This window comes from Mytilus edulis, chromosome 1 (genome assembly GCF_963676685.1).
Source record: "Mytilus edulis chromosome 1, xbMytEdul2.2, whole genome shotgun sequence".
NCBI classification, from domain to species: Eukaryota; Metazoa; Mollusca; class Bivalvia; order Mytilida; family Mytilidae; genus Mytilus; species Mytilus edulis.
The window spans coordinates 113784703-113856791 of NC_092344.1; the positions used below are offsets into that span (position 1 = coordinate 113784703).

At 30.0% G+C, this 72089-nt stretch overlaps 2 protein-coding genes across 23 annotated transcripts; one reads left to right on the forward strand and one right to left on the reverse strand.

The window, feature by feature from the left end:
* Positions 1-269: 269 nt before the first annotated feature.
* On the reverse strand, positions 270-38931 carry LOC139500591 (5'-AMP-activated protein kinase catalytic subunit alpha-2-like). 19 transcript variants are annotated; one of them, XM_071289354.1, is made up of 20 exons: positions 38526-38931; positions 37364-37505; positions 34456-34549; positions 32898-33042; positions 32459-32546; positions 31954-32023; positions 31447-31495; positions 30455-30560; positions 30079-30184; positions 29508-29622; positions 28097-28158; positions 25871-25915; positions 21010-21049; positions 20531-20548; positions 17284-17373; positions 15927-15997; positions 15471-15536; positions 13756-13924; positions 12271-12402; positions 270-1810 (listed from the first exon to the last, which is right to left on the reverse strand). In XM_071289354.1, the coding sequence occupies exons 1-20, from the start codon at positions 38620-38622 to the stop codon at positions 1713-1715; spliced, it is 1803 nt and encodes a 600-aa protein (XP_071145455.1). In that variant the 5' UTR covers positions 38623-38931; the 3' UTR covers positions 270-1712. The 19 variants fall into 19 exon arrangements, with proteins under 19 accessions (XP_071145455.1, XP_071145462.1, XP_071145510.1 ...); XM_071289361.1 differs by lacking the exons at positions 25871-25915; positions 34456-34549 and adding exons at positions 25044-25079; positions 34859-34952; XM_071289409.1 differs by lacking the exons at positions 12271-12402; positions 34456-34549 and adding exons at positions 4220-4252; positions 34859-34952.
* LOC139500710 (armadillo repeat-containing protein 7-like) lies at positions 38838-59075 on the forward strand. Of its 4 annotated transcripts, XM_071289563.1 has the most exons (9): positions 38838-38915; positions 53859-53967; positions 54719-54817; positions 55668-55736; positions 57078-57144; positions 57627-57697; positions 58280-58371; positions 58799-58877; positions 58944-59075. In XM_071289563.1, the coding sequence occupies exons 2-8, from the start codon at positions 53859-53861 to the stop codon at positions 58874-58876; spliced, it is 585 nt and encodes a 194-aa protein (XP_071145664.1). In that variant the 5' UTR covers positions 38838-38915; the 3' UTR covers position 58877; positions 58944-59075. The 4 variants fall into 4 exon arrangements, with proteins under 4 accessions (XP_071145664.1, XP_071145640.1, XP_071145657.1 ...); XM_071289539.1 differs by having other exon boundaries at positions 58799-59015; XM_071289556.1 differs by lacking the exon at positions 38838-38915 and adding an exon at positions 38944-38967 and having other exon boundaries at positions 58799-59015.
* The last annotated feature ends 13014 nt before the right edge of the window (positions 59076-72089 follow it).

Sequence of the window (72089 nt, forward strand, 5' to 3'; positions counted from 1 at the left end):
TGGCAATCATACCACATCTTCTTTTTTATATAAAGACTTGTGAACTGTGAACTCAAGTTATTAATAGTCAACAAACCAGCTGTCACTAGATGCCACTAAAAGGCAAATTCAACATAATGAAAAGACTAACAACAATAACATAATGCTAGACATAGAACACTAAACATGGAATAACCTGTATAGATTGCATATGTTGTGTGTTGGACAAAGGTATATATATATACTGATTCTCTATAATTATTGTCTACATAAAAAGAAGGAAAACAAAATATAAATACCAATTCTGTTTAATATATTTTATCAATATACATTTTTACATTAAAATTTTGATTACATAAATGCCCTATTCATAATAACAAAACAAAACATATAGTTTTTCAGAAACAAGCACTTGAAGAAACTAGCACTGAAAACTTTCAGGAAATTCGGCAACCTACATGTAATCTACACTGTCAATATTATATTTTAACTAAACTACTATGTGACATTCAGCATGTTTTACCAAGTCTTTCAAATTCATCAAGTCTGATCTAACTAAGTAAAACTCTGACAATGTTGTCATTAAATCAATAATAAAGTTTCAAAAAAAGATATGCATCTTCATCTGAATTATAATTTAAAATCATTTGGGAAAAGGTTTGAAATTAAATTATCAATATTTTCTCTCAAATAAGCCACTAACAAAAACAACACAAGCTAAAATACTTAAACAAAATATCTGCATAAAAACTAAGCGTTAAAAATTGCACATATGCAGAACATTTTAGAAATTTATTATTTATTTACACTTCAACACGATCAACAAGATATAAAAAGAGATTAATATTCCAATGACTGGGTCATACAAATATACAAAGAGAGAAGTGGTTTTGTACAAGTCACAGAATGAGAAAAACCAAACATGCCTACATTCATACACAATTTTAAATATTTTTCACAGAATAAAAAAGCATTCAATAATAGTTGAAGAAAATTAAACCAATTTGAGAACTTTTAGAAATGAGACATTTAGCGGATTAAAATAGAGATTTGTATGAAATCTGTGTATTTGCTTCAGAAATATGCTGAATAGAATAGGAAACTGATAAAAGAGGACTTCCTCAACATAAGTATCACAGATGACATTTCCTTTTCTAATGTGATACACAATATATATGTATTGTGTACTTATGTAACATAATTTTATACACACTTTATATTTGTATTGAGTACTTTTAATAAACATAATCATATACACACTACATTTATGTATTGGATATTGCGTACTTTTGTATTATAATTTAATACACACATTTTTAGAAAGGCATTGTGAACTTAACGTAATGCAACAGTAATGCAGAATCAATTTCATAGTGTTCTTGAAGTAACTAAAGATAACTGAAATCAATACAAACATCATTTCATACTTTGTGTACTTCATTTCATATAAAGTAATATACAACAAGTTTAATACATAGTGTGTTTTGTAACATGTGATGGTGTGGTTTTTTTTATGGTTTTGTTAAGGTTATCTGAAGAAATATTACATGTACCAAAGCTAGAGTTTACCTACCAGAAGTTTTATGATCATCTCCTAGCATATACATGTTTTCATTCACCTATAGAAAATATTAATACAAAGTTTCCATTCATAAAGCAGTCTTAAATGATTCCTTGCACATTCTTTTCCTCTAGTCAGTATAACATTTTGTGACAATTTTTCTGTATGCTCCTTATCGAGCTAATGTTGTTATGAGATCAGCACACATTTCAAAGAATTCTAACGTCTGGTGAGTTTTCATTGGCTCATCATCAACTTCCATATTTTCTTCTGTAAAACAAACAAGAAATATATTATTATACTATCATGATCTGAACATTTATTAATGCAAATAAGGTTTGGTTAATGGTTGTTTTAATGATAAACGACATCAACTATTTCTTTTCAGAAACCTTAACCAAGAAAAGCATGCCTCAGTTAAAAGGTTAGCATAAAAATAATTCTACATAAATGCTACATTAAATTTTATCCACCAATCCTCAATTCTCACTAATAATATCCCTGTATTTAATTGTTAAGGATTATTGTAAGATATTTACAGATATTTACTGCAATGAAACCTATACTTTCAAAAATATTGTAAAACAACACAATGACAGAAGTTTTTGATGAAAATTAGTATCAAAGTAATAACTAATGTCAACAAAATTCACTGAACCTTTTAATATTATTTGAAATATTGATACATGCAAGTAAGTTTGCTACACAATTTAGTAGTATGGTTTTCCCTTTTGAAACTCCTGTTTGTCTAGCCTTAGGTCAAAATTTGAGACAATTAAAATCATATTAAAACTAATACTATTCTATCCAACAAATTTTTCAGCACATATATTAAATTTTCCTTTTAACAAATTTCTTATTTCATATCAAATTGGATTTCGATTCCTACTGAATGACATGATTTGTTGGAGTGTTCTAAAACAATGACTTCTAAGTAGTTTCTTTCCCTATATGATATTTGATTTATAGTTAAGAAGTTTATCATTTATCTTCTCAAGTACCTCAAGTCAAAGATAACAACTTTTGTGATTGTGGAAGATTCCTCTACTGAAGGGCTCAAAACTTTTCCATGGAAATTTATAATTTCATATAAAGTTCTAAATTATTTAGTAAGAATTTAAAATTTTTGGATAATATAAATAATGAAACTTATAAGCTATGAAATTTATGAAAATTGGTAACTTATGAATAATTATAATTTCATTAGTGTATTAAGTTTCCACAAATATAGGAAATATCATACATAATTTATATTTAAACACAGTTCTATATATTTTTGTATTAATAAGATCTTAATTATACATACAAACACTAAGTAATATAATATATTAGAATGAATTAATTACTGTACATTCACTGTAAACCCATGCTGTCTTAGATAAACAGGCTATAAATTTAAGTACAAGCATCCATTACCGAGGTAGGAAGGAATACAGATATTTCTTAAAGCATATATATTTTAGGAAAAGGTAGTCAGCCAATCGAAAATTAGTTTCTTTCTCCCTCCTCCAACTACGGACTGCAATATATCTAAAGGTTTAAACTTTTGTAAAAAAAAATACCACCAACATGTCCATCTTTTCTGTCTATAACAGTAGTACACAAATTGTTTAAGCAGAAAAGGACTTTTTTCTGGCAATTCCAGTGTGTAGTATTTTGCAAGTGACCACAGACCTTGACTACTTCTTATATACTACATTCAGCAAATAATTCTGCTTGTGTTGTCCATGCATTCACATTGGACAAGTACCATTCAAGTTTGTATTCTCTATTTTACTAGTGAAATCCAGTTTTGGAAAAAAAAATATCAAGATTTCTTTTTTTTCCCTACCCAAATTTAACCTTTCACTCTAAGATTTATGCTTTCATTAATAAAAATCCTCAAATTATGAACACGTTGAATGAAATTGAAAAAGTATAATATATAAAAAATGAAATGATGATATGAGATGTTTATGTACCAGTGTTCATGAATGTATCTCAGTAGAAAGTTTGAAGGATTCCTTCCTTTATATTTCAATTGTTCAAGTATTTACTAAAATTAAGAAGCATTCTATGAATGCATGATTCATCTAAATAAAATCATGCATCCATCTATGATATATAATATTTCAAAGGAAGGGGAAAAGGTGATTCTATAATATATATACTGTGTAACCTTCTACCTCAAAGCAGATAGCCATAGTTATCAGCTTATGTCAAAAATTTAAAAAAAAAAATCAATGATTCTAATTCCATGCTCTATTTGCAGTACACGTATATGTATTAAAAATAACATTATTATTATTTGAAATTTTATTTCCTCTGGGATAACGAAATTTTTTCAATCTGTATTTGTCAAACTGTTAATATCGAAACGATTAGCAATGTATTATATTATAAGTTATACAATCACATTTTTATTTGGAATTCTCAGATAATTCCAAAACCATAATTAATGTACCAAAGGAAATTTTTGTTGTATTATAATAGTAATCAATTCATACAAGAAAATTACTGTTTTAAATAAACAAATGAAGCAAACAAAAATAAAACAAATTGTATGATACAACTGTATCATAAAAACAAAAACTGAGTTAAATTGTGAAACTGTAATAGCTAGATTTTCAGAGAATCCCAATTTTAAAGTAGATAGTGCAACGTGTCTAAAGCGTGACATAAGCTGATAGAAACACTTACCAGGCAAAAATAATACAGTATCGTGTGAAGCATCTGAAAATCAATTATATATTATACAAAGTGTATGCAATAAAGCAGTTGTGAACTGGGCCTAACCCTGTGAAAACTGGGCCTAACTCTGTGAACAAGAGGGGTTCTTTCCAGTATCATGTCATTACAATGGTAAGTAACCTCACACCAGTGCTGAATGACAACTGGGTGCTGGGATGGGAAAATACATACAGGTATATGTGACAATGATGATTTCAAAAAAGGTTTTCATATGAATCTTTCATGTGCAAATGGAATACAAGTTTAAAGAGGAAAAGCATAATTTGTAAGGCTCCAAAGACATGCATTGAGCTGGTCAAACAATGAATTGCATTTAGCAATGTAAAATATAAAATATCATCCTTTGATTTTTAATTTACACATTTGTTTATGAAAATTATCATCCTTTGTTATTTAATTTACACATTTGTAATTGAAACTATTTTTTATAATAGATAGATTCCTTTGCCCTGCCCAATTTATGTTGATTTTAATAGAAGAAAAAAGTAAAATTATCTAATACATAATTTTATAACTTGAATATTTAAGGAAGGACTGTAATATCTTTTCTGTCAATTTAGAAATAACATCAAAAGTGTAATGCACGCTGAATAATCACTATCTTAAAGTGTTATTTTGAATAGACAGCCAATATATTACAGTCATTCCTTATAATTTTATTCTAAATTCCATTTTAAGCTGGAGTAAATCGTAACAAAACGTTGATGAAACATATTACAAAATTATGACTATGAGCTTATAGACAAAACACTGTCAGCCAATCAGAAGACGTGTTGCACCCAAAATTAAATTATCAGATTATAAAATATCAATTATGAATTGCAGGGTCCAACTTCTTTAAGTTATAGATATTCAGTCAGTAGCATAAGGGTTTTCATTGAATTGGAAGCAATTAAAAACAGATGTGACGGAGTTAAACACATATGACTTTTGACCTTAAATTTTCTGATGAAGAACCCAACAACAGATAACTCACAATACAGGTATCTATAGATTCTGTGATTCAGATAATCAAATGACAAAATATCAAATTCATACATTCTAAATTTTAATTAAGAAAATGAATGAAAAATGGTTGCACTAAATTCAATTTTTGAAAGGAATACTTATGAAGCTGACAACCCATGGAAGTTATGTCATTACTAAGGTTCATGATATAAATTAATCAACTACGTATGTTTGAAAACAACTTTTGTCTAAAACAAACAGCATATGAAAAACTTTTTGTGCAAAATGACAAAAGCTTCATGTACACAAGCTTTTTATAAAGCTAAACAATATGCAAGGCAAACAAACATATCAACATGGCTAAAATAGTTATACAAGACCAAGGACCTGGAAATTACTTATATTTTCTGATAATTTATATGTAATTAAACAAGAAATATACACGTGTGCTTAAAAATAATTAATGGGTAATGAACCCTTATGGAACTAAACCATTAATTTAGACCCAGTCAAGAAAATATAAGAAAGCAGTACATATATTTAATCAAAGAGCTGAAAGCTCTGAAGAAAAATGACGCCACTGTCTCTAATATTGGGATAGTTTTTATGCAAGTCTTGATTTTCACATACCGTAATTAGTTTAACAATGCAACATGTCTCGTAAGCATATAATTGATATTCGTATATGTGTGTGTGTGAAGTGAAGGTGCCAACTGGCTGGGTTTTTTTTTAAGACAAATGAATAGGTCAAGACTACCTGAATTGTACAAATAAATACCATAGAAAGGCTTCTATATTTCTCACTGGTACATAGGCTGAATCCGGGTCCGTTCGCGCCCATTCACGTTTGCGCCAACTCATGTTCGCCCCCTTTCACTTTCACACCCTACATGTTCGTAACTAATCTTAATTGGTTTTGTGTTTAATAACTCTGTAAGCAAGTGTTTTCTTATAAGTATAATTGTTGTCATTGTCTCAAAATAAAGTGAGACAGCATTTTTTTTTGTGTTGAATAAATCTTAATCATGTTTTGGATAGCGTATTGTTAAAGATAATAATAATCCTTTCTAAATAAAGTGGTATTTTGTCAACGTTTTATTTAGCGTTGAATAACTCTTAATCATGTTTTGGTCAGTGTATTGCTATACTTTGTTTCATTGACCTCTTTCATAATGAAGTGAGATTCTGACTAATTTTTTTTCTGTGTGTTTAATTTTATCATGTTTTGGTTATAATAGTGGATTGCTATATTTTGGTTCCTATATTTTATTGTTTCAGATCAAAGGGCTTAAAAACAATTATCTTTTGTGTTTTCCTTTAAAATCTTCAATGTTTTACTCATACCAAGCTATAAATACATTCAGTATTTACACCAAAGCAATTTAAAACAACAATCATGATTTTCCAATTATTCAACTTGAATTTGAATTAAAATTGGGCGCGAATGAGTAGAGTGCGAACGGACCTTGGGTGTGAACGTGCGAGGTGCGAAAGTGTATTGGGCGCAAACAGACCTGATACCACATAGTCTGAACCCCCTTCTCCCACAAAATATGAAGTAAATTAAAAACAAATTGTTCAGAGAACAATTGAAGTCTTTCCACTAGAAAAGATCTATTTTTATATTGAAATATGAAAAATCAGTTTAAAATGTTAGTTTCTTATGGCTTTATGACGTCCTATTAACCTATGACCTTGACCTCAATTTCAAGGTCACAAACCATGGACCTTGAATCAAAATATCCTAGGTCTTTAATATGTTTGGTTAATGAGTACTACCACTTGACGCGTAATTTTAAATGTAAGATGGACAAAAACTCCCTTTTATTGTATGCGCAGCCTTTCAACCAAAATATACAAGTAAGGACATGTAAAATTATTTGTCAAAATTTCATACGGTATTTGAAAAGAAGTGAAAATAAGCCAAAATCAAAATTTATAATATGACCTTGACCTTTGACATCGACCTCATTTTCATTTTAAGTACCAATGACCTCATGAAGACCCTAGGTCTCTATCAGTTATGGTTTACCAGTTGAAAATGCATATCGCTTGAATCAAATGAAAAAGGGGGAATAACTCTCATATGGAGTCCCCATAGAGCTATGGTTCAAACGAATATTCTTATCCTTAATATGTAACGAGCAATTTGGTAAAATAAAATCTTTTACGGTTACGAAGGAGAGGTGGCCACAAGAAAAACAGTGTTTGGGGAGATAACTCTTACAACGTAATGTATTTTGTTATAATTACATTTGATATATGTTTCATTATAATACTTTATTCTGATTGGCTAACTGCACATCACATGTTATTCCTCAAGCAATTGCATCACTCAATAAAACTTTTCATTCATGATAACACGTGGTCCCACAATAAAGTGCACAGATGAATTGAATAAAAAAGTTATAAAATTCGTGTTTTCATGATCCTAGCTAAAAAAAGTAATTATAAGTATTGAATGTTTCTTTTTGTAACCTCATAGGGTTGCAAAAGCATTGACCGTTTGCACATTTTTAGAATGAAGCGCTTACGCTTACGCGCTTCATACAAAAAGTACTTCGGTCAACGCTTTTACACCTCAATGAATTTACAAAAAAAAAGCATTCAATACTTAAATGCAGTTGTAAATTTTTAAAGCAAAAAGAGTTAATACTAACTTTCACTTTTTTGGATGTTCATGTACATTTTGTATGTATTTATTTTTCTCAACTACATGAATTTTTTGGTGTATTTTTAATGATATATATGAGTAGTCAAAATAATTATTACGTCTGGCAAGGCTTTTTAAATTTTATTCTGGGACACCTTCCTATGACCACAAGGCTATGTTAATTTTTTTCTGGGACGCCTTCTTAGGAAGCCTTCCTACGAACGTCTTAGGAAGGCGTCCCAGAAAAAAATAAAATAGCCTTGTCAGACGTCATTATTATTTGGACTAATACATGAGATATTGGATATTTTTATGCATTATTTAACCAGTTGAGTCTTTTACAGGATTGTTTGTTTAATGCTGTTTAAACATTACTGAAAAAAAACACCTTAAATTTGCTAATTATTTGGCATGAAAGTTTGATTTATTGAACGGGACTCATAGTTTTCCATTTAATTTAATAATTGTCTAATGGTTAAAACAATAGCTTCGTTGTTTACTTTTATACACAACAACATATTCACTTTGGTTTCGTTGTTTACCTAATATTCACTATGTACTTGGTAACAGTTATTAATTAATTGAATAGAAAATATTATAATAAATATTATTGGAAGCCGAATTGACGTCAAATAGGTGCCGATTTGACTAGATGCCAATTTAACCAGGTGCCGACTTGACTTGTACGTTTCAATTCCTCTGCGATCGTTTGCGGTATTTTCTTGAGAAAACCTATTTTCCATCATCAAAGAGAAGAAGAAACTGCTTGAAATGATTCCCGAACGCTTCGTGATTGTTAAAATAAGTTTAATTCACTCAAAAAACAATTTTAAAACTTGCGATGTTTAATTCTGTATTCTGTTTAAACAGGAAGTTTCAAAAGCACGTGTAAAAGAAGAAATTAACCGGTGAGAGTGGAAATCCGTACATAACATATATCACTATAGTACGATTTTTAAAGCAAAACAGTTTCATCCTTTTGTAAAACAGTCTTTAATATACCTATCACATTAATGTTTGAAGGGTCTTAAGCTTATTCAAACCATATAAGTCGGTATGAAACACCAAAACGGAATGATAATAACCGATTACGTTTTGTAGTTTACAAAATTCTGGACTGGTTCCTGTCAAACTACAACACTTTGTTCGACTGTAGTGGAATACAAACAGAAACCAGTTAGTTTGTAAACTGGTTCCTGGCTGATTACTACACAATGCTCATGCATAATGATAAGGAACACAAGCACATTCCAGTTTGTATTGAAATTAGTAAATACGAAACCAAGCGCGGTAGGCAGAGAAATCAGGTCGGCAGTTATGGAACAATGACTGCGTCATTTTCCAAAAAAAAAAAGATAGTTTAGTTTCTTTTGTTACATCTTCTGACATCATGTGCGTATTGTTATGCGTTTACTTTTCTACAATGACTAGAGGTATAGGGGAGGGTTGAGATCTCATAAACATGTTTAACCCGCCGCATTTTTGCGCCTGTCCCAAGTCAGGAGCCTCTGGCCTTTGTTAATCTTGTATTATTTTAAAATTTAGTTTCTTGTGTATAATTAGGAGTTTAGTATGGCGTTCATTATCACTGAACTAGATATATATTTATTTAGGGGCCAGATGAAGGACGCCTGCGGTTGCGGAAATTTCTTGCTACATTGAAGACCTATTGGTGACCTTCTGCTGTTGTCTGTTATATTGTCGGTTTGTTGTCTCTTTGACACATTCCCCATTTTCATTCTCAATTTTGTTTTATTATTGAGCAAAGTTCATGAAATTTTTAAACAAAAAAAATTTCTAAAAGAATTTTCCAAAGGCACATTGAATGATAAAAAGCTAAGCATAATGAGATCGTGTGGCGTTTTTTCAGACACACAGTGTTCCAGTGACTGGGAAATAATGTCAACCTTTCACTTATTCCAATATAATTATTGCAAAACAACAAGTAAAGCTCTGACTAGTTTTAGCAGCGAACTTTAACCTGTGATCTTACGCCAATTGTTAAAGACCCCACTGTGACTTTGAGATGAAAAACAGCAATAAAGTGTTGTTAATTTTCTTTATCTTTTGTCTAGAGTCTAGACTCTACAGTCTAGAATGTTATATGAACAGTTTGTGTCATGGAATAACAAAATAAATTTCTTTTCTGTAACTTTATGGAAGAATGCATTTCCTTTAATGACTGTCCAAGACAGGTTTAACATCAGAGTGGTCATGTCACAAACTGAAATGGTCATTTAAAAACAATTGATGCAAATTCAAAATTTATAATATTGTGATAGTCTTAATCCCCTAAAAAAATGACTGTAATTGTACAAATTAAATGTAAACACAATATAGATCATATATAAAATCATATTAAATAAAAATTAATAAAATAGGTAATAAAGAAAAAAAAATCCAAGTAAATAGCAGAATTTTTTTATTTATAAAAAAGGTGTCTGACATAACATTACCAAGGATCTAAAAGTATGACATCTAAATAAATGTGAAAGGTGATTTGTCAGCCATGAAGGTTAGAAGAATAATAGAGAAACTAAAGAAGACAAGTGACCAAAATGTCTGAAATATGGCTTAACTATTATATAAAAGTTATCTGTTACATGTAATTCCAGATCCACAGCCAAGATATCATATCATACATACACATATCATAACTGTCACAAAATCAACTAGGCAAAGCACATTTTCATGTGTTCATTCAAAATTACCAGAGCTGACAATAATAAAGCTATGCCTCAATTAATATTTTCTCTAAAATCCAGACTTAACAAGTAGAAACAAACACGACATGCTTTTTGTGAGTAATTATTCATGTCAAGAAAGACACGGTAGAAACAAAGATAATAATAAAACACCAGAATATATCAATTCTTTTATCACACGAAGCATATGCTCAAAATAATCCTTTGCAACTGATATCTTTCAAAAAATTATTGAGTTCGCAGGAGGCACACCATATAATTATTTTCTTATAACTGATCATATATGCAGAAATCATGACTTATGTTTAAACAGTAATGTACTCGGAGAGTAATACCTCATTACGAGTTATATGGTCTACTACGGTCCCCTCACAGATCCATTCAGGGTTTGTAAAATCCATAGGGGTGAGGTATAAGGCAAAATTCCTTATTGATTTTACTAACCCTCTATATGGATTTGTAGGGGACCCTATAGAGAAATTTTAAAACACAAGACTTTTTTCCAAGTTATGTATAGAAATAAACAATGAAATACAATAACATTAATGGATGACATCACCTTTAATGGTATATGTTAAGTCATGATACCCCTATAAAATCTACCACACCCTACTGATTTAAAGGGGGTCACCACCTGACAGCATTAAACAAATCACAATGTCACTAATTTAATTGAGTTGTGAAAAAAAAAATTGATTTAATATCAAATCATTTCAATAGATCATAAAATACTTCTGCTTTACTTTATAGAAACACTATTAAATAATTCCTACATTTCATATTAAGTAGTCTTTTTCTTATTTATAGAAATTATGCCTTGGATAAAAACATGTATGATATAATGAATGCAAAATCTATTGATGTGAAATTGGAATCCTTAATTTAATAAAGTTCACAGAATCCTGGTTTGATTTAAGTCTGCCACTTAACAACTCTTGTTCGAATGGGGTCAATTTAATAAGTAACATGAAAATCGGAATGAAATATACTGTTTTTAGTAATCCATTTTGTTTTATTTTTTGAGCTGATTAATCATGCATATAAGAAAAATGAAAAATATATCTATTTCTGCTTCAGCAGAACCTGTCTTCACAAGCCAGCTTATAACAACCTAGGATTCGTCTTCAATAAATAGTGCAGAAATAGAACTGTGAGTGAAATAACAATTAGGAATCCCCTGCCCCAATTAATTTTAGTATTTTGAAGTAATTGAATTCAATTATCTCCCCTTAAACGTGACAGACCTGGGTTATCTTCCTTTACACACATCCTCACCTAGTGTTTTACAACTGTGTAAGGTTTGATCAGTATCTGTCCATTTTTTTTAGGAGATTAGCTTACAGGAAACATGGATAGACAGATTGATGGGCAAGTGACTGCAAATACCCTCCCCCCCTGCATAAAACTTTGTATGCATAGAGTATAACATCTGGCATCTGAAAACAACTTCCACTATTCAAAATATTCTGCAAACAAAAAGAAATGTGCTAAGGTAATATTTCAAATATCCACCATTTCATTTAAAAGTAGCTTTCATAATTATTAAAAGCATGCATGAATTCTACATCAGCTGCCATTGAAACATAGACGGTTATTAAAGTTATAAGTATAGGATTCGTGCCTGCAAAACAAAATGGCACTAAATAGCTGAAGAAAATCGGCAACAGCAGGACAGTAGCATAATAATTCTTCACCTGGAAGTATACTGAACGGAGTATATGGTAAACGACAACAAGGAAAATGTCGAATATTACGAAATAGTATTTTACGATGACGAGGTATGTTTTCAGTCGCCTTCCCTGCCGAGACAAAAGGCTTCACTATCACTGCAATTATAAACAAGTGGGACATTAATTTGGAAGAAATGAATGATAATGGTGCTTTATTTTACCTTAAGGAACATGGCAGTTCTTGGAGACTTTTCTCTTCCTTTTAACTTTTTATCTGATGCTGAATTATTTATTGAATCATTTCTCTTTACTATAATATATTTACATTTACATAGAAAAAAAAATTACACAGAATAGCAAAACATTACTTGAACTTTAAAAGTTTACCAGACAAGAATTTTAATCTCTAATCTATTTTATCATTTTTTACTCATATAGGTTTTCAACTTTAAATTCAATTATTAATACAAAAATCATATAAAAAATTGTATTGGCATATTCCATAATTTCAGTAATTACAGAAACAAAAGTTAATGGCAAATGCAAAGGAATAATTTGATAATAAAAGTAATGAAAGTTGAGATATAAATATAAAACAAACTCTTTGAATCAAAATTGGTCAATCTTATTCATATTTCATTTGAACATTTCAATTAAAACCTTCCAACATATCTGCTACAAGGATTATTAATTTTTCTTGCAACAAGTCAGTTTTAACAGAACTTTACAAACAAATATACATTATTGAAATCAATTAAAGGTGGCTTGGGTTTTCAACACCAGAGTTATGATTCCTACATCTGACATTTTTTAACAGTTTAAAATAGAGTGGATCACTTGCAAGAAATATTTCATCAACACTTATTGTAAGTGATTTGTCTTATTTTGTTTTAGCAAAGCACAAAGCACATTCAATAAATTGAATAGATATGCAGGAATTTAAGTTCAAATTTGAGACCATCATGTCACATAGAGCTGTAATGAACAACTTGTAAAATTTGATTGGACTTAAACATTCTGGTAGTCCATCTCCTAGGAGAAAGATCATAAAGTCATTTTGAAAACCCATATTTTACAGAAACAGGCTAGAAAAAAGTCTAACCTAACTTATAAAAGGACTATTGGAAATCTCGTCTATTTCACAAAGAGAAAATGGAACCTTAACAGGTCTATTAAAGATAGGATATTCTGTAAATGAAATGCATACCTTTATTTAAATCACATATTATATATTCAGTGTCAATGAGAGGTTTATATCTTACATTCTGTAATGGAAACTAATGTTCCTTTGTGCATATTGCTGTACAAATAAGCTGTAAGTCAGTATAATGATATTATAGTGCTCCATTGAATCTGTGTGCACAATTTCAGTCATTGACTGGTGCAGCAAAATTTTCAACTGAATGAATCATTTAGCACTGTCAAAAATTATATGAAAATTCTTCAATGTGAACAAGACACAAGGTTAGGATGAGATGCAAAATGAAAATGAAAGTACACTAAAATTACCTAGATCTGAAAATGAGGCTGGTGTAGCGGGTAAACTGTGTGCCATGGAACTCTGGGAAGATTCTGACGAATGTAGAGATGATTCCCTCAATTCCACTGAGTTCAGACTTTTGAAGTCGAGAAGGAAACTCTTCTGATCAACCTGGTAAAGCTGTAAACTCATTTTAGACTGAAACATAAAATTAATTTACTTTACATTATATTAACACTGGTTGTAGAAAAATATCAAATCTACTACTTACTTTCTTTTTAAAAATATGAAAGCACTGCTTATCAGGATCTACATAAATTTCTAACTAGCTGGTTATTAATCTTTCTTAGCTTTTCTTTCACTTTAACAGGTAAACTAAGCCAATCTATATCATATTCACAGTTTATGTCTTTTGACTGTCAGAAAAATTACCTGTTAATTATAATATTACTGTTTATCAAATTATCAATATAAACTATATGTTCAGAATTTACTGTTAATATGTTGATACAATATAAGTTACATTTTTCATTCTCAGTGGAGCAATACTTTACTGACTTTATGTTTTCATGTTATTGCGAACCCTATGATAGTTTTCCATAGATTCACCTGCAAGTTACCTGTCAATTTAAACTTTTGTAAGTTCTATTGTCCCATCTTACAAATACAACAGGTATTGTTCTCTGTATAGTTCATTCACCAGGACCTTTAAATTTCTTCTAGGAGAAATATATCACTCATTGATTAATTTACCTGACCAAAAAATTATCTTCTTTTTTATTGAAATACTTCCATAAACTCACATAAACTGTATGCAATATTGTATTTATTCAATATATCATTAATATATTTTCAATCTGTTCAATATATTAAATATGGTTTAATAATAAAAAGTTTATTTCATACACATTTTTTAGTATTTTCCAATGAAATTGCATGTTTTTGTTGTTTTTCATTTAAAGACTTATGTTTATGAAGACCTTAATTTAAAAATAATAATATTCAAATTTTAATTTTTCAAACACACAAAAAAGTGAATATTTGATCAGAAATCAACTTTTAATTTTTGAATCAGTATTAATATTGAACACATTAAAAAAGAGTTATTGGTATTGAATAAATACAACACCACATGCAGATTTGTGAGTCCTTACTTAATATTGGTATAAGTATTTTTTCAGCATTGACAGTTCAATTTTTTGTTCAGGTAAATTAATCAATGAGTGATATATTTCTCTTGGAAGAAATTTAAAGGTCCCAGTGAATAAACTACACAGAGAACAATACCTGTTGTATTTGTTAGATGGGACAATAGAACTGCCAAAAGTTTAAATGGGCAGGTAACTTGCAGGTGAATCTATGGAAAACTATCATAGGGTTCGCAATAATAGATAAGTTTTTTGCTTGCTCTCATCTCTTCTTGAATGAGATTCAATTATGAAATCAAATTCGTATCAATTCACTAAGTTTGTTAAGATAGCGTCATTGATAGGCTTCCATGTCTAATGCCCTTTCACAGAGAAATGACAATCTTTTGAATATCACTGGGAAAGAATGTCAAAGTTTGCCAAAATATCTTCATTTAACAAATTCTGTTACTGCATCTCATACAATTCTATTTATTCACTCTTAGAAGTTAAATTCAACTGTCCTGTCCTAGGGTAGAATGATGTCCCATTTGACATGACACAGAAAAACCAATATTAGTATGTAATTTTTTAACAATTTATCTGTTTATACTCACAAATCTACCAGATACAGGGTTCTTCCTACGAACTCTAACATGGTAATGGTTTATAACCTTCCATTCCTGAAAACATATTTAAAGGTTGCTGATTATATTTACTGCTTAACTTAAAGCTCATAGCACTAATGCTTTTTCTAAGCTATCAAAATAATTGTAAATTTTATCAATCATATCTATCAAAATATTTTCTATCTAAACTGTAAATAGTTATCAAAGGTACCAGGATTATAATTTAATACGCCAAATACCTTTTTCGTCTACATAAGACTCATCAGTGCACTCAGATCAAAATATTTATAAAGCCAAACAAGTACCAATAAGAAGAACTTTCTTAATTTGAGTTTCATTAATTCCTAGAACCATCATTGGATCTTTAATTTGATTTCCTACTCCTTAGATACAAATATAGAACATTCTCTATAAAAAAAAAGTGGAAATATGATGGAAACTTACATAATTTAATGTCTTCATAGCTCTGTAAACCTCATGCATAATGTCCTGTGGTTTGCTTTGTGATCTAATACCTAAAATATAACAATATTTTTTAGGTCAGAGAGATAGTTTGTTATACAGGAATAAAAAGTAGTACCTTATGTGGCTCAAATATTACTGCAAAACAAACCAGGTCCTCCACAAGGCTCAGCTTTATACGACCGCAGAGGTCGAACCCTAAACAGTTGGGGCAAATATGGACACAACATTCAAGATTGAAACAGCTCTGAATTTGGATTGTGATCAAATTTTTGACATAATATGGGTTTCTGACACAAAACAAATGTCAAGATCTTACAAATCTATTGCACAATATTGTGCAATTAAAGATTTCTTCTTCAAACTTTTCAAAATTCGGAATTTGAGAAATTAGGAAAAATAATTTGAAAACAACTATCACCCCCCTTTATTTTGCAATTAGTCCAAAACCTGACATTTTTCTTGTACACAATTTACAAGTAGTGTACGGGAGGTTAATCAGAACATACCTTGCATTGTATGTTAAATGTTTCTGAATTACCTCCCTTACACTGGTTTTAAATTGTCTTAAATGTCCATTGACCAGAAAAACCTAGTTTTTCCCTTTTTTCCCCCCTAATTCCAAAACATTTTGAGCCATAACCCCCTAAGTCAATACTAACCATCCCTTCATGGTATGGAAACTTGTGGTACAACTTCAGTGATTCATACACTTAAACACAAGTTATTGTTAGAAAACTACAAAAATGCTTATTTTGGGCCCCCTTTTTGGCCCCTAATTCCTAAACTATTGGGACCATAACCCCCAAAATCAATCCCAACCTTTCTTTAGTGGCATTGAACCTTCTAGTAAAAATTTATAGAGATCCATTCACTAAAACAAAAGTTATTGTCCAGAAACTAAATGCGTCTTCAGATGACGGCAACGCAGAAGATGCAGCCGACGACAACATGATAGCATTATACGACGCAAATTTTTTTTGGGGTCCTATAAAAATTGCCATACATATTCGTACATTTGTTGTACCTACACTAAGGTACAAAGTGTTCAGAAAATAAAACAAGTTACACATTTCATGATTATCCATGGAAACTGACATCTCTCTTTCTCTTGTAAAGAATAGAAAACAGAATTGCGGGATGTAGAGCTATTATATGTTGTCAAACTGGCATAATGAAAGTTCAAGATAATCCAGGATATAGCAGGAAATAATTGAATAAAAATATTTGTTATCGTTAAAAAAAAAAAAAAAAAGATAATGCAACTCTATTTTAAACTTCTTCTTTGTGATGTTATTATGCAAATTATAATACTTGATGAGTTTACTAATAATCTTACCTAAATGCCACTTTGCTTTTTTAGGTGGTGTCAGAGATTTGTTGGCTGTCACTAGTAAAGGCTCTAAAGTGTGGGATGTATGTTTCAACTCTGAAAAATAAAATATCTATGTTTCAATTTTTATCATATATCAATTCGGCTTTACAAAGAATGAAAAATAAAACTAGCATATTCATCCTTTAAATGTCTAACAATTAATGTTCTATTTAAAATGTGATATATTTTATTTAACCATTTATACAATAAGGTAGCATGATGTCCATGATATATTAGAATATTCAGTCAGACATGTAATCTTATTGAAATACAGATTGTGTGGACATGCTTTGCTTAAAAGGATCTAACGAGGCTCTCTTCTTTCTGTTTTATAGCGAACCCTATGATAGTTTTCCATAGATTCACCTGCAAGTTACCTGTCGATTTAAACTTTTGGCAGTTCTATTGTCCCATCTAACAAATACAACCGGTATTGTTCTCTGTAAAGTTTATTCACCAGGACCTTTAAATTTCTTCTAGGAGAAATATATCACTCATTGATTAATATACATTTGTACCTGAACAAAAAACTGAACTGTCAATGATGAAAAAATACTTATACCAATACTAAGAAAGGACTCACAAAACTGCATGTGGTGTTGTATTTATTCAATACCAAAAACTCGTTTTTAATGTGTTCAATATTAATAATGATTTAAAAATTAAAAGTTGATTTCTGATCAAATATTCAATAAATATTTTTGTGTGTTTGATAAATAAAAATTTGAATATTATTATTTTTAAATTAAGGTCTTCATAAACATAGTCTATAAATTAACAACAAAAAAAACATGCAAATTCATTGGAAAATACTAAAAAATGTGTCTAAAATAAACTTTTTATAATTAAATCAGATTTTATATTGAACAGATTGAAAATATATTAATGATAATTATATTGAATAAATACAATATTGCATACAGTTTATGTGAGTTTATAGAAGTATTTCAATAAAAAAAACAAATAATTTTTTGGTCAGGTAAATTAATCAATGAGTGATATATTTCTCCTAGAAGAAATTTAAAGGTCCTGGTGAATGAACTATACAGAGAACAATACCTATTGTATTTGTTAGATGGGACAATAGAACCTACAAAAGTTTAAATCGACAGGTAACTTGCAGGTGAATCTATGGAAAACTATCATAGGGTTCGCAATAAGAACTTTCCAGATCATCTGGTTTTGTCAATATCATACACAGCTTAAATAATTTGGAGGCAGAAATTTTATTGGCTGATGTAATAATTACCAAAACAGAAAGTTGAAATGAGTGTCGTCAGAACCTTGTAAGTAAAGCTAGGACACAGATCAGAATTTTTTTATTCAAATTGCCAGACAGGTAAAACAATTTTCATTTTTATGATACTTATACATGTGTATATATATATTACTTTATATTTCATTTGTTGGCAGTAATTTAATTAATGCCAAAGTAAACAGTACAAAAATCACTACATAAAATTATATTAAAAATAATGGATTGTTGTCACATTAATGTCCAATGGCAATTTTTCTATATGTATAAAAGACAATAAAAATAAACACAGAATTAATATAAATAGGGAAGATGTCCACTGGAACATGCTAAATGCATGAACATAACTCAACAGAATGGTAACAGTGACTCTAACCAAATTTGTTTGAGGCAAACAGAAGTTAGCATATAAGGGGCATATAACTCTAGAATGGTATAAGTGACACCACCAAAATTAAAACTTGATGTGTTTTGTGGCAATAAAGCATTGTGCATAAGTTTCATAACATTTCGTTGAGGTTTCATACCATTTGGTGTGTGGTTCACATAAGTTGAAGAATTAAAACCAATATTGAGTTTTATGTAAAGATAGACAGACAAACAATGGTAAAACTTAATGCCCACTCTGATACAGCTTGGGTATAAAAATATTAAACAACTTTTTCATGTTTTGTGTAAATGAGATTATTGTTACAACAACAATTAGTAACAATTACTTTTAGTACTATATAAACTGTTTACCTCAATACTATTATTACAGAGTATCACATAAGACATAAATCAGGCTGGCGGTTTTCTTTTTTAAATAATTCGTTTTGTCATGCCAGGCACCAGGTAAGGGGCAACGGTCTACATGTTTAACCCCACCATATTCTGTATGTGCTAGTCCCAGATCAAGACAGTAATTCAGTGGTTGTTGTTTGTAGCAGTTTTTCCACATTTGTACATAAATCAGGCCATTAGTTTTCTAGTTTGAATTATTTTACATTTGTCATTTTAGGGCCTTTTATAGCTGACTGTGTGATGTGGGTTTTATTCATTGTTAAAGGCCATATGGTTAATATAATGCTATAGTTGTGAATTTCTGTGTCATGTGGTCTTTTGTGAAGGCTTGGCACATTGGCAATCATACCACATCTTCTTATTTTTGATATTTATACTTGCTATATGGAAATGGGAACAATGAGATCACAGTAAGACTACATTTTATTAAGGTCATTAAAAATCTTAAACATGTTCCTTTTTTTAAATGATCCATTTATAGCAGACATTTAAAAAATGAAATCTTTGTTATTGCCATCACAGAAAGCCACCAAGCATGACACTGTACAATAATATAATTCTATTTAATAAACATGCATGTGCATTTTATTTCAAATTTCCTTACTTTTTTACACAATATTGTTTTACTAAATTATGTGAAATCAATAAAACATAATTTGAATTTTAAGGCTAAAGAAAAAAAAACCACACAAATTTATTTTCAAAACACTGCTCATTTACAAGCCTCCAAGGAGCTGTTTTTGAAGGCCTTTCACAATAACTTGAGGGATGAAAAATTGAAGTCTGATAAAAAATGATGACCTAACCTGAGAAAAATTGTAGAAAGGCATGTTTTTACAACCCAAAACTTGATAATTTTAGAAATTGTGATAAAAAATTATTTATTCAAGTTCATTTTTCAGAGAAAACTATTAAGGAAAGATTATTCAAAGAAAATATTAATATAACAAATTTATTTATATAAGTATATTTATTTGTGTTTATACTTCTTCAAGCAAATAAAAATAACTGTTACAAGTAGTACCCAATAGCTATTGACAGTAATGGTATTTATAATGTAGCATTCACATTTTAAAATAAGTTATATAGGGATATCAAATTTAGACAATAAAAAATAAGAATGCAATTTCAGTATGTGTTAACATAGTCCGCCTAACCACATCCATTTATTACCTGGTAACATTTTCAAAGCTGAAAATTATCAAAATTCTGTTACAGGCTGAACAAAAGAAATAAATTAACATTCTCAAATAACTGAGTGGAATGGTATAAGCTACCAAAGGGAATATGGAATTATTTGCAAGGATACTTCTGTTTTCCAGTTGTATCCCTTTAACAGCCATGCAGTCAAACATAAATGATAAAACTACTAATTCATGAATTCCTTCTTAGCTAATCCTGCAGTATTTAAAATCCTCATGTCATAAAATCTCTGTAAGGTCTTTTTATTTTGTACAGTAACTATTTAAGTTGAGAAACCCTCTTAAAATCAATAATTATAAAAATATTTCTTAGAAAGGCTGGGGGTTTCTAAGTCAAAGAACATAATAGATAAAACATTATCAATTTACAACATAATTGAAAACAGTCATCATTTTAAATTAAATCAATTTTCATTTTAAATTTCTAATTCAGTCAAAATACTAACATACCTGGCATTCTTTCTGGATGTGGCCTTAAAGGACTAGTGGCCTAAAAAAAAGAGAAAAATATTGTTGATTAATATCAAAATGAAAACAGTCCAATACATAACATAATTGAGTTCACTGTGACACAAGCTGAAACATTACATACAAATTAACCTTTATACATGCCACATAGATTGTAACTTCTTGTCAAGGATGAATTTTTGTATTGTGTTAAACAAATATTACCAGGGGAAATGCTTTCATAAATAATCTATATATTTTACAATAGCAATAAGTATATGCCTTAAATTAACACCACATTCTGCATAATATTTTTTTTCATAATTAAATTTTACTTGCTAAATATAAACAATATGACAGATTTCGTCAAATTTTTCAGGGAACATTTAGGTAGCGAGGATTTTCTGAAAAAGTCCTTGAAATTGAGTCTTTTGTGTAGGAGAAGCAGCAGCTACAAGGTGCTGAATGATAGAAAAGCATCAGGAAAGACTAAAACAAGGGCCACTTTACCCTTTCTCTAGACCTACATGTTATATCATAGAATTCTATCAAACTTTATGCAGCTGTATATTCAGTATTGATGAACATCCACCTGATGTAGAAGTAACAATGTCTTTGTATTGTAAAGAAACCACAACATCAATCAGAAACAAAAAATAGGAGATTCACTACAACTACCATGACTACCCACCGTTTAATATACTTCTTCTACAGTTTGTTCCTATGTTTAAACTTTTTAATAAAGAATTTGATTGGAAAAGCTTTAGTGATGCTCACAGACAGACAGACAAGTTCTTGTGACAAAAATAATATGTCTCACCATAAATAATGTGGTAGGAAGTATATAGCAATCCATGCCATTGCAGTGTAAACTTTTATGATTTCACATTGCCATCCAAAAACTGCTAAAGTTGAATTATTCATAAAAATGTCAAATGATAGTATAACTCGATTTGTGCATTTTATATAACAACTAGCTGTGGTATTATAAGTGCATACTATTTCTAGATTTCAAACATTTCAAGTTAAAACACAGGAATGTAGAAATAAAAGAAATATATATATAGGTCTATATCATGAGAAACTGATGTATTAATTAATAAATAAAGTACCATAAAATACCGAATGGAATTGTTGGCCTTCTAAATAAATATAAATTGTGAAAGTCAATATACCCCTAATACTGTGAAAAGGATTTTTTTAATTTTTTTAACCAGTATGACAACACTTTAATTTGTATTACCTTGCTCATTAGTTATTTTAACTGTCAATTTTCTCTTGAGTACAATTTTAAAAGCACTTATGCAGCAATGACAGATAAAAACAAAGGTTTTGCATAGCACTACATGTTTCACTATTCCAAATAACTGAATGATGGTTATTGCTGACAGGTGACCTTTGAACTTATACCTTCTAATAAATGTATATAGTGTAACATAAAGTGGTTGACATTATTTGATGAAGACTAAATGTAAGACTTGAGATCTTCATTTTTACATAGTTGAATCTCCTAGTTCATGCTGTATATTTAAAGTTGTGAAATCTATTCACATAACAAATATATGTATGGACAAAGATTGACACAGGAAAGATATCAGAATGAGGCTGTGTCTAGGAGTATTAATCTTTATGATCAAAGTTTGACAAACAACTTTTATCTAAATAGGTTGGCCAAGTTATGGATAGTTTGATTGGCTTATAGCTACAAGGACAATTATTATAAAAACTGTTTTGGTTACTCGAATGAAGATTATTATCCATTTCCTAAAAGCCTTAATAAAAAGAAATGGTCTTCATATTTATAATTTATAATTCTATATCAAGAATGAATAAAAAAAACTTAAGATTTAGTGTTCTTAGTTTTAAATATATATATGTACCACAACACAAACCACAGTTTTTATTGGTGAAGGAATCCAGAGTGCTGGGAGATAAACACTGGCCTTCAATAGGAAAACTGACAATCCTAGTCTATTAAGATTGTAATCTTGTGCACTCACAAGGGCGGCGAGTTAAACTAATGCCTCAGTGTCGATTGGCTAGTAATTGCAGTAAAAAAACTTCTTAGACCACTTGGCCAAAGAGGCCCCATTATATATTTTCAAAAGTTTATTTCAGACATTATCTCTTTAAAAACATATTAAAGCATCTGCAAAAGTTTTCTAAAATTCGATCAAGGTTTGACCAAGTTATTGATGTCTAAAAAAATCACACAGATTAAACCTAAATGCTGACACTGCTGATGCTGGAAATCTAGGATCCATGTCTTGCTTTCACAACTTAATGTTGCTGGATCAAAAAACATTAATCTTTTAGTAATTATATGCTAAAATCCAAAAATCAATTATTTGTTGTAGACTTGGATGCTTTTTTTTCTCTACCTTTCAAATAGCCTCCTGGTAAAACTCAATTATGATAGCATTATATTATTACTTTTAAAATATCACAACAATTTAAATTTAGTATGGAATAAGACATTTTTGTTGTCATACTGGATGGCTGACTAAACAAGGAGACACAAAATCACTAAGAGTCTTTTATATGTTTGGAGTACATACCACTTCATTCTATAAATACTAAGAAGTATTAAAACCATGCCCTGTTCAGGTGATTTTGTAAGAAGGAAATGTGTACATGATGTATCAGTTTGTGTGCAAGGTTATCAAATTTACTTCAAAGATCAATGTTTACTCAAAATACTCTTTTTTTCTCTCAACCATTACAAAACATTACAAGCAATGAAATCATATAAATGTTTAGAAAGTGATGTTAAAATTCACAAACAAAAACAAACTCTACATGATCATAAGGTTACTAATACCTAAAATATCAGTATTAAAACAAAAGACAATACTATAACTGTACAATATGGAAAACAGGTAGCCTATTATATTGTATTACTTTAACATCTTATATTTGTGCACTCTGAGCAATAATACTCATCGATCTTCTCCATCTTATTACAATTCATGCAATTAGTCCCTGGGTTTTAGCAAAAAAATTAAAATATCTATATTTTGCAAGCAACTGCATGAAAATAACATCAGTAAACAATATATTATCAGATCTTTCATTAATTTCCTTTCCACAAGGTTAAAACAAACTGTTGGAGCAGAAGCCATGATATGCCTGTTTCCAGATATATCCAGTGATATCAGATATTGTATGTAAATTTAATGCAAGAGCACAGTCTTGAGAAACATAACCATACAAACTAAACATTGACAAAAGAACCCAAGGTTATACTCTGTTTAACAGAAAAGTTCACTAAAAAATCATTTCATTTAACAAATATAGTTTACATATTGCTAATAGAATCAGAAGACTAGTCAAAACCATGAAAAAATAATATTGACCAAAATGATCAAGATTAGATGAAATCTGCCTGACAGACATTTCACCTTACAAATCATTCCATTCACCAAATAAAGTGACCTAGTTGCTTATTACATCTGAGAAATAGACCAAACCAGAAAAACTTAACATTGTCTAATGAACAATGAAAAAAGGTTAAGCACAGATAAAATCTGACAATCAGACGTACACCTTACAATCTTTCCACACACCTAATATAGTTGATGCATTGCCAATGGGAAAGGATTTGACAATGAAAACTTAACCTTGAATCACTTATCCATGAAATGAGGTTGAAGTCAGGACGTCAGGTATGTAGCATAACTTCTATCTTTTGAATAAAATAGTTATCTTAATAGTTTACCCAACGACAACAGTTTGTCATTCCGATGTCTCCCATTCTGCCACTTTCTTCACTGGCAAGACAAATAGTATAACTGAATAAACAAGTGTCTTAAATTTTCATATAAATTAATGAGAGCATGAGTTATTGTGAGACACAAGAAACCATCAAATCAAAGGGAGCTAACTAGCTTCATTAGTTGTGTCATTGTTAAAAAATATCTATGATTTTGTGAAAGGTGAAATCTGAATATCATCAAATGAATAGGAGCAAACTTTCATTAGTTGTGACATTGTTACAAAATCTATGGAATTCTATGGAAGCAAACTTGAGTCATTACCCGAGATGAAAAATTGCCAATTGTAGTCCCATAACCCTGGAAGAAAAATGGATTAATCAACAAAACTAAAAATTTTGTATTTATGAAACCTACTATTTGCTATATAAAAGGATTTGTAAAATCATACAGATGGACACAAATAGTCTACCATAATATGTACATTAGTACAGTCATATGAAATATTAAGCATTTCAAAACCAGGAAATTCCCTTATAGCCATGCACACTCATCTCATCATACACTGAGCAGCCGTCCGTGGTAAAATGGTAGTCTGCTGTATAGGGTTTCACCATAGTGTTCTAAAGACTTCCAGACATCAAATGTAGTTTATATGTACAAGCATAGAAATAAGTCCATGCATCTAATTCTGATACAGAAATTCTCTGCTATAGAAAACTCTCGTTCATTAATAAAATTATACAAAGATTTGGTGCATAATATATGAAGGAGCAGAATTTTGAAAAAGGTGAGAATATTTCCATACAAAGTTCTATTATTAGTATATATGCAATACTTCATTTAGATGTACAAATGTATATGTAAAGATCTATAAATCAAGCAAGACTTATATAAGTTTTGCAGTAAATATGTGTATTCTACCAAAAACTTTATAATTTGTTAGCCTTGCAAAATATATAAACAATGAAAGCATTGCAAAAAATAAATCTTGCAGCACATTGTGTAAAATTACTTCCAAAATCAAAATTAAATTTGCAACAATAAAATTACAAAGAGATGTCCACAAATCTTTACAATAGTATGGTTACTGACTACAACAATCTAGCTATGATAAGCAATGAAGGAACACAGTGATATTGAATACATACTTGTTCATGTGTTGGCGGTGAACCAACCAAGTGTGTATAACGAGACTGGTAAAAATAGAAACAAACAACAATTAATAACATTCGTTATAAAATGTTATTATGTGTAAAGATAGCTTGAAAGTAACTTATTTACACAAAACAATTCAGATGTTTGGTGTATATTTGTTGTTGGGTTGCTGTCTCAATAACATTAAACCCAGAGTTCCTTAGTTCATTAATATTCTAAATTAAGTTTTAGGACCCTTATACATGCCAACCAAGTGTGTATAACGAGACTGGTAAAAATAGAAACAAACAACAATTAATAACATTCGTTATAAAATGCTATTATGTGTAAAGATAGCTTGAAAGTAACTTATTTACACAAAACAATTCAGATGTTTGGTGTATATTTGTTGTTGGGTTGCTGTCTCAATAACATTAAATCCAGAGTTCCTTAGTTCATCAATATTCTATATTAAGTTTTAGGACCCTTATACATGCATTTTGATAAAATCTCAAATAACACAAGTCTTTATGTAGACTAAAAAATAAATAGAAAAATAATATTCTTTAAAAATTATTAACTACAAAAACCATATGTTTTCTTTAAAAATAAAAAAATAAATATTTGTGTTAGGATGTCACAAGCCCCATTGCTATCAACATGTTTCCTCAATTTTCAAATGTCATTATTATAAGGTAGGTCTATTTCAAAATTAAATGACAGTCAAATGAAAAATTGGTGCTACCTGTCTTTGCAGTTCTAATATACAAACATCAATAACTTTGCTTAATGAAACAGTCACAAACAAAAACATGAACCTTATAACATTTAAAAATAACTTCAACAAATTGATACTTTACATTATTTTTCTGAAAAATATCATTTTTGAAAATTAACAGAAGGAAGGGTTCAATACTGTTCTACTTCTACCTGATAATGGCCACAATCAACTAACGTAATATGTTGCCACGACATTGGTGTCATTTGGGTGCATCTTCTTATAACATGTATAAGGGATATCCTATTAAAGAATTATTTAAAATGTATAGGCCATGTATATTTTTGATCATCATATATATATATGAAGTGTTCTGATTTATTCTGATAAATCATCTGCCAAAAAATGTAAAGACAATACTCTGCAATTTTCATTACATCAAAAATTAATATGTGAGTCCATGTTAAATCAATCTGTATTTTACATCAGTTTTATGTGTAAGGACATATTTTGACAGATATTCTAAATGTGAAGTATCACTTTTTAAACAATATAATAAATAAAAATTTAAAAAACAAGATTCCTTTGAAATAACAGAGAAATTAAAGATTTGAAGGCACTTTTAAACAAAAAACAATTTTGTTTAATCACGACAGAGAAATTAAAATAAATGAATTTCCCTGTTTTATTAATGTGTTGCACAACTGACAAAGTAGTGACACTTAATACCATATAAAGTTCTTTGAGAAACTGCACTTATTAAGAAACCATGAAAAGTGTATTTTATAATGTTCAACCATGTAAACAAAAGTGCCATCAAAATTTGACTGCAACTTCTCAATACTTAACTTTGAGTAGCGCCAACACTACAGAATTTATATTGCATTCTTGTTTTGGAAACATTGTTAAGTCAATGAAGTAGATGTTTATGTCAAAATTCAAATAAGTATTTATCTATTTAGGCATTGTTTTAAATACAAGTGTAAGTGATTTAACATTTTGGAACTCAATTGTGAAATTGAAAATAATAAGATTACAATTTATTTCACTTAATTGAAAAGGAGAAAGATTTTTTTCTATAACACATCTATATCTTTCTTTATTGAGAAGTTAAAATGTTGTTGAAACCTTGTTAAGAATATGATAAAAGAGATAGAAATGTAAGAAAAACTCAATTCCTGTCATAAAAAAAAATCTGTAAAAAGAGTGTGAGACGTGTAGCTTCCCTGTCCCAATAATAAAAGCGGAAATGATGGTCCATGTTTTGGTTTGAGAAAAGCCAATACACAACCTCATGTCCTGTTCAGTGTAAGTTTGGTCAAATTCTGTCATGTCTTTTTGAACCAGCTTAAATACAAATCTTGTGCAACATGACACCATTTTTTTGTGTATTCAAATAATAACATGATATTTTCCACTTTACTTTTCCTGTAATAGTAACTATTCCTAGAAAGCAATATGCACTACATACTTTAATGAAATGTTTGACATGTATACTTTTGTTTAGATATCATCAACATACCAGCAATGAATCTGTTGGTGGACTGGCTGCCAGATAAAAATCATTGACGTCTATGTCCATTGCTAAAAATGATATAAATCATAAAATAACTTTTATTATTAGGAAACAAATTTCATGGCTTTGATGATATAGAAAACTCTAATATTATTCAATACAAAATTAATAAATTACAATGTATATCTAAACATGTAAAACATGCAATTCGAAGCATCCTCTATATAATGAAACATGAAGTTAAAGGATAATGCTAGGGTTTTTTTTCTTCCTTCTCCAAAAGCTCCTGTATGAATTTTGCCTTGAGTAAATAAATAAAAAACAAGTCAGCAAAAATAAGAAGCACAAAGGTTTGCATTGGAGTACTTTCTATAAAGTATATAGATGTTGGCCATGTTTTTATGAAGCAAAGTAAGACTAATTCCATCAAACAGTCTTTGGTTATAAAATAAATTTCATTGAGTCAAGGGAAAGGAGGTCAAGTGCTTATGTATAATTTACCATATGATTTTACAGCTTACATGTATCTTGACGTCTTTTATTATCTAGTATGAGATGTTTTACAACTTACAGGTATCTTGACGTCTTTTATTATCTAGTATGAGATGTTTTACAACTTACAGGTATCTTGACGTCTTTTATTATCTAGTATGAGATGTTTTACAACTTACAGGTATCTTGACGTCTTTTATTATCTAGTATGAGATGTTTTACAACTTACAGGTATCTTGACGTCTTTTATTATCTAGTATGAGATGTTTTACAACTTACAGGTATCTTGACGTCTTTTATTATCTAGTATGAGATGTTTTACAACTTACAGGTATCTTGACGTCTTTTATTATCTAGTATGAGATGTTTTACAACTTACAGGTATCTTGACGTCTTTGATTATCTAGTATGAGATGTTTTACAACTTACAGGTATCTTGACGTCTTTTATTATCTAGTATGAGATGTTTTACAACTTACAGGTATCTTGACGTCTTTTATTATCTAGTATGAGATGTTTTACAACTTACAGGTATCTTGACGTCTTTTATTATCTAGTATGAGATGTTTTACAACTTACAGGTATCTTGACGTCTTTTATTATCTAGTATGAGATGTTTTACAACTTACAGGTATCTTGACGTCTTTTATTATCTAGTATGAGATGTTGTACAACTTACAGGTATCTTGACGTCTTTTATTATCTAGAGATGTTTTACAACTTACAGGTATCTTGACGTCTTTTATTATCTAGTATGAGATGTTTTACAACTTACAGGTATCTTGACGTCTTTCATTATCTAGTATGAGACGTTTTACAACTTACAGGTATCTTGACGTCTTTCATTATCTAGTATGAGACGTTTTACAACTTACAGGTATCTTGACGTCTTTTATTATCTAGTATGAGATGTTTTACAACTTACATGTATCTTGACGTCTTTTATTATCTAGTATGAGATGGTATGCAATACTAAGCTGATCATATGGATCTCCATTTAACAAGGCTCGTTCAACCTCTTCTTCACTTACATCATATTTCTAAAAACAAAATCATTTTAAAAGATATGACAGCATTCAAACATATATATTGTACCATAAAAAATAATGAAATTTAAAATTCCTTAAGTCAATTTGGACATTCATTCATTCATTCATAAAACTTGATGATAACCAGCTTTCACAGAACTGTCACTATTTAATATATGCATTATCTAAAATATTTACTAAGACTATTCTTTTCATACATAACCAAAGAACAAAAATATCTAAAACTGCAAGTTTTTTTTCTAATTTCCCTCATGCTAACATTTCCCGAAAGTGTGTTAGAGTTTTAAAAATAATTGCATTCATCAATAAGCTTCACTTATGATGTACTGTCAGTTGTGTAATGCTCTTTTTTTCCCAAGTAAATGTGTTAATTAGATATATATTTCATAATAAAAGTCAACTCTTTGTCAAAATGGAGAAATCCTGAGAATAATATTTATAACTCACATGACACACTTCATATATAACTTCCATATCTACAATGGAGGCATCTTGTTCATGTGGTGAGGGGAACAAATAATCTTGTAGATCTTTCTTAAACCAATCATGCTCTCTGAAAGTAATTCAAATTTTATTTCAATGAAGTGCAAAAAAATCCTGACTTAATGCTCTGTGAAAGTTATACAGCTTTTTTTGTGCAAGTGCAATTTTTTGTATCAAAGGCAATTATGACTTATTCTAATATCATATATTGCCAGACAAGAATTATATGTTTGTAATGGAATGGATACTAGAAAACAATGTTCAGGGAAACCTTTGATTTCTTGCTAAAAAAAGGTATTGACTCACTGGATGAGATGCAACTATCTGTGTATAACTCTACCTGATTTGTGCAGTTGTTGCCCTTTTTAGTGGGTCTACTTGTAGCATAATGCACAGAAGTCCAACAACCTCTTTGTTAAGATAGTCAGGGACAGCAAATATACCAGCTGCAAAATAAATTAAAACATTTTCAATGTTAATCCCTCTTTTTGTAGGATTAAATCATTTGCATCATTCTTTTTGTTAAAAATAATCAAATAAAAAGGATATTTATTTAACAAGCTGAAGAACAAATTATTGGTGTGAAAAAAAAATTAAATAGCACAATATCCTCACGACCTATAGCATATCACTTTTTAAGGTATGCAAGAACAATAAAATCACAAATCTTTTGTTTGTACACATCTACATAATGCTAATGCTATGCCAAAAGAGGGGCATTGTAATCTTACTGTTGAATCTTCTTTTTTTCAAATCTAATATGAAGTGATAGATGTATTTTATTTAAATGTAAGTCAAGGAGGATACTCAACATGTGTTAAATACTATAATTCTTTTTATATTCTCATTCAAGATTTGGTTAATTTATTCAAGTGGGTACCAATTTTTGTGATTTGGGGAAAACACATTTTTGCAGATATTTCATTAAGAGTTTTTACAAAAGTCTGCATATTAGCCTATAGACAAATTGTACTTTGTTTAAAATCTGGGGTTCATGATCATCTGCACCCACGATATTGGTATCCCACAAATAATGATGAATTCATAGTGAACAGTATACCTCTATCTTTTCTTTGAGATAAACATAACTATTCATTAAAACAAATCTCAAATATCTTTCAACATTAATTTTACACAAATATATACAGTAGCAAAAACGGGAAATCTTGACTAGTTTGAAAGTTTCAATCTTTGATAATAAAAAACTTCAATTTCATATCCTATGACATATCCTATTCTTGCATGTAAAACATTTTGTTGAATTATATAGAGTTACCTCCAATATATTCTATTCATCTCCTTGAGCAATTACTAAATAAATGATCCACTTACATTTGATTTTTCTAAACAATGTTGGAACATGTTCATCATCAAATGGCAGCTAAAAATACAATGATAGATTAGTAATTGCACTGAAGAAAATTCAAACACATAAGATTAATCAGTTCACAAACAATAGTCAGACACATGATATTGATATCATTAATCAGTTTATAGACATCAGTTTGGAATATTGAAGCAGAGTCACTGAGAAATCAATTGATTCAAATTGTTAATTATCCTATTGAAAAACAAAGGGGTTCTTTTCACCAAAAAAAAATTATTGTAAGTACTACTGAAATGTTCATGACTCACAAGAATTTTTTGTGTACTTGTAAGTCTTTTGTAAAGTGAATTCCTGAGCTATGTATACCGGTAGTTAAACATATATTTGTTGAAGTGTTTGAAGTTTTAGACTGCATCATCAGCCTGAGTCAATATTGTGGATATAGTTTAATCCAGTATATAATATTGAAGCTGCAGCAAGAAAACACTTGATTGAATTTTAAATTAGCTTACAGTTCCACATAATAAAGCATACAAGATGACACCACAACTCCAAATATCTACTTCAGGACCAGCATATAATCTGAAACAAATAACATATACTGAAAACTTGTAAACATATTAGAGGGACAGCTAATATGTGTAGTAAGATCATTTCTACTAGCTGTATTAAGAATTGTAGGATATTTTTTGTTTTGTGATTAGTGTGTAAAAGATTAGATTAAAGCACGTTTTATACAAACTGTTGCCTAATAAAAATGTGTGCAAAATGAACTCTTTTTACAACCCTAAAAAAAAAATCAATTCTTTATATTATCAACATAATGCTAAAAACAGAAATAACAAGTTTAAAAGTGTTTTTTTTTATCTTTATTTCAAATATTCCTATGTGTTGATTTAATAATGTCATGGAGACCATTTGCTTTATATAACCTTTATTGGAAAATGAATGTCAGCAACAACATACATGACATATTACTTCCTGTAATTATATATGTGACATAAAAGTATATCTTACTTTCCTGATATGACTTCTGGAGCAGCATAATTAGGTGAACCACAACTTGTCCTCAAAAATTCACCATCCTGCATCATATTTGACAAACCTGAAAAAAAGTTACTGCATATAACAGGAACTGAATATATGGTTTGTCTATTCCTGTCACTAAATCTCATTAATGTAGCATGTACTTATGAAGAATTTATCTATAACTCAGTTTGAAATGTCTATTTCCTTGGTTCTTAAATTTTGGATTATACTGTTTATATGAAGCTGTAATGAATAATAATTTCTAATGTATATTTCTACACTAGTGTGTGAAAGAAGCAATCTGATGAGTCATTTCTAACTGATTTCTACTGGGGTGTTTTATGTTGTGCTGTTGAAATGCTGTCCAAAGTTAGGAAAGGGTTGGTCATGTTTAATCCCACCAAATTCCTTAGGTCCATTTCCTTACCAAAATCAGCAATTTTAACATTAAGTTTATCATCTAGTAATAAGTTTTCTGGTTTCAGATCTCTATGTACAATCATGTGTCTGTGACAGTATTCTACTCCTGATATTATCTGCTGGAAAAATCTTCTGGCTTCTGGTTCTTTTAACTAAATTAAGTAAATTTACAGGCATATAGAATCAGCAAACCAAAATCATATCATGTACAATTGTCGGCTGCTGTATGGCAATGACAGATATACGGTCAACCATTATAATGAATATTTTATTATACATTGGAACTAAATTTCCAGGATTTCCTAGCTTATAAAGGTGTACCACAAACTACAGTGTTCATCAAAATACAGATTTCATATTGTATTCAGATTGTACACTTTGTATGCAATTTGTTTAAATAATAAAATTCAGCGAAAACCAATTTTTCCTACATCTACATAAAATGAAACTACAGTATCAATAAATTCAATTTTGTATCAGAACTTTTACAAACTTTAACTATGATAATCACATTCACCTAATGTTTTTTTCACATTAACTTCTTTTGTTTATGTCACATTGTACCACACTATGTATTTCTAGAAATATTTCCTAATAACCATGATAATTTTGGCTGACTATAATTTCTGTGTTCAAATGTAAACAATATTGTGCTAAGAAATTACCCACTCATAATTGAACGTATCTTGATTTTAAGATGTTAATTATATTACAACTTTATAGGCAAACAGGAAAAAATATCATCAAATTGCTGTTCATTTATAGTTCATTTGATTTACATGTTGAAAGATATACATATCATCACTTGTTCTAGTTTTTCAAATTGAAATTTTGAAGTCTTCCAAGACAGCTATATGTACATGTACCTTAAATTCAATATAAGAAAAAGATCTGAAATTCTAAAATATCAACCTAAAAAATACATCTGAATTTCAAATATATGCTTATATCATCATCATTTGTATACATTTGTATTTAAAAAGCTTCATGCAAAAGAGTTACAATATATTTCCACATGCATCAATTTAATAAATATGATTAAAATTTAACCATTATCATGATTGTGTTCAATTATTCTTTATTCTCATCCAAAATATGAGTACAGATTACTTTAATAATTTTGACAGAATAAACAAACATTGTGTGATTTGAGTCTACAGATGCAGTGTTATAATACCCATTCCAGTTATAATTCTGTGGTTAGATTATTTTACATGTGTATTATTAGAGTGGCACACAAGTTTTAAATTACAGCAATCACCAAATCAAAGAATCAATCACAAGAGAACTTCAACAATCTATTACTCAAATGTTAAGATCAACAAAACACTGCTAACCTACATTTATAACATACCAATATTGAGGAAATTTTCTACTTTATAACAGCAGCATGTTCATTTGTATTTTGAAATTTCTACATACTGCTGTATAAATGTATGTACATGTACTGTATGTGTATTCTTCCATTGTATGATAAAAAATTGTAAATACTTAAATTTGTTCACAACTAGCCTAATTGGTGCAATTTTAAGAAAGGGGAGATAATCCTTAATATAAATACTTACTTTTCCATGTTTGACAATGTAATCAAACAATTCCCCTCCTCCCACATATTCCATCACCATGAATATGTCTGTAGGAGTACTTATCACCTGGTACCTGCCGGAAACAGGTCAAATTAGCAAACAATCCAGTGCTATTATATAATATCTACAGAATTTGTCTCAAAATGCTTTATAACTTCCAGAAATGACGGCAGATTATGTCTGCAATACATTTTATACATTGAATGTGACCAAAAATTTATTCTCACAAAATGGCCATGGTCTGATTTATAATTTGATTAAAAGCCATTTCAATTTTTAAGTGTCTTTCAAAATAATCAACATGGTTCAAGATGACCATGTTTGCTTCTGTAAGTTGAAAAAACATTTTGAGACAGTCTCCTATCTAGTGCTTTAGACTTACTTTGCCTTTCTTGACAATATAATCAAACAGTTCCCCGCCAGCCACGTACTCCATAACCATAAATATATCTGTAGGGGTACTCATCACTTGATACCTGAGGTTTTATTACGCAACAAAAATTAACCATCAAATTAAATACAACCAAAATTGGAGTCAAATCAGTATTTTTCTAATTTGACAAGAAAGTGTTTGAATAAAAAAATTTATCTACAAGTTTTAAATGAAAACTTTCCTGAATAAAATTAAGATTTAACATAAGAAGAAAGGCATGTAAAAGGATTTTAAGTCGACTTGAAAAACATAGTACACAAATACATGTATGTAAAAAAGTGTCTATTTCATATATATCATGTATATCTACATGTATAATTAACATGAATAAAATTGATACATATAAAACTTACATTTATTAACTAAATTTCTTATTATTCTCTCTGTAAATTAAAGTCTAAGACTCTATGGTCTCATAAAATACAACACAAAACAATTCAAGCGATTCCATCAAAGTAAGATTGTCTCAATGTCAAAGGCATCTAGGTAAAATTAATATTTAATTGGACTATCATATACATGTAGACAGGATAAGACAACTGATATACAAATGTCTAATTTTTAAATGGTCCCACTTTTGAAATTTTTCTCTGTATTTGCTTTAAACTAGCTAACTAAGTTGAATGATATCACCAAATATTTTGACCGAATAAATCCATGTACATGTATCAACTATCAAGTCATGTTTTTTTTATGATTGTTGCTCTTAATAGAAATTAAACAGAGATTTCAGAAATATATCTATAAATAGGTATTTGGAAGGCATCCCAAAATGGCAATAAGATTATCCCACATACCGGACTATTTCTTCCCACAAAATTTTGACATTTTACCATGATCATCATCAAAATTCAAAATACTTTACATGTACTTGGCTAAACAATTCATTACATCAACAAAGACTGGACTAAAATATTTGTTTTATATTCTAGGCAAACATGAATCAGACCAAAAATAGATATACCTTTTAATTCTAAAATATTTTTTTCTTAAATAATGTAACCAGATGACCTTGACACTTGAGCTTTGATTGATATCAAATAAGGTTGAAAAACAGAGCCAAAGTTTGGTGAAGACAGGAAAAGGAGAATCTACACTACTCACAATCATTCCAATGAAGTTACTTATAGATTGTTATTTGGATTTTTTTCAGGTATTTTGTACAGAGATGAGTTAACTGTAAGCATGGTAAGATATTCTCAATAATTAAAACAAGATGGCTGACAGGAACAGTGATCATATCTAAAAATAATATATATTTTTTTGTAACATATTTCAAAATGCAAAAAATGTACTGAAATTCAGTGAAACAATATAGATCAACAAAGCAAATAAAATGGACATTAAGTCTTTTCAAATTAAAGAACAGAGAAGTGGAGTTAGTTTGAAGAGATAAAATTGAATCAAGAGACTAACCATACACAGTAAAGGAAACATTACAATGTTGACATCAGCAATCATATAAAATTATGCTATTTCAAACAACTTTTTTCTATATCTAAGGTAAGAATGGATCACTATTAAGAATCCTGACCAACTTTAATGCTCTAAATTCTGCTTCCAGTTAAAAAAAAATCTTATTCATCTACTACATGTACATATATGTAACATATTTGGTGAAATAAACTCCACCTACTATCTTAGAAATGTGTAAATAAAATATAATATTGTCATCATAATTGATAATTACAATGTATATATATATATATATGTAAGTAGTCAAGACAATTTTGTAATTTATGGATCCAAAATGTGCAAACTTTCAAATCTTGCAACAAAATCAAATTAATATAATATCCTTTTTCAGAGAAGACAGATTTGAATCATCCAAGTCAGAGTGGATTCTATTAAGTGAATGGATTTCTATAAACATGATAAAAGAGGAAACAAGAAATATAGATAACTAAAGTACATGTATGTATCACATACATACAAAACATGTATATACACATGAACAAGAAATGGAGATAACTAAAGTATGAAACAAATGTATATACACTTAAACAAGATTTATTACATTGGTTATAGAGAAGTATAATCATTTTAATCAAGTAAAAATTGACTTTTGACATGTCACCAATAGGTGTTTTCTGGACATTGTTAAAGACTTTGCATCAAAACAAATTAAAAGGCATAGAAAAAGATATAATTGTTCTAAATATAAGAATTTGTAAACTGAATTTACATTAAAAGCCAATACAATAAAAAAGAAATAATAATCCAAGAATTCACAAATATCCTTAAACATTTAACTCTTGATGACCAATCAACACTGAATTTTGTGAATTTATGTTTTGTTCGAATTCTGATACTTTTCTAATATTTTTGACATTCAAATTCTCAGATTACCGGTATACATGTATATACATATACATGTATAAAAATTACAATGAATATATTCTAAAATTAAAAGTTAATTTAAGAATATAATATCATACAATGTTGGAGACTTACAATTTAATAATGTGTGGATGTCTAAACAGCTTGAGGTTTTGTATTTCTCTTTTGATCTTAGACACAACATCTAAACTTTTTATTTTGTTTCTGTTTAAAATCTTTACAGCCACCTTATGACTGGTGATATAATGTGTCGCAACTGAAAAGAAAACAAAGCATACTATCATGTGTGGTACAATGTATGAGGTATAAATTACAATGTCAATGAATGCGAAGCAACTGAAATCGACTCATTTTGTTACATGTACATTCATTGTTGTCAATATAATCACAATTGTATTTTTAATGTCATACAAGTGAGAGGTTTGGCTAGTTATACAACCAGATTTAATCTACCATTCATGTACATATGGAAATGGCTTTACCAAGTCCAGAATGTAACAGTTATGTTCTATTTGTTTGATGTGGTTAAGCTTTTGAATTTGCCATTAAATAAAGGACTTAGGTTCCTTTGTTTTTGAAACACTTGACACTTACAGGAATTTGTCTAAATGACTGGTTTTTTTCCAGACCAGACTAAATAGCCATAAGGTGTGTTAGATGACCAGTAAGGATTTGGCTGAGTAATGAAGTTGAAGTTAAGTGACTGTCAGACACAGCTGCAGTTAAGTCCAAACCATTATGACATCTTGAACATGTTGAAAGGCTTTTTTAAATTTGTGCTTTATCTTCAGGTAAGGGAGCTACCATTTGATTTTTAGGGGGGAGGGGGAGGAGCTAGGTCACGTAGGTGGAAAAATTCTTGTCCTGCTTTTATTTATTTATTTCTAGTTATTATAATCTCTGTCCTACATGTACCTTTTCATATTTCACATTAAGCCTTTCCTCAATGAATTTCTTTTTTGCATAATTTTTTCAATAAAAAAAAAATCATAGACTTAGTCCCCATTCACAGGTAATTCCTGCCTCATATTAGGGAAGAAGTGAGGATGCCCCAAAACGCACTAATGGCTTTCACAAATATCAACTTTTTAAAAGATGTGAAACAAACTAAGAATAACTCGTAGGTTAATTATCATTTAGACAAGGTTCCAGTTATTTTTAATAGGAATTCTGTGTATACAAATTATGTCAATGACCTTCACCTTCTGTATGCCATATTTATAACATTGGTTGACCTTTTTTTATGGCAATGTCTGTAATAAACAAAAACACATACTTTTGACCTTTCCAAATGTCCCAGTTCCTAGTGTTTCACCAAGAATGTAGTGGCCAATCTTCACCTGACCAGCAGTGGCTGGACTTTTCTCCGCCATTGCAGTTTTTGTGTGAAGCTGTTTGACTGTTTCCTCCGTCGACTGAAGTGTTTACTTGCAGATGGTGCTACTTAAGTTGTAGAGGAATTCTTATATATCTGTTCATAAGATCAACATCCAACGTTTCATTATCAGCTCGATTTAATTTCCTATCAGTCTTGTAAGGCTCGTCTTGTTGGGTCCTTTCAGTTTGTCAACAATATGTCACGTGATTTGTAAAACTTTCGGAAGTCTCTGGACTTTACGTAAACTCAGATTTCCAATGTTTATTTCCGGTTAAATAGAAAGTAAAAGTAAGACTATATTCATCTGAAAAAGGCAAATTTCAACAAAATCTTTTACATTGTAACAAACTGTTGGTTAAATTTTTTACAAAAGCTTTATTGAATTCGGTTATTGAAATAGTGGATACCACATCTCCTTATTTTCATTATTTGTTATGAGGCAGGCATTCTGTAATCTGTATAATAAATTCTGCCACTGCCAGTCAAGGCACACCTCCAATTATAGCTGGAGTGACATCCACCACCACGAATATATATATAATTATCGGTCGTCCCACTGTCAATATCACTCTGTTCAGCTCATAATATTATTCCGTATCATGTCTTTGTGACGTCAAATACGTTGACTCGGCCTTAATAACTTTGACCCGGACATATCAGCGACGTCATAATGTTTGAACCGACATTAATAACTTTGACCCGAACTTATCAAGTCATCTTTTGTGTGCTGGTGAAACAAAGAAAACACTTCCGAAACACGCAAATATAGCCCGATAAATCGATTATCAGATTATCTGCATATTTATATTGTAAAATATCAGCTGCTTGACATTATATGAAGGCTACGCTCACTCGACAAAAAGCTTCATATTATGTCTCGCAGCTGATATTTTACGATATCAACATGCAGATAACCTGATAATCGGTACATATCACACAAATAATGGTTCCATCCACTGGAATATTATATACACAAATATCAATTTATACTATACGCAATAGGCAATTTTAAAATCTAAAATTATCTAAATAAGAAGTGATAATAATTAATTTTACCTTAATCCAAATAATTATGACGTCTGGCAAGGCTAGGAAGGCGTCCCAGAAAAAAATTAAAATAGCCTTGCTAGACGTATGAAGGCGTCCCAGAAAAAAATTTAAATAGCATTGCCAGACGTCATGTAACACGAGGACGAAGTCCACTATTACAGTAGAAAATTCAATAGAAAAAAAAAAGAAAAAAAAAATCGGGAAAATTTCCCGAATTTTTCATTGTACTAATGAACTCAAAATCGTTCAATTTTTTTTTGTCGCGTTTTTTAATTTCCGGATTTGCGCAGAACACATAACTCTACTTCCTTTTTCCGGTCTTGTTGTCGTGAGACTTTGATTAGTCTAGTAAAATATAGGAACTCAATGAACACAATACCAATATTTCATTTTTAATCATTCTTTGTCTTTCAAATTGGTATGAATAAACGTTACCTGATGCATTGCATTTCTTTGTTTACATTGAACATGACGTCATAACTTAAATAACGTCACAAGTAAAATCCCTAACAACAGAACCAAAATCGGAAACGTTACGGTATTTCCGTTTCTTTTTGTAACAAATATTTAAGTTACAAAAAAATTAATTTAAACAAACTTCGTCCCCATTCACAGGTAATGCCTGCCTCATATTAATTATGACGTTAAAATAGCCTTGCCAGACATCATAATTATTTTGACTAGCATTACCTGTAAATGGGGACGAAGTCTGTATTCATGTTTTTTAAATCAAACATGTTAAAAAGAGAAACAGAAATACTGCAACGTTTCCGATTTTGGTTCTGTTGTTAGGGATTTTAGTTGTGATGTTATTTAAGTTATGATGTCATATTCAATGTAAACAAAGAAACGCTGTCATCAGATAACGTTCTTTTTTATAAAAAAACAATTTTTAGAAATGAATTAGTATTGAGTTCCTTTCTTAGACTGATAAATATACATTTTATTCAAAGTCTCATGCAAACAAGACCAGAAACGGAAGTAGATTTCTGCGCAGATCCGCAAAGGAGTAGGGGCAATAAGGCCCTTATTTGGCCCAAAATTTACTGCAAATTTAAAAGTTATCATACATATTTTTAAATTACTGAAAAGTATCTCAGGTAGAAGGAATTCAGAAAAACAAAATAGTTTTGGACATTGAACAAGTTATCATGGCAACAAGTCATGCCTTAATTTGCATATTTTGTAAAATTTTGTGATTTTCCTTGTTTTTCATCAAATTTTTAAGTATATTTTCGATTGGAAAAGTATGTGCGCACCCAAGAAACAACTTTATATTTGGTGAGATTTTGTCAATAGTAATAAAGCTTCAGTTAAATTATTTTGTTGTTTCTTGGCTGCGCACAATGTTTCCACAACAGAAATAAAGATGAAAAACTGCATAAATTCTGAATTTTCATCATTTTTGTGAAAACAGTACATATTATGACGTAATTGTGACGTCATCACATAAGAATCTTAATGTTTTTCATTTATGTTTCTTGACCCTATGCAATTCTAAAGATTATGTGCCAATTTGAAAAAGTTATCAAAAATTTTATTTTCTTGGGCCAAAACCAGGCCTTAATGCCCCTACTCCTTCAAAAACGCGACAACAAAAATTTTGAACGATTTTGAGTTCTTTGTGCAATGAAAAATTTGCGATTTTTTTTTTTTTTTTTTTTTTTTTTTAATTTTCTACTGAAATAGGGGACTATGTCCCCATATCACAGAGTTTCACTATCACTATCAGGCATGTGCTATCTGCTATAGATCTGTCAGATCAGCTTCTAGTCTACTCCAAATAATAATGACATCTTGCAATTCTATTTTATTTTTTTCTTGGACGCCTTCCTTTAAAAAGCCTTGCAAGACGTTATAATTATTTGGACTACTTTTAGTTTAAAAGTTTATGAAGTCTTGAAATGTGTTGCAACCATGTTTTGCATATTTGTTTTTTGTTCAATTTTTACATAAATTAGGCTGTTATTTTTATTGTTTGAATTATTTTACATTGTAATTTCGGGGCATTTTATAGCTGACTATGCGGTATGGGCTTTGCTCATAGTTGAAGGCCGTTAGGTGACCTGTAGTTGTTAATTTCTGTGTTGGGCTCTTGTGGAGAGTTGTCTAATTGGCAATCATACCACATCTTCTTTTTTATATTGAAAGTCTATTTTATTTTTTTGCTTTTATTGCCTCCTGCGTCATAGAAAGGAGTCAAAGCAAAAAAATATTAGCCTTCCAATTAAGACATCATAATTATTTGTACTTATCATCAGCTCCCATAGGTTATTACTTTTCAGTATGTTCAGACACAATGTCACATGATTTGTCCGTTTAAGGGACTCCCCTTTTGCTTTAATTCAAGAAAGTTACAGCATCTATTCTATTGTCACAGTGGTTGTCTGTTCTCCTCGAGTTCAGAATGATGTGTGTGTGTTTGAACCCCAGCTTAATAATGTCTAACCAGAGACTTTATAAAAATGATATTTACTGCTTCTCTGCTATGCATGCTTCAATTAGAAGTAAGAGCAAGAACTGGTTGGTTTGTAGTTGGAATAATGTGTCAAAGTACTGGGTTACATATCTTTCTGAGGACTGTTACCTTGAGAATTTAAGTACATAAAAAAATGCAGCTTATCCATGTTAACATGTTGTACGAAGCGAAGCAAAGTTCATATTGATATTAGGATGCTTGTAACACAATTTCACATGCAAATAAAAAACTGAATACTGACCCAAGAACTGAAAGATTATTATTACTAGAAAATTTGATTGTTTAAGGTTTAAATCTACTTAAACATTTATTAAACTAAAATAATGTACAATTTCACTTAAGGATTTTAATTTGTGTGTCTATTCTACATTCAATATTCAGTTTGAGAATTTTCTCAGGAAATCCTGATTACACTAACATTTTACCATCCCAAATTTCCATTTAGTCAGTATTAATAAATCCATGATCATCATCCTTATCAATCCATTCAAATAATAAACAACAAAAATATGTGTGTTTTCCAGTACAATTCCTTTGTCAAAATGCTTATGTAATAATGTAATTATACTGCACTAGAACCTTTATCATGCTTATGTTCTTTTGTTCTTTCACACAGATGTACCCTAGGTATTTTTTTATAATTCATCAGAGGGTCAAAGTACAAGAAGTAAGATTAGTTTCACATCAACTGTGTTACATGTATGATATTGGTCAAAACATACTACATGTACAAGTGAGAGGCTTGACTAGCCTTACAACCAGGTTTAATCTTCCATTTTCTTCATGGGATAGGATGAAAATTCTTGTCCTGCATTTATTTATTTATTTTGAGTTATTGTCTCTGTCCTGCCTTTTCATTTTACCCCTTTCCTCAATGAAATTTTTTTGCATACTTGATTCGCATAAGATTTTTCAATAAAATGCTGAAAATATGCTTTAAAGTATTTTAAAATGCATTGAGTAAAACAAATATTACATCAAATAAATCTAAGTCAGGTCTAAAACATACTACGTGTCCAAAATTCTTTACACCATAACAGTCATATAACACCTACAAATACATGAATTATAATACATGGAATTAAGATAGATTATAAAAGAAATGTATTTGATAAAAAGAAGTATGGAAAATATGAGGATGGCTTATCCAGTGATTTCATTTTAAAATTTGTGTGCATTGTTCATTTTGTACATATTTAATGCATATACCCTGCCAAGGTACCCCATTTAAAGAAATATTTTATACATGTACATGTATAAGTTTTATTCATCATCTTAATTGTCTACAAGATTTTAGCGTAACTTATTTTCACTATGACACTGAATGATCATGATCATATAAACCAAAGACTTTAATTAAGTAAACGGCCTAGCCAAGATCAGATGTGCATTTTGTGTTTCACATTAAGTCAAAAATGAGTATCACCTCAGGGAAAAACTCTTTTGATATTTTGGTTCAAAAATGGTTTAAATTATGAAAAATTGCTATCGTTAGGCTAACACATTTATATAATTACATGCAGTTTTTGGAAGAAATATTTAATATTTTTATTAAATAAATGGTGTTTAAAAACTGTAAAATTTTCTATAATGGTTGGCTTCAAGACATGGTCATCAGTGTCAGATTTTTGGTCAATGACAAAGACAACAAAATATGTTTAGAATTATTGAATATCAAACATTTTAATTGAAAAAAAAATGACAAGAACATGTTAAACTCACATTTATTTCAAACAACAGTAGCTTTTTTTTATCATTAATCTTATCTGATAAAACTGTATCTAAAATTATCTATAAATAACAAAACTTCCAAAAAAAACCTTTCTTTTGGTGTATAGAACATTAAAATAACTTGATGCATATTCTTACAATAAACAATCAAACTTAGCAATACAATTTATATGTTTTGTCTACGGACAAGACATTGTATTCATATTTAATGAAATGCATTATTAAAACCTAATTTTGATATAGCTGAAATTGTTCTCTTGAAAAAAACATACATTTTATCAGGTTTACATGTATCTATCAAATGATGCTTAACTTCGAGGAAAATGGAAACAAATACATTTTGATAATCTCTACGGACAAGACATTTTATTGATATTCAATTAAATGCTTTCAAAGATGATTGTTAAAGTTAAGATTAAAAGTTACTAATTAAATTTTAAGCTGTGTTCTTTAAATTTTGGAAAATATAAAAATGTACCCATAATTCTTTACATATCTCAATAATTTATTGATTAAGCCAAACTGAAGACACATTCTTTTAACTGAAATCCATATATCTGACTGCTTAAAACAATCAAACTATTATTAAAACTCAATTTTGACATAGTTGAATGTGTTCTCTTAAAAAAACAACATACATTTTACCTATCAAATTAGGCTGAAATCAAGGAAATTGGATACAAATATATTGTGGTAATGTCTACGGACAAGACAATTTCAGTTAAAAAAAAAATCTGTTAGAATTAATTGTGACTATATTCATGTTGAAAATACTGAGTTTTAATTTAAATAGATAACTTTCATCACTTATAAATAAGATTTAAGTTCCATAGCAGACAAATAATTGAATTTAATACTTTTTATGTACAAGTGTCTTGTCCGTAGACACTTCCTCATCTGCTGTTAATACTGAAATGCAAAAGATAAAGTTAGAGAGAGAGAAATACTTTTTCTCCATTTGATTTAGTTAATCTTTTAAGGTATGCATCAACTGGAATAAACAATATTGAAGTAAAATAAGGTATGCTTTTTATGACTGATAATCTGACACTTTTTAAAATCCTGTAAAGTAATTTTACAAAAATTGAGAACACTTAAATTACCATTTATTTATTAAGGGGGTTCGCGGGTCTAAATCATTTATATAGGATTTCTCTATATTTTTCTATAAATGAACTTTATCTTATAGTTAATAGAAAAATAAAATAAAAAAGTGGGGTCACCGTTCATTTGCTCTCACAATCTGCCTTCGAAAGAAGCATACATTTTTGTAAAGGTGGTTGAAGTAATAGGAGAAATATAGGTAATATCGAAATAAAAAAAGAAATTTATTACAGAAATCGCTCAAATTTTACAATAACTTAGTTTAAGTACAGCTTATATGGAAATTATATTAAAAAATATATGTCACCGATGAGTTAAAAAAGATATTTCAATTTTAAAGCCAAAAAAAGGCATTTTTCCACCAAAGGGAGATAATTTGGAACTTTTTGAATGATGTATACATTTTAAATGTCATCTGGGGCCAACACGAATTGATTGTTTTGATTGATTTTTGTACCATATGATAAAGTAACAACTACAAAAGGTAATAAATAAAATTTGTAGTGAAAAACAAATGTTTATTTTTTTCTGAAATTTTTATACCCTCGAGCCTCCTTAAAAATAAGATATTTCTAAGTTTAAACAAGTGTGGACACAGATGAGTGTGGATAGTATGTATGGATGTTTGACAGTGTCTTATGACAAAATGAGTTCTATGTTTTTTCTATATGGTGTTATTAACTAAGTTGCACGATGACAACCAATCTGAGCATTATGAGTGTTATTTATTAAATTTTTTATGCCCCCACCTACAATAGTAGATAGGCATTATGTTTTCTGGTCTGTGGGTCCGTTCGTTCGTTTGTCCCGCTTTAGGTTAAAGTTTTTGGTCAAGGTAGTTTTTGATAAAGCTGAAGTCCAATCAACTCGAAACTTAGTACACATGTTCATTATGATATGATCTTTCTAATTTTAAAGCCAAATTAGACTTTTGACCCCAATTTCACGGTCCATTGAACATAGAAAATGGAAGTGGGAGTTTCAGGTTAAAGTTTTTGGTCAAAGTAGTTTTTGATGAAGCTGAATTCCAATCAACTTGAAACTTACTACACTTGTTGCATATGATATGATCTTTCTAATTTCAAAACTCATAACTGCTCCTAAAGTAATCTGATAGAATTTCAAGCATTTTAAGCCAATATTATCAACATCTACTAATGAGTCTTAATATGTCTACATATCTAAAAAGTCATAGTATTCAAAAGGTAATGCAAAATTATTCCTTTTCATTTTTTTTGTTATATGGATACACATTTGAGTGATACATGTACCAATACAATATTTGTTGTGGTATGAAAGTGCAGTAATTAGCATTTACTGTAACTATGTTAATTCACACAAATTGAAAAATAAACAAATGAATGGACCAGATGCTCCGCAGAGCCCAGCTTTATACGACTGCAGAGGTCGAAGCCTGAACAGTTGGGGCTAGTATTGACACAACATTCAAGCTGGAAACAGCTCTGAGTTTGAATTGTGATTAAATAGATGACACAGCTTAGGTTTCTGACACAGAATGAATGTGGTCTAATGAACTTAAATATTTGTATTGACACAACATTCAAGCTGGAAACAGCTCTGAGTTTGAATTGTGATTAAATAGATGACACAGCTTAGGTTTCTGACACAGAATGAATGTGGTCTAATGAACTTAAATATTTGTTTTGCTTTTGTGTTAGGAGCAATTCACTATGCTGCTGAATATTAATCCTTTCAAACAAAAATATCTAAAGAAATTTTCTTTTTAATTTCTGAAATGAGAAACATTTAGAGGAGACAAACTTCAGTTAAGAGATCAGAAACTAAAAAAATGTATAATTTTTCCATTTGTAAAAGGGCATACCCTAGAAAGTGCTTGCAATCACTGAATGGTTATTAATGACTGCTTTAATTTATCAGTTGGTAATAAAGTGAATATTGCATTGTATATTGTATAATTGATTTAAGTTGACTGAACAAAGAAAGATAACTCCAATTTTCAAAGAAGATTTCATAAAGCATTGGTATTAGGTAATTCAAGAACCATTCTGGACAAACTCCAATTAAGGGTCTTGAATTTACAAAAATGTTTGGTTTTGGTCTGTAATTATTAGACTGTTTGTCCCATAACCCACACAATATATCCGAACCTTCTACTTATGGTATTAAACATTGTGGTACAATTTCAGAACAATTGAAATACTTATACACAACTTTTTAAACCGACACTAGATTAAAGCTTGTTTTGGGCACCTTTGTACCCCTTATTCCTAAACCTTAGGGACCATAACCCCCAAAATCAATCCCAAGCTTCCTTTTGTGGTTATAAACGTTGTGTTATAATTTTGTTGATTTCTGTTGACTTATAATAAAGTTATTATCCAGAAACCATCTTTCGGACAGGATACCAATTTACGACCCCAAATTTTTTGTGGTTGTATAAAAATGTTGAACATGTGCAATGAAGTATAGTTTTAGAAATCGACTAGGGAGCTACCATTTGATTTTTATGGGGGGGGGGGGGGGGGGGGGCTAGGATGAAAAATTTTGTCCTGCCTTTTTTTTTTAGTTGTAATCTCTGTCCTGCCTTTTTATTTTTCAGTCTATTCGGTCCTGCCTCTTTTTTTCTTAGCTTATCCTGACTTTTTTACAACAATTGTCATCCTGCCTTTTTTTTTTGCCAAGTTACTCATCCTGCCTTTTTTTTTTACTCAAAATCCTGTCCTGCCTTTTTTTTCAAATTTCATCCTAGCTCCCCCCATAAAAATCAAATGGTAGCTCCCTTAGACTGGATAGGCCTTATAATTTTTTTCCCTCCTAATTGAAGGACCGTTTACACTCAGGGCCAAGTCATCAGCAGGCAATACAGATGTATTAAAACAACCTAGCATCATATTGCTAGTAGTGGGAGTAGCATTGTCCGGTAAATTTGTTCCCACTTTTTTTTATAAAATGTATGGTTCAAATCAAAATAGAATGCTTTTATCTCCTGAATACTTACATTGTACATAGAGATGATACTACTTTGACAAATCCTTGTCCATTAGAGTTGTCTGTCAAATCTTAATTTCACAAAGAATGAATTGCATAACAATGAACTGAGCTCAAAGCAAAGTACTTTAATAATACACTTAGACAAAGAGCTAAATCCAGTGATATACTTTGTACTACAGGTCCTTCATGACCATCCATCCACCCAAACCATATCTCAATAACATTCCATACTACATGATTGGATTCAGAAGTCCTGAAAAAGACATGACTTTTTTTATCTTGTTTTAAGTATATATGCACAGGTTAAACCTTTATTGTGGATATAATCATTCAGTATCTAGCAACTATCAATTTGCTTCATGCACATATTGATATAGGTTGATTGCTCCTCTGTTGGAAATTAGAACACACCTCCATCTAATTTTAGTCAACTGACGAAGAAAAATTCAAAACTATATAAAATGTTATCTAAGACTTGTCAGTGTCTATTTCCTTTGCCACTGAATAAGATTCCATATTTACAACCAATGAAAATCAAATATCCCTCTAATAGACTTAGCATTGAAATCGTTTTCTAAAATGGTAGTTATGTGGAACCTAGAACTAAAAAAATTGAAACAATATATCTTAAATATTTCAAATGCATGTACATTTAATAATTCTCCAAAATTCACTTTATTTTTCCTTTTTTGGTTTTCTGTTGGAGACTGTATATTGACCTCTATGTAGCCTTTTCAACTTATAAAAGGGGGGATACATTTCCATAGAATTAAACTTTTCTGAAAGAATTGATTCCATTTATTTTCAATAAACAATAAATATTGAAGTCTATAACAGGCATCTAGGAACAGGCTCAACATTATTTCTAAACATGTATTAATATATACCAAAATGTGGACAAACCTACATTAAATATTCTACTTCAACGACTTTAATTAGTGGAGTAGATCAAATTAAAAAGTCACAATGGTTAAAAACTCCAATGGCAGTCTTTCCTGCTAAAATCTTGATGTGTAGAATGTGATATACCATTTTTGGGTCTATATACTGTCCTTTAAATTTAGGTCATTTTGACACGGCAAAATATGAAAAAAAATGTAAACTATGGTCTGGAAAGCACACAGTTTGTGATATTTTAAGGTATCTTTTCTAAGAAAACCTGCAAATCTCAGTGGCAGATCCAGAACTTTTCAAAAAGGTGTGGGGGCTCTGAGGGACCAGAGGGTTGCCCACTCCCATCAAGCTTCAATGATTTCTTACATATATGTCATAAGCTAAATTTCCCCCACCCCCTTGGTCTGTCTATGCATCTGTTTATCGTTCTGCGAAATAGTACTAATACTAATTTTTCCCCTCCCTTACCTGGCCCTAGACAGTTGCTTACCTTTGTAAACATTTTATAATTATAGTCAGGTATATATTGATTGAGAGTAACTTACATAGTAGTTAATGGGACTCTTTTTCACACGGTTCTGTGAAATATAATACGGCAAATATATACCCGTACATACTATCCGCATAACACAGAAATCTGATAGATTTTCACTCCTCTGGGAAAAATCAACCTGTGAAATGAAATACCATGCCTGGAAAAAAATTACCAGGACAAATTATCCTCAGGATAAAATATCACAGAGGACGAAATAAACCGTTACATTACATGAGAAGCCGGTTTGGTTACAAATAATTATGTCACGTGAAGGCGCACTGACGTCACAATTTGCATTAATTTTGCAATACACTACAGTTCACTCATACAGAACCCATTATCATGCAAACATGCAACGTGAATGTGATTGGTTATCAAATAATACAGAATTTATGCACGTACAGTTAATATAGAAGAAATTAGTTCATCAAATGTGAGTTCGTGATCTTGTGGTTAAGACCGATGGCTACAGTGCTGAAAGTCCTGAGTTAGATTCTCACTTGGGGTGCTAAAAATATCAGTACATCAGAAGGGTAATTTTCACCCTCTCACACACATCTTTGTTAATGTTCCGGGATTGTTGAAAACTTGCATATTCATCAATATTTGATTTTGTGGTTTTAACAATCCAGACAGACAAATAGCAATAAGGTGTTTAGGAAAACATGACCTAAAACCTCCTTCATATATGACAAAAATACATGGGAACTCATATTGAATGGTCAAATGTGTTCAATATGAAAATTGAAATTAAGATGGTAAAATCAAATATTAGCCGTTACTGTAAATGGACTTAAAGTATGACTTTTCAGCAAATTTAAAGGGAAATGACACGGAAGGGGCCAAATAGTGTTCAAGGGGAGCAAATGCTATTTAAATTAGTATGCAGGTTTTAAATATAGAGGGAAGTTGAGTCATCTTTTTGGGTGAAGTTAAATACTGACTAGTGTGTGGTTCTCATTGGGTCTAAGCGTGACCAATATTGACAATTTTTCGCAAGCGTGAAACGTGAAAGTCAAATTATTGTGTCATGAAAACGGGAAATGGGGTTCTGCAGGACCCCGGAAATGACAAAAAAATGAAAATTGCTCATGTACATAGTGTAAGCGGGATATGGGAATCTGACAAAACAGTAAGTGGGATCTGGGATCAGAACACCCCCCCCCCCCCCCCCCCCCCCCCCAATGAGACCCCCTTATGTAGATTTACCTTCTAATTCTATATAAAAAAAACACAACTAAGAACTACGTTTAATTCACTTTGACTACTGATATGCAAACCTAGAAATATTTCATAAAATAGTGATTGAAAGATTCATAACACTTTGAAAGGATAATTCAGACACGTGTTACGCGGGGAGCATGTTTTAAATTTGTTTACAAATAATAATGTCACGTGATCGCGCACTGACCTCAAGTTGCATCGCCCTTACAATTCACTAATACATGACCATTTTCATGCAAACATGCAACGTGAATGTGATTGGTTATCATATAATACAGAAATAATGCATGCACAGTTTAAGAAGAAATTACTTCAATAAATCGATGCGATTTTCACTTTTGACACGAATAGGTCGGGTTGACATTACTGTCATCGGAGATAATATTGAGATAAATGGGATAAAACGGACCGTCAAAAAGGTCTAGAGGAGCACATCAGTAGAACCTTAACATTAATAAGTAATACTTACCAAAATTTCTCTAATTAAAGAACTATATAACTGAAATTTCACAAAGATAACGGTAAATAATTTGTTGATGGTGATGATGCTATTATCGATCCGTTGAATTCAGGGTCAACGGAATTTTTTGCGTTGCGTTTAAATCATTGAGGCCATCTATTTTTATGCGGGTTCCACCGGTCCTACTAAAAAGCGCCCGGGAGCGCCCGAGAGCGCCCGGGAAAAGAAAAAGCGCCCGGGGAAAAGAAAAAGCGCCCGGGGAAGGAAAATTAGCGCCCGGGAGAATAAAATAATAATATTATATAACAATAAATTTTTTCCATAAAAAAAATCATTGCTTGTTTTGTCCTTAATCGATAAATTGGGATATGTACAATGCAACATCTAAAGTGCCGGTTCTTGCACTTTTGCATTTTAGATTTCAAAATTGTATATAAATAAGTAAATAAATATAAATGAGAGTATATAGAAGAATCATGAACGATATTGTCCTCGATCAAAACGTATATTTTGTTACTTTAAAAAAAATAATCAATGCCTGAGGTCTAATATTTTAGCAACTGCATGGTGAACACCTTTTTTTGTGCAGATGCTGATTAGGATATATGATATCTTTTTATAAAACTACAACTGTTTTAATGGCAATGCTTATCAGGATTTTAATGCTTAGTTTTAAATTTAAACAAAACTCCTGCTTTTTACCCCCTTATTTTAACTACGGTACATGTATAACACAATGTTGACTGCTGTACCCCTATTTTTGACATTTTTACCTATTATGTCTATTTGTTTTGTTCACGCATCGGTGACTATATAATGGAATTTGATGCGACTGTCATACAAGTGAGAGGTTTAGCTAGCTATAAAACCAGGTTCAATCCACCATTTTCAACATTTGAAAATGCCTGTACCAAGTCAGGAATATGACAGTTCTTATCCATTCGTTTTTTATGCGTTTTGTTATTTGATTTTGCCATGTGATTATGGACTTTCCGAATTGATTTTCCTCTGAGTTCAGTATTTTTGTGATTTTACTTTATAGTACCGCTTTATTTGCTGATTTATTATGTGTTACTCTTTAATTTTGATTAGATTAATACTTTTCTGTGAAATTTTTTTTATTACATTTTTCATTTTGGTATCGTTTTTGAAAAACATGTCTTTGATGTCTTACATTTTATAAATCTTCAGCATAAACTGTGATCCATTACTATCTGTCTTTCGAAATAGTAGGCCTTTTCATATATTATTGTTAAAATTGAAACATTTATACTTGTTTTTGTGTTTTATTAAAAATATCTATTATCTTAATTTACAAATTACTTGTCTAAAATTAAAAAAAAATCAATGTGCATAACTTATTTCATCGCCGGACACAAAGTTGTCTCATGCCAATAAAATATCTATATAATTTCCCCGGGCGCTAATTTTCTTCCCCGGGCTCTCTTTCTTTTCCCCGGGCGCTTTTTCTTTTCCCCGGGCGCTATTTTTTCTTCCCCGGGCGCTTTTTCTTTTCCCCGGGCGCTTTTTCTTCACCCGGGCGCTCCCGGGCGCATTTTAGTAGGACCCGGTTCCACATATATAAATCGGAATTAAAGAAAAAATGGAATGTTGTTAGCAGAATCAAAACAGAAATGATGAACATTGCAACATTTTCAGCAAAATATAAATAGGATGGAGGATCTGTGTATTCACATTATTTGTAAAACTCTCCTTATTCATGTGAAGCGTGTGCTTTACATCGAGGCTTGCTATGCTTATCATTGACGCCACAGTACTTCAACCAATCAGACAATGTTTATTTTGGGCATTTGACTTTTTTTAACTCAGATTTTGGAATATTTTAATCGAAATTATAGAAAAATGGAATGTTGTTAGTACATATAAAATAGAAAATGATGAATACTTTTAGCTAAAGATAATTTGGATGGGGGTTCTGTGTATTCACATTATTTGCACAACTCTCCTTACTGATGCCATATTTTGGAATTTCCGTGACCTAAATGGTTCGCGAAAATTAATATTTTTATATATAGTATAGTAACAACACATAGGACTAATTAAGACCCATAAAACCAAGCAATATTTATAAAAAGACATTTACAAAAGAACAGGAACTTAGCAATGCAACATTAATGTAATTATGCTTCCAGTTTACTAGGGAAAGCATGTCTACGGACAAGACATTTTTTCACTTTATTTGTATATCCAACTTTAATGGCATATATCTCCAGCTAGGGTACTGCAATTTTGATAAATGAGGTAGTTTTTGATAATGTATATACTAGAAGAGAAAACAAAACACATAATAGCATAAATTTGATTTATTTTTCTCTTTTATCACTACACTGAGCAAGCTAAAAACAAAAGTACAAAATTTCATAACAAGCGCATAGTATTCAACTTTTTATCATAACTTTGTAACCACTGAAGATTTTTTGTTGCAACAACCAGTAAAAGAAAGAAGAATAAATTGTCTATAACAGTGAACCAATAATGTAGTTCAAATTAAGTTCACTTATTAACTATCAATTGATAAAAACAGGTAAATTTTAAATGAAACAACATAACGTGTAATTTTGCCCATTTTCAGCGTGTATTTTAGTGGTTTTTTTTCAAAACGGTAACACCTATACATGATATTTGATATTCATTGTGAAACCCTACATTTATTACTTATGTAAAGTTTATCTTCTTGTCTTTACAAGCCTATAACATAGACCCAATATTAAATGCACATCTGATTTTGGCTAGGCCGTTAGCATGTATATATATCTACAGATGTTTAGTACCAAGGAGCAGTTAGACAAAAGAACAGGACCTTATGGTATTGGAAGACTTAGTTATTTACAGTCGCTTGTCACAGAATATCAAGACACAAATAGCCTTGGTAGGATTAACTTATATAAGTTCACTTTAGGTTATACATTTTTAAGATTTATAATTCATCTCTAGCAGGCTTTTATCCCAAACAATTATGAATAAAAGATGTGATATCTTGGCTATTGAGATAACTATATACCAAATTAAAGGAAATTTAAGTGACTATACATCATGTACATGCCTACACAATAATAAATTCTTTATTTAAAGAGGGTAAACTCAGTTAGTTACAATAAACTAATCTTCCCTGAGGCCCTCACATACAAATTACAATACAATCAAAACAGATATTTAGGCCACACCAATTTTATTTCTTGTTCTACGGATTTTTGGACTCCAAAATTTGGGGCGAGCGAGCGATTTGAAAATTTTAATAAAAAAATATTTAATTTACAAATTTTTGAGGCGAAGCTTGAAAAGTTAAGGCGAGCGATTATTTTTTTTTTCGTAAACATAAAATAATGGCGTAACAACCATAAATCACCAAATTAATAACCAATATTTTCCTTTGGAAATCCTGATAATAAAATGAGATGTAAAGTTAAAGTATACATCAGTAAATCATCAACTCAATATACCAAAAAGATATCTAGAGATCAATATACAGACTTCAAAAGTTAAAGAATGTGTCATTACAAAAATAGAAAAGCTCTATATAACACATAGTCTCACAACATAGCAAACTTTGATAATTTGCATAATCCCTAAATTATTTTCACTTTGAGTTATAGTCCTTTAGAATGATTTTTTCTTTTAAGAATCAAAGCAGCAAGTGTTAGCAAACCTGGCCAACTTTGCATATGACCCAGTAAACTATGATTACTTCAGAACATTGAATGTCCTTGATCTCTTTCTAGGTAAGTTTTAGTACAAATGCAACACTGGTTTTCATACATCCCTTTGATTCAAATTCATTGTCATCCACCTCATGAATACGATGAAGTTTTATATGTCCAAAATTTACACCTAATATGGAAAATATGGTGACATTTTGTAAGTACACCAAATAAATATATATAGTGACATTTGTATGTACATCAAATAAAAATATTTAAAATACGGTAGAATTTTGTATGGACATCAAATATATATCATGTAATTTTATATGTACAACAAAAAATTATATGTAAAATACGGTAAAATTTTGTATGTACACCAAATATATATCATATCATTTTATATGTACAACAAAAAAATTATATGTGAAATATAGTGAAATTTGAAAGTACACCAAATATGAGAAATATGGCAACAATGTGGCAGGATTAAACATGTTTTGTGAGATCTCAACCCTCCCCTTCTACCTCTAGCCAATGTAGAATAAAGAAACGCATAGCAATACACACATTAAAACTCTGTTGGTGTTTTTTAAAGCCCCAACATGAAAAATGTGAAAGAGTTCAATGAAAAAACTAACGGCCTAATTTATAACAAAATAATTTAAGAAAAATCAAATATATCAGACATAAACGCACTGAACTACAAGTTTCTGACATTGGAGATACACATGAATAATGTGACAGAGTTAAACATGTTTGTAAGCACCAGAAAATAAATGAAATGAATTCAATATATATATATATATTTTTTATATGAGAATCACAGAGATGAGGCAAAACATTATCTATAGGAATATGTTGACTTTTTGTGACTTTAGTTGTATGAAGATTAAGTGCAGGTGTTAATGTATTATTGTTTATGTTGTAGATGCTATTGAGGAAACAGATGACCAACTGGTAGAATTTGCGGTGGGAGGTATATGTAATTGCTGTTTAGGTAATTATGAAGCAGGGATCACCTCATTCTATTTCAGTGTTTGCCTTCCTCCAACCTTGAATATTAGGGTACCCTTAGATTTGAGCACCAATCTTGATTAACTCAGCAGAAACATTCAGTTTTTAAATAACAAATTTGTGAAATAAGTATTATTTTGGATGACTTTTATTGATTTCTAATATTTTGTCTTAAAATTAAGGTGGTACCTAACACTTTAACTAAAATTATTTTGGCTCGTTTAATTTTCTTAAAATTTTGACAAAGTATGTACTTTGACCCTTTGACATAAATATAAAAATTTCAAAAAATTTGAACCAACCGTTTTATCAGAAAAATTACACTGGTTATATAGCAGTTTGACAAATACTTATTTTGATCATTGAGAAGCTTAATATTACCTTATGAACACTACGTCATTAAGACGTTCTGCTGATTTTACAGAGTTATCTCCCTGTAGTGTTAGGTACCACCTTAAATAACAAACATATCTATTTTTAAAAACAGTATTGCAAAATATATGAAATTTACAAATATGTTTTTAACAATTAAAAGAAGCTCTACCCTTGATTTGATTTTTGTAGTGATCTCTGTCAGATGATATTTAGTAAAGGGATAGGAAATTGCTTTAGTCGATATCACATGCAATTCAGGCACATGCATATCACCGATAACATCTGACCAAAAAACAAACACTAAATTCATCTTCATCTTTATTTCTCTAATCAATTTTTAACATGAATGTTTTGAGGTATTAAGAGAATTCTCTTTTCAATGTCTTTTTGTCCCTCACTGCCAGGTTGTCCCATAGGCGGTATGACTATGGTCTCCATCTATCCATCAGCTGGTGTGAAGCAAATCAATTTACAGAGAGCCTTCGACAGAGAAAACTTCATTTTTGATAGGATTATTTGTGTTCATATTCTCCTTATCATACTTTGTGGTCATTAAGATGTGAAAATTTATGCAGCAGTTATAAGACTTTGACCATTTCATTTTTATAGTATTTTAACAGTGACACCTTGTCTATGCTCTGACCCCCCTTTTTTGATGATCAATGCTTTTGAATGAAGACATATGGTTTAATTCCCTTTTTAAATGGCTAGATCAGCCCCTGTCTGCTTTAGAATAGCAGTCTGATCAAACAAAACAAAAAATATACATATACTTTATAATGTAAACAATGCTCCTGTTCCACAATTCTATACCGTACACACAATTTTTTCCTCGTTTACACAGCAGCATTGGACATTGGCTATAACATCTTGTTCATTGTCTTATTAAGTTTTTGAATTATATGGGTGAAGCAAACTTTTAAAAGTTCTCTATTGCTCTATATTGTAGATAAAGAGAACAAGGAATATATCCTGAAGAATAATGGTGTTCAATTGGTGATTAAATGCTTATCAAGGTAATTAATTTAATATATTTAAAGTCAATAAATGAAAAATCTGAAAACAAATTGTATTTATCCTACGAATATGAGTTTATTTTCTTCTAAAAGGAGAGGAAGACAAATAAATAACAAAAATCATATGCTTTGCAATTTTTTGTTTAATAAAGTAATTTATGCTTTAACATCATAGATTTATTCGACTATTTGATCAGAATTTGGAACTCTAGTCTTAATCAACTTAGTGACTCTCAAAATTGATTTCCTTCTTTATTCAACCAAATTATAAAGTTCCTTTTCTGAGTCTTATCTGAGCTAAATAGTTATTCTTTACTCGATCTTCTATAAATGATGATGCATTTTTCCCCCTTCGAAAGTCCATTTTAAATGAAACTTTTAATTATTAGTATTTGCTCACTTTGACATTACCTTATCACTCCCAAATTGTATACTTTACTTTTCAATTTAGCAGTTCAAATTATTTACCTTCTTTTTTATAGTTCGAATGAAGAAACAGTATTGTCAGCTATTACAACACTGATGTATCTAACTACACCTAATTCTAAAACAGGTAATCAGGATACTGTACTTTTAATCATTAAAATATTGATGTAACTGACTACCCATAGTTTTAAACAAAAATTAAAAAAACTTCTGTAGACTAATATATCATAAATGTATGTATTTAATTCTACTAAAAAACACCAGGGGCAATAGGGCACATGCATTTAGTAATAAAGATTGTTTTTAAAATTTGCATTTTGAACTGAAATCGTAAATGACATTGTAATAATTTCTAATGTTGAAAGAAGTTAGTTAACCATTTCGTCAACTCAAATTGATTTTATCATCTTTCATGAACTCAATCTTTTTATAAATTAAGGTGATGAAGAGTGATTGGCAATGAGACATCATTCCACAAGAGACCAAATAAGATGAGACAAGATAAGATAAGACAAGATAATTTTTATTTCAGACTCAAAAGGTCTGTTTATGAGACACATGAGGACAAGTATTCTGTTTAAACATGATACAATGTTAAAATATTTACAGTATCAGTTATAGTCAAAAATTAAGATAACTCATTGTACCATACTTATAACCATGTTGATGGCTGGATGGTTCATTCTATTTTTGAAATGTCTATTTATAGAAATATGCAGTGTACCCGTAGTGGAATGTATGCTGAGATTTAGTCAAGCTTCCAACAAAAGAATTGGCAATCTAGCTAAGGTATTTTTACAGGTTGGTTAACATTTCAATTCAGCTTTTAATAATAAAGAAAAACAAAAAGGCATATAGAAAAAGGACCTTAGCAAAAATGAAAGACAAGAATACAAAATAAGATTTATGGTTTCATAAAAGATTATGCAATTCAAATAACTGAAGTTCAAGGTAACGAAGGAAATCGCATATGTTAATTTATTGTATTGACATCTGTAACATTATTATATGAAGTGTTAAACATAAACATTTAAAAAAAAAACTGCTTTTGTTAACAAGATCCACACTGAATGCAAATGAATGGTAGAACAGGAAATACACAAATTATATTATTGAAAATTTTTAAAACACATCTATATTTCAGCACAATGTAGTATTATATTTTCTTTTTATTTTATAGAAAATGAATTATCTGTAAATTGTAAATTATACTGCTTGAAATTTACAGGATTATTGTACCAAACAACAAAAAAGTGAAGCTCTGAAGATACAAGCACAATTCAGTTATCAAGAAAATACAACTTGACCTTTATACCAAAAGTTAAGCTCTGAAGATACAAGCACAATTCAGTAATCAAGAAAATCAACTTGACCTTTATACCAAAAGTGAAGCTCTGAAGATACAAGCACAATTTAGTATTTAAGAAAATACCACTTGACCTTTGTACGAAAGTTCTTTGCATTAAAGTACCAAAAGCAATTACGATTGAATACTGTGAAGTCAGTCAATGATTGAATCATGTATGTAGCTGCACAGAAAACAACATTCTGTGGAGAGAAGACTGAACAAAGGGGAAATTTCAGTGAACTGGTGTGCAATATATGATTTTTATTCTAATAAAATTATGTATATTGAAATATTTTTTAATGTCTTCAAAATCTTAGATGTTTATTGCAATTTTCACATTCATTTAAATTTCTCAATCCTTTATAAATCTGACCATCAAGATAATAAACATTTCCTTTATGGAGGCAAATAAAAGAAGTTGTGATGTTGCAGGCCCCAGATTTTATGTGAGTTAATTTTAAAATTTCATATATAAAATTATTCCTAAAAATTCAGCATACACTACAATTATAGCTACCAAGTACTATTTCTGATATACAATACTTTTAGTAAAATCTCAATCCATAAAAGTATCATTTGTAAGAAGTGTAAGAGAGGGGCGAAATATACCAGAGGGACATTCAAACTCATAGATCGAAAATAAACAGATTACACCATGGCTAAAAAAAAAAGACAAACAGACTTGTAAATAATAGTACACAAGACACAACATAGAAAACTATAGACCAAGCAACACGAACCCCACAAAAAGCTTGGAGTGATTCCAGGTGCTCTGGATAGTTAGCACACCCTTCTGTACATATGGCACCTGTTGTATCGGTCATGTTATTACAAACACAGTAAATAGTCTAATTCGGTAGGTCACAAAGACAAATGTCAGCAATTGTTAAATCAAAAATTTTGAAAACCTAATTAATAAGAGTGTTCTCCCTTTACTTATAAATTTGGTATTAAAATAATACAGTTAAAAACAGGTATCAACATATGGTTAATAACAATAACAGTGTCAAATCTCAACTTCAGGTAGCAGATTCAATGTTTGTTAAAATAACTAATTTTTAACATCTATAACTCATAAATGAATGGAAATTCTAATTTTCAGGTGGAAGCAGGGGAGGAGGTAGGAATTAGAGTTCTTTTTTTAAATTCTGTGATACCAAATTTCTGTATGTTCTTCCCTCAGCAGCTTTTAGAACAGGGCTAAACCTATAAACATGTACACAATTTAGTATCCTAATAACAATTACAAAAATGCAGAACCTGTTTAATTAAGATAAATAGCCATATACCAATCTATTTGATATATATTGCTAATATTTACTACCATAATCTAAAAACACTACAACTAAAACATATTTCACTATATCATGAATTCTTATGCTGCACATAACTTAAAAAGCTGTATTTTTGTTGATCTTGTGAGTCGCAGAAAGCTCAACATATGGATAGGGATCTGGCATGGGCAGCATTAACTAACTTCTTAAAAGCTTTATATTTTAGAAGATGGAAGACCTGAATGCTTCATACTTTGTATATAGATGACTTTTAGTTTAAACATATTTTATTTGCTGAATTAAAGCAAAATGGATTAGACACAAGTAAATCATACTTATGAAGTCTTCTCCATAATACAATATAAAGTTACAATAATAGTATAATATAATGGACATGCATATAAAACAAACAGTTTATACAATATAATACTAGCTTTCATAGGTGAACAAAGAGGAGACAAAGTAAAAAAGGAAAAAGAAAGTATAGATGACTTATGTTACTAAGTTTCCATCTGTCACATGTCCATTTTCATTGACCTCATTTTCATGGTTCAGTGACTACTTGAAAAAAAAATAAGATTTTTTTTAAATGTTAATTTCTCTCTTATTATGAGTAAAATGATAACTATATTTGGTATGTACCTACCTTGCAAAGTCCTAATGCTGGTCAGATAGTGTTCACTTGACCTCGACTTCATTTCATGGATCAGTGAACAAGGTTAAGTTTTGGGCAAGTCCATATCTCAGATACTATAAGCAAGTATATTGTATGTATAGAATGATTGTAAGGTGTACATGTCCAACTGGCAGATATCATCTGACCTTGACCGAGACAGAGACATCTCGTTAAAACTAGCCACACATTTAATGTCTCTATTTCAGTTTTGGCAACCGCACATCGCAAGTGCATGAAAAACCTCGATAAAACAATATAAACGAACATGCACTGGAAGGTAATATAGTAATAATTATTAAAGAACAGATTTAATATGACTTCTGAAAAGCGGTGTACTTCTTTTGCCTTTATTCAATACAACATATAATGTACAAATTTTATTTTAAAAGTTTAATTAGCAAATTGAAATGATGGATTATATACAAAAAAAGTTATCACAGCTCTATCAATTCACTTATTATTCACGTGCTCCACAACCCTCTAAACTTCGACAACACACTCGAAAGTTAATGAGGTTGAGAACAACAATCACTGAATGAAACAGTATGTGTCGTTGATAAGTTATAGTCTAGATTCGTTATAAAGGGAAAGAGTAATTAGTCAAGGACGTATAACTAACATAATCTAATATACGTCCTTGAATTAGTGTAGTAGAAGAGGGGCGAAAGATACCAGAGGGACAGTCAAACTCATAGATGTGCCTGCATTGGTTCAATAATTTCCTTTACATTGAATTTACAAGAAACACGTTTCTTGTGACTGTAAGGAAAGTTGCAGTTTTAAGACAATATTAATTTGATTAAAAAATGTCAAATGTTGCATTTGCAAAGCATATAATATTTAACATGTTTAAGAAACTTGTCACGAATTTGCTTACATAAATGGCATCAGAGACCCTCATTGTCAAGATTATTAGTGATCTAATACAGAGGCCCCTCATGGGGGGTCCTAGTAATCACATAATCACCATTTTTTTGCCAATATAATCACATAATCATTAAATATTTGCTTATCTTTAGTAATCAAATAATCATAAACTAAAAATACAGTCCTAGGTAATCAAATAATCATGAAATATTTGGCTTAATAATCAAATAATCATTAAAAAAACGGCCAAGTAATCACATAATCAAAAACCCCATGAGGGCCCTCAATACAAGTCGAGAAATTTGAAATTGTTTCATACATTCTTCGGCTAGAGATTGACCTTTCCCGTATGTAAACTGAAAAATGAGAAATACTGCTAATAGTTACAATGTAGTAGATCTGATATAGGACTTCTGTTATTACAGGGAATTTTAGCAATCCTTTTCTACGAAGAGAAAGGATGAGTTGAGTGTAATTTATTGAAAAATGAATAATGAGGGATTTTCCTAATTAAAAAAGACATCACATATACAAGGTCGTGTTAGTCATTGGTGTCTAATAAATGTACATGTAAAAAACATGTGGTCATTAAAAGTTTTCAAATTATCATAATTCATATTTATAACTTATCAGTGATCAAATGATGAAAAACGTTCAATAATTACACTATATGCGATGAAGAAAAACACATTCATTCATATTTTAATATTTTAGTGTTACCGACAAAAGACGTTAAGGAAATCAATAAAATTTAAACGGAAGAAGTAGTGAAACCACTAGTAACGAAACAACGCACTTCCACATCAAATACAATTGCATTTTCACCATAAATCAATATTATTTTGTGTCAAAATTATTTTTTCATAAATGACGATCATTGCCATTGGTATCTTTCGGCACTCTTTTTAACTATTAGTTAACAGATTAGTTAGTTATTCTTCATGTTTGTGCAATACATAATCTTCTTATATAAACAATAGTAACCACGATGTTCTTCGGAAGATGTATGTACTAAGTCACATGTATTCCATTCGTTAGACATAGTCTAACGTTTGATTTTGTCAGTTTATGTGGTTATCTCCCTTGTCTTGGAGTTGGGTATTTTTGTTAATACTGTTATACAATCTAGAGCTGACATCATTTGGTGTTTGTCGTTGATGTTTGTGCTGTATTTCTGTCACTTAGTGTTTTAGCGATATTTTTTAACAATGTAATAAAGCTGGAGGTTTGGTATGCCATTAAACCAGTTTCAATCCACTTTTTTCTCGTTAAAACGTCCTGTACCAAGTCAGGAACATGGAAGTTGTTACCAAATAGTGCGTGTCTATGCATGTTGAAGTTTGTTTTTGTTGCACCTCGGTGTTCCTATTGTACCTTTGTTTTCCTCTTATAGTTTCCCACGATTTTGGTTTTGAACCATGTTTTGTTTTCAATCGATTTATGACTTTTGAACACCGGTATATACTGGTGATTTATCTATTGTTTTTTAACATCGGTTAACTACTGCATTGCCTGAGTTGATCACAAAATAATACAACAAAGGCAAATTAGTTAAAACAGATCATTTTGTATCTATATTGCAATACTGATCAATTCATAAATTCAGAGTGAAAAAACCTCCAGTGTTTTTGAACTAAGAGGTTAACATTTGTTTTGCGAAAAAGATAAAATTGCCACGTATGTTATTCCTTATAATGCCTTAATTATACCAATTTGATATCAATAGCTGTACTTCAGAGTACATTTTATACCAAAAATACAGATTCTTGTAGTGCAAACAAATATTCTTGTTGAATGGCCTATTAAATTTGTAGAATGTTACGGGTTATGCTATAGTGTTTTATTGTCATATCATTGGTTCAATCTGTTGAAAAGTCGCTTGTCTCATATCTTGTAAAGATTATCAAGTATATATTAAACCTGCCGTATAAGTGTCATAGTATAAGCATTACTTACAATTGATATACAATTACAAATAATTATAAGGATATGTGGTAATATGGCTAATGAAACACTTATCGACAGTAGACGAAAGTACAAGGAAGTAGGCAACTATAGATTATCGTGCACATGAAAAATTAGAAAAACCCATATCAAATATATGACCAGAAATAAAAGGGATATTAACTGAGTAATCTGATATAAAATTAACGTGATGACATAACCAATATATTTCAAAATTCTACACACATTTGTTCGATTTACACTGGAAATTATGTCTAAACAATTAAATATGAATGAATTTAAAGTATCTGATTTAATCAAATGGTTCGTTTTTATTTTTCATTTAAAATGTTTTGATTTGAGCACTCATACGTCTTATAAAGACGACACACACGTCTGTTGTAGCAAATAATTAGACTTGTGGGAGATTTAAAACTGATACCATATGACAAACCCTTTCATACATAGTATAAGTTGCTTACATTAAAACAGCAAATTATCTTCATAGTTTTATTTTTTCATGTATACCCTCGCTGATAGCTGATTAACTGGAAAAGTTAAATCACAAAAATACTGAACCCAGAGGAAAGTTCAAAACGGAAAGTCCCTAATCAAATGGTAAAATCAAAAGCTGAAACACATAAAACGAGTGGATTACAACTGTCATTAACAAACATGTGTTCTTAAGTGTTACCCTCAGTTTGTCCGTCCCATGATACTGTGGTTGCATTTTTCTCAAGATAAATATTATAGCAGCATGTATAGGTTACTGAAATTTGGTATCAAGCTTCGTGCAATACATGTGATATATTCTTCATATGCATCGTTCATCAACTATCACTTTATATAGATTACTTCTTTATTCTTTAGAGCAATTGCTAAGTTTTGTCGCATTTTTAAGGAGCTTAAAATCAATGCTTTCTGAAATAATATCCATGACTTCATCAATTTGTCAAATACTTTTCTGAAATCCATAACAAAACTGCATTTTTGTCTGTATCTAGTTTTTATACCTAATTTCTATGATTTCCTCTAGCTGCGAATCCGAAAACAGTTGTAGTAAATTACAGATATTGTTCCATTCAGCTGTATTAGTGTTGTCTTAGGTGGTAAAGCTGCTTTATAGGTCACGGTGTTCTCATTTCGCCTTAGCTGTGAATTCCAGGTAAAAAAGGTAAAAGATATACTAAAGCCAGATGGGAATTGATTTAAGGCGAAATGTGAATTTATAGAAAAAATATTAAATAATCAAATTAAACCTCTGTTTTTTTATAGCAATTAAAACAACATGTAATTAGGGAATTGTTTCTCTTGAATTATAATTTTTAATAAAAGTGACCATTTCTATGATCTCAGAAGTTGTGAAATCAGGAAAAATCTACAATATAAACGTTTTTAAGTAGGAAAATTGCTTCTCTTGAAATATTGTTTGTTTCATATTTAATAAAAGTTGCAACTTTTTTTTATTTTATGCAGGTAGCACAATACAAAGATTTATAACTCCAACTCCCAAGTTTTAAAATGCTGTAACTTTCTTAATAATGCTTGAAAATTTATAAAAGTGGTAGTTTTAAATAGCTAATAGATTACTCTTTCAAATTAATGAAATGTTAGTATTATGCAACAATTATGTAACCAATTATAATGTTAACTGTGTCTAAAATATTTTTCACTAAATTTCCACTTTCAAATGAAATTAGCTTCTGCATAAGTATCCCTAGAGGGTTGATTTTATTATATGTTGTTCCAATGGCCATTATCTACAAAAGGGTGTCTCAGATTTCAGATAGATTGTATAGAACAAATTTTACGCCTAATCAAACATTATCTTCTTTTATGTGGTTAGGACGTTTACACTAATTAGAGATTTATGAAAGAATGGAATACCATAAGGACAATTTGAGACACCCTTTTGGAGCCCATGATGTTTTGATTAAGATTTCGTTAAATTTTTCTGTATAGCTAAAGAGATGATGGAGCTAAATTCATTCAAGTGAACTGACCCAGATTTTGCCACTCATTACATAATAATTGATTACATAATGATTGCATAATTAAAATATTGCAACCATTTAAAAGACTAATCTTTTATCTATCTATATATACCTCTTTTATTATTTTCTATGCTTTCATAAGAAAGTTACAGCATTTTAAAGGTTAGTGATTGGAGGTAAAAAGATCTTTGTATTGTGCTACCTTAAAAAAATATAAATAATTTAATTATCCTTTACACTATGCAACACACTAACAAGTTTAATAGAACCAAAAAAAACTACGTTTTACCACAGACTTGTTTTATTATATAACAGAAACTTTAATAAAACTGTCGGCTAATTATCTATATAAAAAGCAAAATCCATAGTTACAATGACTTGACTTTTTCAAGATTTTAACAAATGACACGAATTGGAAAACGAACCACAGACAGATGCCTGCACAAAGTTAATGTATAATTCTGACATTAAAAGAGGGCAGATACCCACAACCAACCTGGAACCACCACCAAACCGAAGTACCCAGGACAAACAATCATTTAGAGGGCTGATATAAGAAGCTTAAAAACAGGACATCCAAACATATTTAAAATCATCATTGTGTTCAATAAATTCGTAGGGGTGCATTGGAACCCAGTGTCTCGTCTACTTTATAAATCTAATATATGTTTTAAGAACTTTAACTGCAGATTGTGTTTAATGTTCACTGAAAGAAAATCTAAGTCCATATATAATTAAATAAGTATCTTAGTATACGTTTCTGGAGGTGCATTACATTTCTGTTTACGCATGCGCGCAGCCTTTGCTTACATTTGCGAATATTTCAAAGTTAATACCATTCTTTTTAATTATTTCACCGGGTAAAAGATATTTTTAAATTTTACTTTGGGAAACTATCTTATGATCATAAACCAGCTTCTGTCCAAGTTTGGTAGAAATCCATGATAGTTTAAGAAAGTTATAAAAAATACCTACAAAATGGTACAACAAACTACATTCAGTATGATGATGCAGTATCCTACATCCTTAAACTTAGTAACTAAATGAATTTTGAACATTCAAATGTCTCCTTCTGCGTTGTTTTTCACTATCGTTATTATAGTAACATTTATTTATGTTTATGTAAATAATTCTTGTGCTTTATGTATTTTAAAATGCTTTTCTCTCATGCGATTCTTTATTACATGAACTTATTAGTTTGCTAATATAAAAATATATTTTTAAAAACGATGAGCCACTCCCAGAAGAATAATTAAAAAAGTGAGACATTGAGACGACACAAGAAAAACATCTTTTAAAAAGTATTTCAAGGCATATTTTGACATTAAAAAAAATATAAAAAAATATTAAATATAATTGCAATACAAACAAAAAATAACTTAATTCCATTGTTTACACAAGTTCCCATTTCGCCTTACTTAATTTTTTCTAACTTGAAAATTTGTACTAAGGCAAAATGGGATTAATTTTATATAATAATTTTGACAGCTAAGGCGAAATGAGAATAAGCCGCTTTATATGGGTTTTTCAGATTCAGATTCAATAGTTTATTTTAAAAGTCTCACCACATACAACATGATTAAAACAAGATACAATTATAAAATTAATTATACAGTAAACATAGTTAAAACAATTAAATACATGTATGTGCCATTCTTAAAAGAATTATGAGAGACTATTAAAATACAAATAATACTTATTCATTTTATAAAATACTACAAATACAGTAGTTAATGATATAAAATACTGTTTCTCCTTGTCAAAATGTTATTGCAGGTTTTGGCAACAATATTACAAATATTAGTATTTTTAAACATATATATAAATTTTTCTTCATCAGACAAGTTTAAAAACATATCATTATGACACAATATAAAAATTATCAATAAAAAGAGCATGTCTTAGATCTTCATACAAGGGACAATTTAAAAGTACATGTTTTTCATCCTCTAAAATATTGCAGTTAAAACAGACTCTTTCGTCTAGATTTTTCCTTTCATATCGACCAGTTTCAATTTTTAATGGTGCTACACCACATCTAAACTTTGAAAAAGCACTACGATGGCGCTGTGGCATTTTCTGTAGTAAATATTGCTCAGTGTTATAAGTATGTTTAAAAATTTTATATGTTCTCAATTTACAACCGGTACTATATGAACAAATTCTTGTACACTCTTCTAACTGAGATATACTATAACTATCAAGAAAATTTTCATTTATTTTACAATATCTTTCAAAATCAAAGGATTTCAACATCTCCATAACTTTGTAGCATCATTTTTTTAATTTACAACTACCTTTCATCACTGACCATTTAAAAACTTTATAATTAATTCTATTATTGTCCATTTTTGTACATTTGGACCAGTGTCTAAAAATATTTATATGGGTCGGCAATATTTATGTCAGGCGAAGTTTAAAGTTGCCCTTAATTATGTAAACGGATCTGTCTCATTTAAATTTTCAAATCCAAAACTAGAATCGGAATCAACCACATCTAATTATCGTTTTTGTCTGTTGTTGAACGTTGCCGAAGAGTCATGTTTTCCTTTAATATTTGTTCGTTCTTTCACATTTCTTGTGAGTTACTTTCTGCCTTTTTTGTTTTTTTGTGATATAATTAAATCTACTAAGGCTTCTTCTTGTGTCTAACTGGTTTTATATCTGTTTTAGTATATATGATCTTGCATTTTTGGTTTGATGACTGCTTTACGGAATCTAGCCGGGTGATTTGTAACTATTAGATTCAAGACAGTGCATCCTCCGGTAAGTACTATAACTTATTAAGTAAGGCCTCAATCATCTAGTATTTTTATAAATTTATGGCGTATAATAGGATACTGCTGAGTATTTCTAAGGAATCAGAAAAAGCACTCGCTAGAGACACAAGGCTTATTATTTTGTACGCCATTACGGACTTAAGTCTAAAATAAGACTCATCGTTGATGCTCAAATATAACAAATTGAAATGCCAAATAAAGTCGAATTGAAGAGCATTAAGGACCCGAAATACAGCTAAGATGATTATCGGCTCTTCAAATTCTTTGCTGGTAGGTTACAATCTAATCAGTTACTATTAGATAAAGGCAACAGTGGTATACTGCTGTTAAAGAGTCACAAATTGAGTGGACAACACAAAATCCGGGCTACATACTTAAACTGAGGGAAACTCATCAACTTTCAGAGGAAAACCATTGAACGACAAAACACTGAACTGCAACAAAAACAAACGCCAAAATACTTGGAAAACAACTAATATCAATTCATGTTTTATCCTGGCGATATCTCTATATTCCTTCCAAACCGATTAACGTTTTCTACATTTTAAGTGCCTTAGACTAATAGGTCAATAAACAGAGGGATCTAAATACAATTATATGATTTGTGCTGTCAATCATAATCGCCTCGAAAGAATTCTTACATTCATTTTTTTTCTTTTTGTTACATTCATGAATATTAAAATTCTTCCGTATAGGATACTATGGTATGTTTGTGTGCCAAATTCTGCTAATAGTTACTAAGTAGGCGTTAGTTTTGTATATATGCTGAAAAGTAGGAGGTCTTTTTCCGATTAAAGATTACAAATAAGATACGAAAATCTTTTCCCACGAAAGAAAAGGAAGTTTCTGTTGTATTTGACTGACAAATGGATTGAGGCACCTACACTCGGTACATTTCCGGATTTAAGAGTACGCCAAAAAAGTCAAGGCCGTTTGAGTAAATTGCATCTAATTAAAGGACATGTAAATAAACTTGTGTTTAGTTGAGAAATTTCCATAATTACCTTTTTAGTTATTATCTAAATAAAGGCTAATAAGGAAAAAGTTTAAATTGTAAGCCTTATGCATACTGTACATTTATTTATGTGTAAAAATTTGTGTGAAACAATGAATTAATTAACAAATACTGAAAAAAATTACTTAATAATTTGTGTGCTACAGCATCAAATACAATACATATTACTTTTATCTTATGGCAAAGACATCCTTTTTTTATTGTTAATGCTTAATGTAGTGCTTTGGAACTATTAATTTGCCACTTTTATTTGATATCATTTAATTTATGCCTGTTAAAAATTTCTATGAATAATCATTTTGTTTTTGTAAAACATGGTGGTAACAAAAAAAGTTATAACTTTCGTGAGTCCGACGCGCTTTTCTGAATTAAACTTAAGTTTTTCAGTTACGCTATAAGCAATTATTTGAGAGCTAAAGATGTATAAAAACCGAAACAGATGCAGAGCTTTTGACAAAATAGGACATTAAAAGATTAGTTAAATTCATCTATAATAATAAATAATAATAAATACAATATTTATAGAGCGCATTATATGATAACAAAAATTACTCTAAGCGCTTCACATTTAAAAATATATAAAATACAAAAAAAATACATAAAACATAGATTACAAAGCACTATTTTAAAAGAAGCAAACAAGCATATAAAATTTATAACCTAAGGGTCAACTTTGCCTAAGATAGTTGAAAATTTTGATTCTTTATAATTTTACAATTTATAAACGGACAATTTAGAAAGGTTTGTTATAAATCATGTCAGAACCAAAGTACTGACTATTGTGAAAGTACTTTTTTCGTTAGATACCAATTTTCGTGGTTTTATGGATGACTTTATCCACGAATTTGAGTAATAACTGTTGTGAAATCCAGACAAGGTTATATCCCTGTGTAGATTTGACTTCAAAGAAATGGTCATTTAAGTAACGCAATATGAGCTAAATACACATTTCCTTGTAATATTTCAGACCGGATTAAACCAATTTAATCATTAAAAATCTAAAATGTACGACTGTTAAACTTTCAATTCCCAAGAGAAATAAATTTTCATCAATTGCAATTATACATACATTTGTAGCATTCTCTTATATGTAACAGTTTTCGTTTTAATTGACATGTTTATGAAAAAATTCACGAATTTAAAAACTTTTTCTTAAACCACAAAAAATTGATACCGGCAAATAAAAGAACTTTCACAGTATGATTCCCTACGGGACTTATAGACCACCAGCAGAGGTATCGTCAAAGTGCTGTTACAAATAAAAACAACATGATCATTTCACGCGTTCGAAACACTTTCCTTGTTTAACCTACACCGGGAACGCTCAACACTTTGAACTAGATTGTGTCATAAAAAGTATAAATAGCAAAACTGTGAAATAGCCAATGAAAAACATTTGTATGAAAACCGAGTGAATATATTTGGGGAAATTTATCAAGCAGGAAAATGGCAAAATATTATGTTGTTTGACCATGGGATACACATTTTCTTTTATGAAAAATAAAAAAAAATCGGTTTTGCTGTCGCAACAGCAGGATCATTGCGTTCGCACAAACATTTTTAAACCCGTTGTTGGTGGCTGTCTATCACATAAGTTTCGTTTATTGTTTTGTCATAAATCATGCCGTTGTTTTCGTACAATTGATTGATTGATTGATTGAATGGTCTTACATGCCACTTTCAACACTATTGTGATATCCCGAAGCGGCCATTTTTATTTGGTGGCCCGAAGACAACAACAGAACTTCGGTAGGAAAATTGACCTACCTATAATTGAATTGTTTGACATTTCATTTTTTGTGTCGTGGCTTTTTAAATAACATTAACGGTACCAATGTTTCTGCACCAGATGCTGACTACAAGGAATATGTTTGACCTTTATTAGAACACTTTCGGTGACCTTTACTTGCTTAGATTTGCATACATATATATCTTTTTAATAATTAGAACGAACGAATATTATCTTGTAATATACTGTTAACTGTTTTGTTAAAATGTTTGCTAAATTTATTAAATATAAATTATGAAAATAACCGACGAACGTCATAAGACGTGCAGGAATTCAAACTCAACTCAAATGAAATTTATAAATGAAAGAAAGTTCATGCATCATGAAGTTATGAAAAGTCTTCAATTTAATTTCGTTCTATATTTTTACATACCTAATTATTAACATGTCATTTCATTTTTTATTAAATGCATAAGTCTTAAATGAGTCTTTACAATTATAAAGACACTCATCATAGATACCAGGACTAAATTTTGTACATACGCCAGACGCGCGTTTCGTCTACATTACAGGATTGATGTACGGGTAAACAAACAAAAAAACAATAAATATCAAATCATCTGCTGTAGATAAAAGACAATCAAAAAGTGTTTTGTAGAAAATTACTAAATGTTTCAAGAAGTCAATGATTGACTTTTGACTCTAAAAGGTATGCAAATAGCACAAAATTATGTCGAGAGAAGATTGGAAATATTGAACATATAATTATATGAACATTTTGAACATCCCGGTGAACTACCAGTATGAATAATATTCCTTGTAACTGGTGCGCAATCTGTATAAATATGACAATAATATACCGGGTATATCTTACAATGTTTTAAGTCTAAGA

Excerpts from the sequence above, each read along its gene's own strand:
- LOC139500591 (XM_071289354.1), bottom strand. The coding sequence starts at position 38,622 with ATGGCGGAGAAAAGTCCAGCCACTGCTGGTCAGGTGAAGATTGGCCAC. Across the intron at positions 37,506-38,525 it reads GACATTTGGAAAGGTCAAAA|TTGCGACACATTATATCACC; the intron begins GTATGTGTTTTT and ends TTTTCTTTTCAG. Across the intron at positions 15,998-17,283 it reads AAAAGCAAAGTGGCATTTAG|GTATTAGATCACAAAGCAAA; the intron begins GTAAGATTATTA and ends GTTATATTTTAG.
- LOC139500710 (XM_071289563.1), top strand. The coding sequence starts at position 53,859 with ATGTTTAGTACCAAGGAGCAGTTAGACAAAAGAACAGGACCTTATGGT. Across the intron at positions 57,698-58,279 it reads TACACCTAATTCTAAAACAG|AAATATGCAGTGTACCCGTA; the intron begins GTAATCAGGATA and ends GTCTATTTATAG. Across the intron at positions 58,372-58,798 it reads TAGCTAAGGTATTTTTACAG|GATTATTGTACCAAACAACA; the intron begins GTTGGTTAACAT and ends TGAAATTTACAG.